Genomic DNA, 50,937 nt, shown 5'->3' with positions numbered 1-50,937 from the left:
GGGCTGGGAGCTGCCGGTGGGTGCTCTGCACCCACCAAATTTTCCCCGTGGGTGCTCCAGCCCTGGAGCACCCACAGAGTTGGTGCCTAAGTTGCCACTTTTGACGTGATCAGTGTGGGGAGCGGCCGCTTCCCCTGCTCCCCCACTAGTTACGCTACCCTGCCCCTAGGAGCCAGAGGGACCTGCTGGATGCTTCCTGGGAGTCGCCCCAGGTAAGCACCACCAGGACTCCCCATCTCGCCCCCCAGCAGGTCCCTCTGGCTCTTAGGAGTGGGGTGGGCACCCACTACGGTGGCCCATGAGATCCTCCTGCCCCGTTCTGGGGGCAGTCAGGGCACAGGGGAGGGGGGTGGATGGGGCAGGCGTCCTGGGGGATGGGGGCGGGCCACAACCCCCTCCGTGGGGTGAGGAGGGAACCGGTTGTTAAGATTTTGGCAGCTCATCACTGAGGAGCGGGACCCACCGGTACCTCTCTCCTCGGGAGGGAGCCGTTCCTTGGTGCTCCTTCAGGCTCTAGCAGCTGCTGCTCTTCTCCTGCATCCTCGCCCCACGTTACTCGCCCCCAGACGCCAGTTACTGCAGATAACCAGACTTAGTGTCCGCTCAACAGTGCTAACTGGACATTCAGCCAAACTTTCCGGTTGAAAACCGTACACCAGGCAACCCTACTCTAGCATGGCAGTGGGTAGCACAGGCCACTGGCTGCACGGAGATGGGAGATCACCCTGCAGGACCCCCCGCAGGCACAGAGACTACACCCAACCCTGACACAGTGCAAGGGCCAGGCCTGCCCCAGAAACACCCCAGGATCCTGCCCCTCTGCACCAGGTGTGGGTAGGCAGGCTCAGCCCAGCAGGATCCAAGTGTGGGGGCAGCCAGGTGTGGGGGAAAGGGTTCTGTATGGGGCAGTCTGGATGCAGGCGGCTCAGTAGGGTTGCCAACTCTTCCAGATTGGCCAGGAGTCTCCCGGAATCAGAATCGATCTCCTGTTGGCTACTGAAACCAATCCAGGAGATTTTAATAGGCCACTAAAAGTCCGGTCCTCAGCACAGTGGGACTAACGCAGGCTCCCTAACTACCCTGGCTTCACGTGGGCCCGGAAGCAACCAGCATATTCCTCTGGTTCCTAGGCACAGAGGCTCTGCCCTGAGCACCAACTGTGCAGCTCCCATTGGCCAGGAACTGCAGCCAATGGAAGCTGCGGGGATGGTGCCTGCAGGCAGGGGCAGCGCACAGAGCTCCCTGGCTGCCTCTGAGTTTAGGAGCCGGACGTGCTGGTCGCTTCCGGGAGCCACCTGAGGTAAGTGTTGCCCAGACAGAGCCCTCACCCCCTCCTGTACCCCAACCCCCTGCCCCAGCCCTGAGCCCCCTCCTGCATCCAAACTCCCTCCCAGATCTCGCACCGCCTCCTGCATCCCAACACTCTGACCCAGGCTCAGCCTGGAGCCCCCTCCTGCACTCCGAACCCCTCAGCCCTAGGCCAGAGCCTGCACCCCCTCCCGCACCCAACCCCCTGCTCGGTGAAAGTGAGCGAGGGTGGCAGAGAGCGAGTGACGTGATGGAGTGAGTGGGTGGCAGGGCCTTGGAGAAGGAGCAGGGCAGGGCCATGGCCTCAGGGAAGGGGTGTGGCGGGGGGGTAAGGGTGTTTGGGTTTGGGCAAATAGACAGTTGGCTACTCTATGGCTCACTGGGGGACCCAGGTGCAGGAAGGAGCTGAATGCACAGGGGCTTGTTGTGGGGTTCTGGGTGCAGGAGCAATGGGATGCGGTGGGGGGTCCAGGTGAAGGGAGTCCGGAGCTCATCACGGGATGGGGCTCAGCAGATAGGGGTCTGAGTGTAGGGGGTTGTGGCTCGGCGGGAAGTGTCTGGGTGCGGAGGGGCTCCAGATGCAGGGGGTGAGGCATGGCAGGGTGGGAGTTTGAATGGAGGGAGTTCTGGGGGAGGTGAGGTTCAGCAGGGGAGTCTGGGTATGGGGGGTCCAGATACATAGGAGTTGGGTGGATGGGGGAGCAGCTCCCCATCCTCAGTGACCTCTCCTCCCATGGCTGAGGAGTGATGGGGGCAGGAAGGGGGAAGAGCTTCCTGCAGCCAGGGGAGGTTTCTGGGGGTGGGGGTCTCACACAAACCCCATCACTCCTTGCAGGGGAAGAGGAAGTCTTGTCCTCCCCAGCCCAGCTGGGAATAGCAGCTAAGCCCAGTACAGGGTAGGAGCCATCAGCTGGGGCGTCCCCAGCTTCCCCTCCCCCCACAGTGATTTACCTCTCTGCCGGCTGTTCTGGGTGCCTGAAATGATGCGCCCAGGCTGCTGAAGAGGGGTGCGTGACCACTCTTGCAGTTTCCCTTTGCTTCCCCATTAGAAATTCTTTTTTTTTTTTTTGCAGGAAAGCAAAGAAATCTGAGCGGGACATGAATTCTGCATGTATGCAGTGGTGCAGAATTCCTCCACAAGTACTATTTAAACTCCTCTCTTTCCTCTGTCAGTAGTCAGGGTAGATCAATGGAACAGTTTTGAAACTGCTTGACCTGCAGACAGATGATTGTCTTGATTTAGGGCAAAAGAAGGGCAGACAAAAGTAAAGTAGTTCCGGTTACCTCCATTCTGCATTTCCATGCCTTAAAAAAAAAAAAAAGTGTAACCTCAGTTTTGAATTTACTGGCTTTCAGACATTGAAACACCAGGAATAAAAGATAAGCCATTTTGTGTGACTTTCCTGTTTCTTTCAGTAACGTGAAAGCCAAATGGTATGTTCGAATCCGAAATAAAATAATACAATCTTAGTGAATTCTTTTAACATTTTATTCCGGTGGGATTTTACTACAAATATGTGAAAGAAGTGCTTCAGAAGACTTGCATCTTTAATAATCATTTTATGATGTGTATTTGTCAGTGAAAAAAGTGTCAAGTTATAACAAGGTATATGTGTTACTTGATTCTGAGCTACAAAATGAGCCTGTACATTAAAATGATAGTATGTGCTACCTGTGTACATGATTTTTCTAAACATTTTCATAACAGTGATTTAGCCCCAAGGATGCTTAATTCTCAAAGGTATTTTCCTCTTAAGTTTCAGTTACATTGTACAACTAACTCCAGGTCAACATTTTGTGTCTGGGAATTTTCTTTGGCTTTGAGCAACTTAATTTTAAGAGGAGCTCTGCAACACATTCATGTACAACATGGGCTTTCACGTATCACACTAGCCAGTAGTTCAAGGGTTGCCATATTTTGGTCCACTAAAAACTGAATTCAGCATCATTGTTAACAAGCTTCTCCTGCCAAGCTAAGATTTTGCTGGCTTTTGGAGACAGCAGAGCTAAGATGAAGGGAGAAATGTTTACTTGTCTATTTGTAGTGCTGCTCTTGGATCTGCCCCAGTAATAATAATAATTTTACATTACTTTATGTTTTCAAAGCACAAGATCAATAAGTTATCCCTGTTTTATATACACACAAATAGGAATAGAGGAATTAAGTGAGTTGCATGGAACACAGTTTAAGTCTCTCAATTGATTAGATACGGGACAGTCAGGCAACTTGAGTTCTAATCGTAGCGTTACCACTCACTCACTTTGTAGCTTTTGGCAAGACACTTAAATCACTCTGAGCTTCAAATTTTGCCACCTGAACAATGGGAACAGTGATATTTATGTCATGGTACAGGGAATACAAGGCGTAAAGAATATTTGTAAAATATTTTTGAATCCTTGGATGAGATATGCTGTATATGTTAAGTAGTATTAAGGTAACAGAGTGTAGCACTTTGGAATAGAACTGATGAGTTCTGGCTCCTAGTCCTTTTTACTCCTGGGGGAATTCTGTGCCACTACACATGTGCATAATTAGTTAGCTGTGCATAATTTTAATTTTTTGTGCAGAAGAAGGGCTCTGCTAAAAAGTGGCTGCAGTTCCACCTTTTGCCCACCAGAGGACACTGTGGTGACAGAACGCAGCAGCAGCTCCTAGCAGAAAATAACTTCTGCAGTGCTACCTTTTGCCCACCAGAGGGTGATAGAACAAATCAGTAGCTCCCAGCAAGCTAGGGAAGAGAAAGAGCCTGCAGAGGCTTCTACGCAGCGGGCCAGGTCAGGAGATAGCGGTTATGGGGAGACAGCGTGGAGTGCTGACGGGGGTCAGACAGGGGCTCATGAGGGCTAGTAGGGGAGGACAGACTGGGGCCGGGGCTGAATTGGAGTGGAGGCATAGGGCCGTAGTGGGAAGGGAAGTGCATGGCCACATGGTAATGGGGGAGGGAGTGCAGAGCAACATAGGAACTGAGGGTGTCTGAGTAGGGGCACAAACACACATGAGGATGGGGAGGGGGTGCAGGGCCACATGGGGATGGGGGGAGTGGGTGTCCGAGTGGAGGTGGAGGGACACGTGTCTGACTGAATGGGAGAGTTTAGGGGACAGCCAGGGTCTGCATGGGGGAAGCTCCCTAACAGTCCCTCCCCACCCCTACCCTCAAAATACCTGTTCCATACTTTTCCCATCCACACCCACCAACCCTCCAAGTTTTGCTCCTCCATTACCCCTGACTCCTCCCAGACTTTGCACTGCTTCTGGGGGTGCGGGAAATATGGTTCTGTATTGTAGTTTAAATGAATTATTACTCAAGAGTTCTGTATTAATATGCCTAGTAAGGAATCTATTTGTCAAAATAATTCTGAATCTTTTTTGTTGTCTGTATTGTTACAGACATACTTGCTCACAGGTATTTTGAAATAAATGACTAAAAATAATTGAAACTGGTGTGATATATTGTTACTTTGTCAAATAAAATATGCAGAATTTGAAAGTATTGTGTACAGAATTTTAAAAATTTTTGTTGCAGAATTTTTAATTTTTTGGTGCAGAATTCCCCCAGGAGTAGGCTTATCCATTAGACCAGTGGTTCTCAACCAGGGGTCTTGGGCCTCCTGAGGGACCATGAGCAGTTCCAGGGGGTCCGCCAAACATGGCTGGCATTAGACTCGCTAGGGCCCAGGGCAGTAAGCCAAAATCCTGCCATGTAGAACTGCAGTCTGGGCCCTCAAGCCCCACCACCTGGGACCAGGGCCAAAGCCTGAGCAATTTAGCTTCACCTTGCCCCCTATGATGTGGGGTCCCGGTCAGCTGCCTTCCTTGTACCCTCTAACTCTGGCCCTGGCTTTTATACGCAGAAAAAACAGTTGTTGTGGCACCGGTGGGTAGTGGAGTTTTCAATAGTTAGAAAGAAAAAGGTTGAGAACCCTGCCTTAGACTACGCTGCCTCTTTTTAGGTGCCCCTCTCATATCCACCGCTAGTTACTGTAAAGTGCTTTGAAGAACTCTGTCTGTCGTTTTGGTTCACCTTACTGATAATTTGAAACCAATACCCCAAATTGGATTTTCCTTTCAAACTAAGGTTGGTGGTTTATTTTTAGGCTGATTGCTATTGTTGCATCACACTTTTTAGCATTTACTCTTCCAATATATTTTTGTGTAGACAAAGTTATAGCAAAGAATGCCATCATTTTATTGTATATTATAATAGTTGGCTTTCTAATACATATCAACCTTAGAAACAATCTTCTGACATTACCTGCAAAGTAATCCTACTGAAAAAATAAATATACTGGAAAATCTTCCATTTAATTTGATCAAGAGCTCAAGAACCTAATAATTTATATTAAAAATACTACAATCTTGGATTCAAGGATCGGCTATAGAATATTACAATCTAATGAAGGCAGGTCAAAAGTAGACCTTGTTGGGAATTTTTCAACAAAATGTTTTTTCCCCCCCATCAGAAAATGCTGATCATTTGAAACAAACATTTTGCAGGAAAGGGTTGGTTTAGACAAATTCAAAATTTTTTTTACTGTTGGTAAAATTCGTTTTGAAATTGTCAAAATGTCCCCGACACAAAAAATTCAATTTTCCAATTTAAAACAAATTTTTCACCTGATTTGAATGTTTTGGTTCATGAGAATTTGAGGTGTTGACATTTCATCCCAATTTGGGACAGTAAAAGTTTTCAAAATCTCAAAAATTCTTGCAGAACGGGAAAACCTTTTCCTGCCCACCTCAAGTCAAAAGTCAGTATGAGCTAGAAAATCTAAAATAGGAATAGCCATAGAAGACCTCTCTTAATAGAATTCTACTGCAATTTAAAGTTGTGATATTCAGATTGTTTAGGACATAAGTACTGTTAAGTGATATATCCCCATATGGGCCCCAATCTTGCAAACACATGCACATGCTTAAATTGTAAGCATGCAAGTAGTCACTTTAGGTAAAATTTTCAAAAGCATCTAAAGTCACTTAGAAGCCTCAGTCTCACCGACTTTAAATGTGATGTAGGAGCCTAAGTAACTTATGAGTAGAGCTAGTCAGAAATTTTCAGTAAAGGCTGAGGCACTGGACCAAAATATTTTCTTAAATCTGCTGCAGATTTGGCAAAACTTCTATAACACACAGCTAGAACTGGATCTCTGGGGGCTCTCCTCCTTAGCAGGGACCAAAGTTGCTGGGGCTCCCATGGCTGGCTAGGCTCCTCCTTCTGTGGCTCATCTTAGGTGCTTTTGATAACTTTACCTTTGACTTGAGCAAGTTAACCATGTAAAGTATATGTGTTTTAAGGATGAAGATCATGAAAAAAATATCTACCATTTATTTCAATCACAGTGACAGGAATGGACTTGGTAGAGATAAGTAAAAAGACACTGTTTTGTATTAGAACCTGGAATTAATACTCTGATCTCATTGTGCTAGAAGCATTACTTCTGAAGCTGAGAACTGAACTATGTCACCAGATAAACAAGTAGGCTATTCTTATTCATTTTCAAATGTTCACCTTGTTCATCTTGCTTTATCAGATAAAATATTAATATTTCTATATACAGGAAATATACAATCTCTCCATTGCTTAGAACATTTAAAATTGATGTTAGTAGTTAAAGTGCTCTATTTTTAAATATGATATTTCTTCTTTTAATTAAATCTTGCATTTAACATTTACAGACCCTACTAATTTCCAGTATTAGTTGGGAGAGTGAAGAACAAAGTCCCTGTGAATAAAGTACTTTTAAAATTATGTATGTTTCAATATGAGCTAGCTACAAAGAATTTACAGTATTCAAACCTTGGAATTCATGTAGAAAGTTGCTGGGTATATCAAGAGAATTCATATGGTAAATGACATCCCTAGCAGAACATGTATTTAAAAGCAACAAAATAATAAGCAAAAACAATGCTGTATCTGGGACTAATTCCCCACCAACGCTGATCAAGAAGCACTACTGTTGTAGCTGACTGTTCCCTGCTATGCAGGGGTTTGCCCATTAACATTCCATTGAAAACAGTGGAATGCAAGGTTGGTAGCCACATTTAACGACACAGCAGGTGTATTCTGCCAAAACATTCCTGGAGTGTTCAGAAGCAACAAAGCTATTAATCCCAGTGCCCTAGGCCTTCACTAGAAATAAAATATAAATTTTTAATAGTGAGGGTAATTAATAATTGGAACAATTTACCAAAGATTGTAGTGGATTCTCCATCATTGGAAATCATAAAATCAAGATTGGATGTTTTTCTAAAAAATACACTTTAGTTCAAAACAGGGATTATTTTGTGGCCTCGTTATGTGTGTGTGCTGGGGTCAGACTCCATAATCTCAGTGGTCCTTTCTGGCTTCAGAATCTATACATTAACTTTAGTTACATTAGGGAGGGCATATTACTCTAGCACTGCAACACTCCCTGCCTTTTTTATTTTTATTATTTTTTTTTTTTATTTTTAATCTTCGTTGTATGGGGAACTTTCTGCTCATGAAAGAGGCTGGCCTGAAAAGTCCACTGAACATGTACAATGCTTGCAGAGCAGTGCTTCAAGCCTGACCTGGACGGGACTGCTTCTAAAGCTACATCTACATTGGTATCCAGGGGTGTAATTTGCAGCTCATGTAGATGTACCAGCACTAGCTGTAATATAGCTAAAATAGCAGTGAGGACATGGTGGCATGGGCTTCAGTGCAGGCTGTACAAGCCCACCTGGCCCCACTGGGTACCTACTTGCATTGGTATGTCCTCACTGCTCATTTTAGCAAGCTAGTTAGATTGCACCTAGCACAGGTGCAACTGCATGAACTGCAGTGTAGGTTCAGTCCAGTCTCTATGCCTAATCAATCCTTGCTGAGCCTTAACAGCACCAATAGATTGACAATTTTTATTAAAGCTAATGTTAAAGTTATAACACACATAGGTTGGGAGAAGAGTGTCTGTACATCTGGGTATAGTGCTTAGATTATCCACAAATACAAAATTAGGGGTTTTTTTAAAAGTCATATGATACATAGAGTACATGATCAGCAATAACCCAGATTTAGGTGAATATCATCTCAACTGTATTGTTAAAATCTAGAGTCCGAATACTCGGGTACATCACTCATGAAAAGTTGTGCAGAGATTTGGTTGTGGAAAGCAAAAATAGGTCAATGAGTGGAGATTGTCCCCCAGTAATTGAGAATCAGGTTAGTTGTCCATTTAGAAAATACAGTCCATGAGGAAAGTATTTGTTACTTTCCTGACTGCGCTTCTCATTGGCACTCCAGCTCATCCCTCCTACTATAGAAATCTGTCATACAAAATGAAGTACATCAACAAATCAAAACACTTCTCAGCTCACCTTGCTACCACCTATGTAAATATCCCAAAAGAAACAAAAAACAGAGCCTACTTCAGTGTTAGCTATTCAAACCATTCCATTTAATAATACTGCTTAGTGCTTATATTGTGCTTTTCAGCTACAAAGCACTTCACAGAAATGAACTATTTAATCCTGGGAGGGGAGGACTATTACATTTTACAGCTGGAGAAACTGAGGCAGAGACTGGCCAGAGAACTATCAAAAGCCACAGAAGAAGCCATTAACAAAGGGAAGATAACTCAGGAGTTCCTGGCTCCTTGCCTGAATAAATTGAATAAAGTAATATAAAGAATAAAAGAATGCTGTATATGTCAGGATATTAAACATTAACACCAGATGCATATTTTCAAAATATAATATGCCCCCAAGTGTTTTTCTTTTAAAATTATTTCCTGGAAATAGCTAGGCAGATAACTGTTGATAAAAAAAAATTAAGAAACAAGAGAAAGTGTGGCTATGTTTGTGTGGGGGGAGTTGTAGGGAATGGTGACTACTAACATATGGTCAGGTTATGATAACCTTACTCCATGAGTAGTCCCATTGACCTAAGTGAAATTATTTTGCAATTCAACCTGGGTACCAGCATCTAGTCCATGGAAAGTAAGATGGAAGCTTGCAATAGGAGATTAGTGGATGATAAAAGGAGGCTGGGAGGACTGTCAATAAAAAGTTTAATTCAGAATTAAATGTGTTTGATACATGTTGCTGGAAGGCAGTGCAGAGTATTTGTTCATACTTTGGAGTAATTCAGAAAACTCCTCAATTACTGTATTATGACCACTCATTTTCTCCCTGCTCTCCTCTTGGGCCCAAGTTTCCAGTCAGCTTCACAATTCATATACACTCAGCTTACTGCATGTGCAAAACTCATCTTTGCACTCATAAATCACATAGGCCCAATCCTGCAAACACTTATACACATGAGCAGTCTCATTGAGTTACATAGGACCATTCATGTGGAATCTCTCTCATTGGAGGTTTTTAAGAGCAGGCTAGACCTGTCAGGGATGGTCTAGATTGGGGTAGTCAATTATTTTTTGTCAAGGTCCAAATTTCTTGGTCAGGATATAGTCAAGGTCCAGACTCCAGAGAAAATAAAATAAAATAAAATAAAATAATAATAATACGTACATAAAAAGATTTCGGGGTATGCTCAAAAGCATCTGGCGATCCAGATTTGGCCCATGGTCCACCTACTGACTACCCCTTGTCTAGATAATACTTAGTCCTGCCTTGAGTGTAGGAGACTGGACTAGATGACCACTCAAGGTCCCTTCCACTTCTACACATCTATGATTCTATGCATGAAAAGATACACCTATACATGTTTGCAGGACTGGGTCCATAATTTGGCAGGCAGTTACAAGCAAATGCAGGTTTTGCATGCACAACTTGATACATGAACGCTTTTGCGGACACACAGCAAGAGCTCTTAGCTGAAAATGTGGTTCTTGAACAAAAATATTTAATAGTCGTAAAACAATTGTGAATGGCTCTTGCTGTGGCCATATCTTGATAATCTTTGTTCATTGATTTAAAAGAAAACAACCAAAAGTGACACACTTTTTCCTTCGGTCAGGATGAAATGTGTTAAATGATGGAGCCCAAAGGTAGTCAAGTGACCTCAGCTTCCAAAAATCCAGTCCCTTACTACAAAGAGAAAAAATAAGAGCGCAATTATTAGTCAAGATACACAGCAGAATCCCAAAAATCCAGATTACATTTTTACCGTCTATAGGAACTGGTCAGATGATCTCAACCTACTTCCACGAACAGCTGCACGTTTTTTTTTTAGTGTATGCGTGTGGCGGGGGTGGAGGGCGTTTGTATCCCCATTTTTAATTTTGTTTGTCTAAACTTGTTCCCTTTCCCCTCCCTTCCAAAACAAAAAGTTATATAGTAGAGAGTGTTTGAAATATATAGCCAATTGATTGACTACAGTTGGGTTCCATATTAAAAATATTCAAGAGACCAAATAACCAAGCTCAGCCAGTTTACTGCCTAAAGCAAGAGATTGTATAATATGCAAGAGACATTTCAGGAAGCAATTTTTATCTCACAGCATATTCACCTTACCCAGTAAGTGCACTTCAAAAGATATTTCCCCAAAACTACCTTTATGTCATGGCTTTATACAAGTTAAAGCACTTTATATGTTACCTAAGATCCAACCCACCAGTTCATACCAGTTTCTTAACTTGTTGTTCTGTACCTTTCCTTATCTCTGGTTTACCACATTCCAGGTACCAATAGGTGGGAAGGCACTTCCTAAGCTTGTACCAAGACAAATATTCATGTATCTTGCTTGTGGCAGGTTTTATATTCACTACTGCCAAAAGCTACGTTTTACTCTGCAGACAATTGTGGATCTCTCTGTCTTGACATAAATAAGCAAAAGTGTTAACATAATCACCCACTTGCTGGATATAACACAATGTTATTATGGTGTGCCCTATCCCTAATATACATGTATTGGCTAAGAGGAAGCTTTCTGGATACAGAAGTTTGAAAGCCTATTTCCCTGCTAAAATCAGAGTCCTGTACCAACCCAGACCCTGATTCTGCAAATACTTATATATGTGCTTAACTCTGAGTACATGAGTAGACCCTATGAAGTTCAGTGGGACTACTCATGCGAGAATAGTAAGCAAGTGAATAAGTGATAGAAGACTGAGCCACATTCTGAAAAGATTAACAGATTCAGAGCCTGTGTGTCTCTGAATTGTTCACTGAATATACAATATTTTGATCCGAAAACTACTTTTCAATGTGAGTGCTTAACGTTAAGTACTTGAAGTGGCTGCATTCCATGTTGTATGCAGGCACAGTGGTACTGAATTCAGTGCTTTCTTACTTCAGTGATGGGAACCCCAGGAAGACAGATCTCACCAGGCATTTAAGGGATCGATCCTGCTCCCGTTCAAGTCAATGGAAAAACTCCCATTGACTTTAATGGTACACAACTGAACCCTTAGTAAGTTTATAGCCTTTTCAGAAACATACTAACTGTACCAAGAAGCGGAACTACAAACAGATTACTTACCTGAACATCGAAGCATTTTCCATTCCTGTTGAAGTTGGTTTCTTAATCGTTTTATTTCAAGTACATTTTCTTGGGAAGCAGGTGCATAGGCTCCAAAGTCAGGTGCAGGAACACCTGATAAGGTTTTGGCCACACTTTGCACTACTTTTATTTCTGTGTCCTATTTAAAAATATATATAGTGGTGAAGCAAATTTTTATTTGTTTCAGCAAGAGAATGCAATATTTTATAACCTATTGTAATGAAGTTGGCAGTATCAGTAGTAATAATGAAGTAACTTTCAGTTTTCCAAGTCTGAAAGTACTCCAGTGGAGGAGCTGAAGCAGATGACGAAGGAATTCATACTGTGAACTCCTATAAAGCTAATTTATCGCAAATACAAATGACCTTTTATGAGACAAAAGAAATAGCACAGAATTAAAGATGGAAAAATGGAGAAAAATAGGTCTTATTTACGTCATAGATCACTGAATTTTCCGTCACTAATAAACAGTGATTTATTTTGCTTTGACCAGTAATGACATTATAAAAATTTTTTAGAATCTTTTAACAGTTTAAATCAATGTTCTAAAGTCACTGAAAGCATTTTCTGTGGTCATTGTGACTAATGGTGAAGAGCATGCCACTTATTTTCATTCTTCAATAATGTTACTGAATTTCATTGAAAAGGGATAACGTGGATTTTAGTTCTTCTAAGAAGCCAAGCACGCTATATAAAATCTCCACATTTTTATTATAGGTACTACCCGCTAAGTGTTAATATAAATCTATTTCAGTCATTCATTAGAGGCTCACATGTCCATCCAAGCTCCTCCTTCATCTCTCAGCCTACCCTTCAGACTCCCAATAATTCTTCCCAGCTGAATGCTCCTGGTTAGTGTGCACAAATATTTCAGAATACTGTATATCAATTGTGGCAAATTGCCGGCGCTACTATGATGGGTCTTGCGCTTTTTCTTGGGGAGGGGGGGGCACGCGGTTCAGGGCACCGTTTCTTGCCCCTGATCTGGGGTATTAACTGCCCCACTAGTGTCCTGGAGGGGGGGAGTGGAGAGGGAGGGACCCGGGCCCATCCTCTACTCCGGGTCCCAGCTCAGGGGCCCTAGGGATAGCGGTAAACCACTTGAACTAGTGGTTCCTTCCCCTGGACTACTTTCCTCTCCTGCCCTTCAGCTTGTGGGGCTTCCTGCCCTCCCTCTGCACAAACCAGGTGTCCCTTTACCTAGGGTCTTGGTCTTCTTAGCCCACAGCAGCATTTCTCCAAACTCTCCTCTGCTTCCCTCCAAACTGCTCTCTGCGCCAACCCCAATCCACTCTGCTTCAAATCCTCCTCCTGTCCGATTGAAGCAGGGTTTTTTTTTAAATCAGGTGACTGGCTTCAGGTGCTTTAATTAATCTATAGCAAACTTTCTTCCCTCTACAGGGAATAAGGCTCCCTTCTTACACTCTCTTGCTCCCCTCTGGCCATGCTGTATCACACAATATACAGATTTAGTTCACAAAATTTAAATATCATAGCACAGTAAATTCAAAGAAAATTCTAGAGAAATGTAGAATAAAGTATGGTAAGATTACTTAATTGACATCTTGAGAAATAACATGTCCCTAACTGGGGCAGTTTCCAGGAAAGAGATTCCATTTTATGTATTTCATTACATTAAAACAATAAATAAATGTTACATTTACCCCACATAGTACTTGTCAGTAAGTCTGTAAATGGATTCATGGTAACTTACATTTTCCACTTTTTTGCTTCTTTCCTGCTACATAATTCTGCTATTACTTTGTATTTATAATAGCACCTTCTATGTAATTATCTTAAAAAGCGTTAAAGTGCATAACACCTTTGTGGTAAGTAAAGCAGTATTATTCCAGTTTTACACATCTGGAGTAGAGAAAGTAAGAGCCACATTTGTAAAGGTATTTGGATGCTTACAGACCAGGCGCCTAGCGAGATTTTCAACAATAGCTTAGTGCCTAACCCCCAGTGATTTCAATGCACAGGTGATTTTGAAAATTCCAGTTGGCACTTATCTGCATCTTTAGGCATCTAACCACCTTTACAAATATGACCGTTTGTGGCCTAGTCCAAGTCACTCACTTATACACCCCTACCATTATATAGGCTTCTTTTACATAGCAATATTTTTTAAAAAACTATGTTTTGTTTTTGTTATTTTAAAGTGAACTAGCCAAATAAAATTGAATATCACCCAGCACGGTGTATTCTGGTGACGCTCTGATAAATGAGGATGCTGACAGCCTACTGCTACTTCTACTCAAGACAATGGTGCTTAAATAGAATAGTTTCTTTGTCAGCTAAAAGGATTTTAGGATAATCAAGATTAGCACCACTTCTTACCTGAATTACCACAAGAATTCGAGACTCAGCTAATCCTTGCAGTAAACAAGTAAGTAGAGAAATCCCATTTATACCAAGGCTCCTGTTTGGTCCAATGACTATTATCATTAAGTCAGGTTGATAGCTATACGCTACAGGAAGAATGAATCCAAGTACAGCACAAAAGAAATTGTTTCTTTCAGCATCCTTTAACAAGAAACAGAAAACAATTTAACATTTATGTGAAACTCCAAAATCCCTGTATGTACCAAAAAACAGAGATTAAAAAATAAACAAAACAAAGAAATAAAGGAGAACAACTATAAAAAACTTCTAGAATAGATCACTGTTGAAAACAGGATACTTCTCTGATCTCATGTAGTGTTCCTATTTTCATATGAATCATTACTTGTATTAATTACGCATCATGCATTATTCATCTCCCCTTTCATTACAACTCCACCCCTCCAGGACTAGTGTCAGAGGCCATTTTAACCTTCTTCAAGCTGTCACAACTTTGGTGCCTAAGATGCACTATACACAAATGAAGGGGGAGATTTTTAAAGGCCTAATGGCAGTTAGATGTCTAACTCCCATTTGTATCTTTGAAATTTCCCCCCCAATTTTATTAGTAAAAACTTGAATCAAATTGATAATCTTAGACACTATTGTCAGTTTTACGAACTAGTAAATATACCTGATTCTATTCTAACTTAGTTTAAAAAAAAAAAAAAAAAAAGAAGTCCTTTATCTTATTTGGTTTCCAGAATTTTTTTAATGTACCTCTCTCCAGTTCAGAGAAATATGATATTTGGAGTTGGTCTTTTCAGTTTGCTGTTTCTGGCAAATGTTCATCAAAAGTATTTTTCTGTAGATAAAAAATACATTTCACTATTTCATCAACAACTTCTAATGAGATAATAAATAATACTAGTGAAATTAGTGAAAGTGGATATTAAAAATTATTCTTTGGATGATATTCGTGGCCCCTTATATAAATTTGATCTCAAATTTATCTCAACAGCAAACACTTCTGAATCATTGTAGTCCCTTGTTTAAATTGTGAAAAGTAAGATTAAAAAAGGTCAATACCAGTTAAAACTGAAATCTCAATAAAAGTAATTTTTTTGTATTAAAGTTTTTAGGAAAATAATGGTCAAGCCACTTTTAGTGGAAAGAGGAGCTGGAGAAGTAGGATATTGATATGTAAAGTTGGCCTTCAATAAAGAATTGTCTATTTGACTCTTCTTCCCCCCAGCCCCACATATGATTAGCAAGCACATTTTCATAGTATGCAATAAAGAAATAACTGCTTTCACAGTACCAAAATTGGGAGACTATGCCAAGCTGGGGAAGAAGCTTAAGGAAATGGAGGCTCAGGTGATCTTCAGTGGGATTCTGCCTATTACTAGAGGAGGAGAATGAAGGTGAGACAAGATTCTGATGATCAACAGATGGCTCAGGCAATGGTGCTATAAGGAGGGCTTTGGGATCTTTGACCACTGGGAGGCATTCATGGACAGAGGACCGTTCTTGTGGGATGGACTCCACCTGAGTAGGGAGGAAAACAGACTTCTAGGATGGAGGTCGGCACAACTCATTAAAAGAGCTTTAAACGAGGAACTTAGGGGAAATGCTCATGTAATTTCCACACTTGATTTTAACATTGAGGGCGAGGAAAATCAAGTAAGAAAGGATTCAGGAATGGAGAAAGGAACAGCAGGGGGTACAACAATGTACATTAAGAGGAAGAATAGTGGTGATACTGGCAGTAGAATGACTGTACCCAATCGGGCAATGAATGTCGGGGAAGCCAAGCAGCAACAATTAGGACATGTGTTACCCGGGCTCCCTGCACTGGTGTACAAAATGGAGGAACTAGAACTATTGGTACAGGAAGTGAAACCAGATATTATAGGGATAACAGAAACATGGTGGAATCGTAGACATGGACTGGAGTACAGGTATGGAAGAGTATGTGCTGTTCAGAAAAGACAAATAAAGGCAAAGGTGGTAGAGTAGCAAAGTATATTAATGATAAGATAGACGTAAAGAAATTAGAAGTGATGGAATGGATAAGATAAGAGTGAGTCTGTGCCAAAATCACTTTGGGGAAGAAAGCTTCTAGAAGTTCCCCTGACATAGTGCTTGGGGTGTGCTACAGACCACCAGGATCTAATTTGGATATGGATATGAACATCTAATGTTTTTAATGAAATAAATAGTACTGGAAATTGTGTGATTATGGGAGACTTTAACTTCCCAAATATAGATTGGAGGACAAGTGCTACCAATAATAGTAGGGCCCAGATTTTCCTGGATGTGATAGCTGACTGATTTCTTCTCCAACTAGTCGCTGAAGCAACAAGAGGTGATGCCATTTTAGATTTGGTATTTGCGAGTAGTGAGGACCTCATAGAAGAACTGGTTGTAGAGAACAGCCTTGGTTTGAATGATCATGAGCTAATTCAGTTTAAATGCAAGGATAAACAAAAATAGATCTGCAACAAGGGCCCTTGATTTCAAGAACTAACTTTAAACAATTAAGGGAATTAGTGAGAGAGATGGACTGAACTGAAGAACTCAAGGATCTGAAGATGAAGGAGGCTTGGAATTACTTTAAGTCATAGTTGCAGGAACTATCTGAAGCCTGCATCCCTAGCAAGGGGAAAACATTTGTAGGGAAGAGTGGCAGAGCAAGCTGGATGAGCAAGCATCACAAAACAGGTGATGAAGAGAAAGCGGAAAAGCCTACAAGGAATGGAAGAGGGGAGGGATCAGCAAGGAAAGCTAGCCTCTTGGAGGTAAGAAAGTGTAGGGATAAAGTGAGAACTCACAAAAGCCAAGCAGAGTTGGATCTTGCAAAGGAAATTAAAACCAACAGTAAAAGGTTCTATAGCCATATAAATAAGAAGAAAAGAAGGAAAGTAGAAGTGGGACTGCTAAACACTGGGGATGGGGGTGGAGAGTAAATATTATCTAGGCCTAGCCCAACACCTAAACAAATAGTTTGCCTCAGTTTTTAATAAGGGTAATGAGGAGCTTAGGGGTAGTGGCAGAGTGGCTAATGGCAATGAGGATGTGGAGGTAGAAATTACCGCATCTGAGGTGGAAGTCAAAACTCATACATCTTAATGGGACTAAATCAGGGAGCACGGATAATCTCCATCCAAGAATATCAAAGGAGCTGGCACATGAAATTGCAAGTCCAATAACAAGGAATTTTAATGAATCTGTAAACTCGGGGGTTGTACCCTATGACTAGAGAATTGCTAATATAGTTCCTATTTTTAAGAAAGGGGGGAAAAGTGATCCTGGACACTACAGACCTGTTAGTTTGACCTTAATTGTATCAAGGTCTTTGGAACAAATTTTGAAAGAGAAAGTAATTAAGGACAGAGGTGAATGGTAACTGGGATAAAATACATTATAGTTTTACAAAAGGTGGATCGTGCCAGACCAACCATATTTCCTTCTTTGAAAAGATAACTGATTTTTTTAGACAAAGGAAATGCAGTAGATCTAATCTACCTGGATTTCAGTAAGACATCTGATACAGTTCCACATGGGAAATTAGTTAAATTGTAGAAGATGGGGATTCATATGAGCATTGAAAGGTGGATAAGGAACTGGTTTAAGGGTGGGGGACTACAACAGTTCATATTGACAAGTAAACTGTCAGGCTTGAGGGAGGTTACTAGTGGAGTTCCTCAGGGATTGGTTTTGGGACCAATCTTATTTAATCTTTTTATGACTGACCTTGGCACATAGAGTGAGTGTGAGCTAATAAAATTTGTGGAGGACACAAAGTTGGGAGGTATTGCCAATATGGAGGAGGACCAGAATATCCTAAAAGAAGATCTGGATGACCTTGTAAACTGGAGTAATAGAAACAGGATAAAAATTTAATAGTGCAAAGTGCAAGATCATGTATTTAGGGACTAACAAGAATTTCTGCTATAAACTGGGGACTTACCAGTTGGAAGTGACAGAGGAGGAGAAAGACCTGGATGTATTGGTTGATCACAGGATGACTATGAACCATGAGTTTGATGTGGCTGTGAAAAAGGCTAATGGAGTCCTAGGATGCATCAGGTGAGGTATTTCCAGTAGAAACAGGGAAGTGTTAGTATCATTATACACCTCTACCCAGATATAACGCGACCCGATATAATGGGGGTTCGCATACAACGCGGTAAAGCTCCGACACGCTGCTCTGAGCAGCATGTTAAGGGGGCCGGGCTGGGCCGATGGGTTGGATAAGGGGCAGAGGATCTTGGGGGTGATCAGGGGCTCCTCCCCACCCCCCAGGGTCTGGGAGGAAAGGGCTGGGGGGGGCACTTTTGGGGGCCCCACAGTCCCAGAGTGGCCCGGGAGATTAGCCGGGGGCAGCCCGCTCCGCTTCCCTCACCCCGTCCCCAGCGGTGGGAAGTGGAGCAGCCCGGCCCCAGCCTGCTCTACTCCACCAGCTCCCAGCCGCGGTGCTCCACTTCCTGCCGCAGGTGAGTACGGGGGGCATCCTTTCCCCAACGCTTCCCGCCACCGGTGAGTGAGGGGAGGTTCGGGAAAGGACGCCTTCTGTACTCACTGGTGGCGGGAAGCGGAGCGATGTGGCTGGGAGGTGGCAGAGTGGAGCGGGCTGGGGCCGGGCTGCTCCACTTCCTGCTGCTGCTGGCGAGTGCCTGTCATGGGGCAGAGGGTGTGGAGAGGGGTCGGAGCAGTCAGGGGACAGGGAGCAGGGGGGTTGGGTAGGGGATGGTCAGGGAACAAGGAAAGGGGGGCCCAAAGCAAGTTCAATATAACGCAGTTTCACCTATAACGCGGTGAGATTTTTTTTGTCTCCCGAGGACCATATTATATCAGGGAGAGGCGTATAAGGCACTGTTGAGACTTCATCTGGAATACTTTGTGCAATTCAGGTCTCCAGGGTTTAGGAAAGATGAATTCAAATTGAAACAGGTACAGAGAAGGGCTACTAGGATAATCCAAGGAATGGGAAACCTACCTTATAAGAGGAGGTTCAAAGAGCGTGGCTTGTTTAGCCTAACCAAAAGAAGGCTAAGGGGAGATTTGATTGCTCTCTCTAAATACATCAGAGGGATAAATACCAGGGAGGGGGAAGAATTATTTAAGTTAAGCCCCAATGTGGACATAAGAACAAATACATATAAACTGACCATCAATAAGTTTAGGCTCAAAATTAGGCAAAGGTTTCTAACCATCAGAGGAGAGAAGTTGTGGAACAGTCTTCCAAGGGGAGCAGTGGGGTAAAAAACTAAACAGACTTCAAGACTGAGCTTGATGAAGGGATGACATGATGGGACTGCCTATGATGGCATGTGGCTCACTGGTGACCACCAGTAGCAAAAATCTCCAATGGCCAGAGACAGGACACTAGATGGGGAGGGCTCTGAGTTACTACAGAGAATTTTTTTCCAGGGATCTGCCTGGTGGGTCTTGCCCATATGCTCAGCGACTAATTGATCGCCATAGTTGGGGTCAGGAAGGAATTTTCCCCTAGGTCAGATTGGCAGAGACCCTGGGGGTTTTTCACCTTCCTCTGCAGCATGGGGCACGGGTCACTTGCCGGTTTAAACTAGTGTAAATAGTGAATTCTCTGTAATCTTGAAGTCTTTAAACTCTGATTTGAGGACTTCAGTAACTCAGCCAGAGGTTAGGGATCTATTACAGGACTGGGTGAGCGAGGGGAACCATCAAGATCATGTAAAGTTTGAGTCTAATGTCACAATTGGCTTGCCCCACAAACCTCTACACAGCATTATTATTTATTAGGACCCCATTGTGCTAGGTGCTGTACACACACAATATGCCTACATCTGTACAAACAACAAGAAACTTGCCTTCCATGTTAGGTTCTAATACTGAGATAGTTTGATGCCGTTTAGCAAATTCAAGTCCCACATGGTATTTTGTATACATTTTGGAATACACTGTGTCTTCAAGGCACAGCTTTGTGATGAGCATGTGTAGCCATATTAGCCCAGATCCTCAAAGATACTTAGGTTCCTAGCTTCCACTGAAATCAACTGAATTTCAACCATTGATTTCAGTGGAAGTCTAAATACCTTTGAGAATCTGTGCCATTGCTCTGCTGGGATTGCCAAGAAAGCTTCCAGCCCCCATGGTAACACCCATTGGAGGTGACTCAGATGGAGGAAATCTTGTGTCCTCTGTGACCCACATGGATCCTGGAGGAACAGTTGTGGACTGGGGCCAGCAGCAGGAAGATCTTGTGTCTCTGCAGCCGTTCTGTGCCCCTGGTAGCTTTCCATTCCCCATGGCTGGCTAGGGAAACCCCCTCAAAGAGGGGTCCTAGCCATGGAGAGACCCCCCGTGGAAAAGATAATATAGCCATTTTGTAGATAAACTGCAGAGTTGGGTGGGAAATGATGTATGCACGCCCTCTCCTTGCTATCTGCCCAGTCCTGCTTCTTCCTCTCCTAATACAAATCTAGAGAACAACATAGAGTCCCACTGAGTCTAGGGTTCTAGATGAGCATGGGCAAGATGACCCCCCCACTAACCCTTTTGCAGCATGCATCATACAGTTCCTAATCCTGGTGCCAGTTCTACTGGTTGTTCAAGAGGGCATGACCATGGTCTGACCCTTTGTTGAGGCTGGTTTCACTGTTGTTCTAGCCTGGAGCTGGCATTACTTCAGACAAGGACTGGGAATGTATCTGGCCCCTCTGTAGGGGCACATGAATGTGAAGGCAAAAGATATTTTGTGCCTTCTCCCCACCATCACATTCACCTGTGCTGGGCTCTTAGTGACTTAAATAAAGCATCTGTGATTAACAGCAATACATTTGATCACATATTGCTCTTTTTAGATCCCTTTTTTAAATAGCCTGACATTTCAATCTCAATTTTCAATAATATCGAAAAGGATTATACTTTAAACCAACAACAAAACCTACCCGAGACAACCCTTATAAGGCAACCTTCTGTCTTTAGAGGCCATCCCAAAATATCCCTAAACATACTGAGTACAATTCTGCCCCAACTTTATTAGGTATCAACTCCATTAAACAACTAATGTTTGTCGGGTGCTTGGGTAGTCATTTAATGCAAGTTTCCTCAGACATATGTGCACCTAGAATCATTTAGAAATGATCCTCTGGGATTTAATCACCTGAAACAAATGGAAAGTCTTACCCATCATCTAAATCGAGTTCAAGATCCACGTCTCCAACAACTATGCAGAGCACTCTACAGAACACAAAGAATAATTATGTGTGTGTGTGTTATACACACACACACACAACTTACATTTATAAGTTTCTAACTTTTAAAAACATGCAGTGCAATTAAGTAATCAGTACAAGAAAAAAAATCTGAAAATGTGGCCATTTGGCTAAGGGGTTTACATGTGTGGAAGAGAATTCAATCCAGAAAAAATAATAAACAACCGTGGGTCTTCTCTGAATTTGACCTATTAGCAATATAAAAAACAATGGGATAGCATACGGGTTCATGACAGTTCAGGACAAAAAACAAATAATACAATAGGCTGATAAAAATAATGGGGACTTAGGCAATCAAAAAACAGAGTTAGAAAAACTGTTATTTAACAATCACTCTTAAAACGTTGCGTTTTGCCTTTGATAACTAGATAGCTTTATGGTCACATTTACAGGGTTGCCTATATTTAGTATAGGCAATGCTGCACATATTGAGGTGATGTTGTTTCATTACAGAGGCAAATGAAATGTTTTTAAGGCAGTCCATTGTAGTTTATGAACTTGCATCACATTTTCAAATTTTATAAGAGAGCACCATATCCAATAAGCATAGCTCACCTTTGTAATCCAAAATCAAAGCAGTGCTTTAGTGCAAAGGTTGTAGAAACAGAAGCCAGAGATGATTCTGCAATTCCATTGCACACCTAAAAATAAAAATTTGTATTAATAAATCATAATAAATCCTATATCATACCATTTTTTAATTTGTACCAGTTGAACCTGTTTTTGTCTATACATTATATATAAATGCAAACAAAGCTACAGCTGTGTGAAAGGAACATTAATGATGTAGCCTAACAAGACTGGTAAAAGTCCTCGTGGCCCACTACCTACAAAGAGGATGTGTTTGGCTGTTATGCTACATAGTTGCTCTGTCTGGCAACCTATTTAAAAGCGTTGTTCTATGCTGAAAAGTGACTCTGTAAAAATGGCACCATGGGGTTCCATGTTTATTGTCACTCAATGACTTACAGATAAATCTGCTCAGTTTACAAGTAGGCACTGCTCAAGAGGAACAAACACTGGTCTGGGAATCAGGCTGTGCCAAGTTCTAACTGTCACTGTCATTGTGATCTTGGCCAAATCCCTTCACCTTCCCATCCCCCTATCTGAACAATACCTACCCCCGCAAAGATTAAATTAGCTAATGTCTGTGTCATGTCTTCAGATGCTACATAAATATGGAGTAAAACAAGGATTTCACAATTCCCAGCATGGGAAGCTCAGCCTAGAATCTGAAAGTCAAAATGGGAACTTTTTGGATTTTGAACAATAAAGGTTCTCCAACTGCAATTTAGTTATTAGTTCTCTTGACTGTTGTACAATCCAGCTCCCTCTCCCAGAGCTGAGTGGGGTTGGTAATGTTAGCAGACATAAACAACTTGCTTTTGCCACCAACATCTGCAAATATGACTCTAAATATCAATAGCAGGAAGCAGACCTGTTGAGTACGAAGGGGTCATTTTGACAGTTACTTTTCTGACAAGTACTGCACTTTAGAATGAGATGTTCATCCAGAGAGAAAGTTTGCAACTGTACAATGACAAAATACAAACTCATTTATGTTTCTCTTGTTATTTGTAATTCTTCTGGTCACTCCTGCTAATTGTTGATAACAGTTGTGTTTAAATATAGTCTTGATACTTCAAAGCCCATCTTTCCTTAGTTCCTGATCCTGCAGTGAAATCATCACACTGAATTTGGGGTATCACATTAATTTTCATGGCAATACACTGATGTTTTAAACAAAACAAAGAGGATTATTGCTTCACTGGAGAGTTAAACAGAGAGAAAAGCTCAGTTCTGAGTAAACTGTTATTCAGACATCAACAGATATAATAATAAAAGGGCTAAACTGTACATTTAACATGCAACCCACAATAAGGGAGGATGCGTAACTGCACTGCCCCAATGGTAGGATCAAAAAGGAAAAATTACTCCCAATGTGCACTGGGGAAGGAATAATTTGAGACGCTTCTTTATGGGGTGCAACATACTCCATTTGCATCGCCTTGGCTCTACCTTCTCCCCTCCCAGTTTTGCTTGAAGCATCAAGTGCACAGCCCTCTGCACTCCCTTAAGAGTCAGAGCAATGATCTGGGAAGGCCTACAGAACAAGGGGGATTCTTGCTCCCTCATATGCCCCTGCTCACATAAAGGCAGGGCACAATCTTGATCAAACACAATCAAAAAAATTACTGAAGTAAGCTGCTGTTCATATATATTTTCTCTTATCTTTCCCATTTACTTTAGTAAGTAGTCACAATTTTAACACAGATACAATCTGACGGAGACTAGCAGGATAGGAAAAGACATAACTAATATTGAGCTAACATTGAAGAACAATCAAAGAGCAGAAGAAACATAGAAAACAATATAGGCAGTTAATATTACCTTCTTCTTTAGTATTTTATCTAGGATAGCCACCACATTCTGAAGAGAGAGTAAAGCTCTCTCTTCCTTCACAAGTTCTGCATCAAGTGCACTGTAAAATAAGTTTTTTAAAACTAATTAAAATTGGGTTATGAATAATAATCTGTTATATTCTGAATAGTATAGTAATGTTAATTAATAAATGTTTCTAAAGCATTTTATAAGTGCTACACATTTGTCCTCAAAGAACTAGAGGTGGTCAGAGGATGACAATTTTGTTTCATGACAATTTTTGAGATCTTGAACTTTGTTTTCACTCCACAAAACCCTTTGGGACACTTTCCAAAACAGAATTGTGTTGAAACAGTTGTTTATGGATTGAAAAGCTTAGGTTTTCAATTCAGGTCTCCCTCTACCTCTCTCTGGTCAGAAGTGAACAGAGAGCCCTGGCCCTCAGAAAACTTCCTACTGCAAACTTCATTGAAATCGGTATGTTTCTGCAAAGTGTTTTAGTTTTGGAAAAAACAAAACACAAAAAAACCCAGTATATTTGATTAAATTACTTTTAGTCACAAATGTTCTGACAAGCTCTATAAAGAGCTTTGCCGACATGGGAGATATATATCATTTACCCTATTTTGCCGATGGAGAAACTGAGGCAAAGGTTAAGGAAGGCCAAGGCCAAAGAGAAAGTTAGTATCAGAGAACTAGGATTAGAAGACAAGAGTCACTGGTTTCCAGTCCTGTGGTCAAATCACTATACCATGCCCACTCCGCAACATTAAGTTGACAGCCACATAAATAAAACCAACCTGACAAGAGTTTTCAGTTCTTGTGCATTCATTTCCATCTCCACTTGAACAGATATTGGTAGCAAATGTGCATCAGCTTTAGAGACAATTGCTGCTGATGTTTTAACAGGAGGCACTGGAAAGAGAATTTTTTTCATGTGTGATTCCAAAAACCTGTCTATTTTGATAGCTTCATCACTGTTAGTCTTCCCAACCGCTTGCTTTGCTGTGGGATGTGTACTAGTTTGAATTAGCTCAGCCTCCATCATCTGTTTTGACTTGGTAACGAGATTGTGTAAAGGAGTTGCTTCTAGAAAAAAAATGCATTTTTTGGGTTCATAAGTATCATAAAACGCAAGTGTAATTCCTAGGCACTAAAAATGTTATATATTAACATGTACAGTAATTGCATTTATTTACCATAGAGGGGTGCATTTGCCTGGCTGGTGCAAATATATATTTGCAGGTGCTGATTTCAACATATTTATGCTACAAAGAAATATGTAATTTTCAGAAGTGATATTTGGCATTCTTGTTTTCATAATAATATGGCTTCAACCTTCCTTTGATTAATATGAAAGATAAGCAAATAAAGCTGTTTCTAAAAGTTTTTATTTGCAGTGTAAAATAAATTGTTCTGTATTCTTTGATGCCCCAATCTTACAGGTGCTTAACTGAATTAATTGCACTGAGTTCATCAGACCCACTCATGTACATAAAGTTATGCACCTGTATAAGTGTTTGCAGGAAGTGTTTGCAGGATTGGGGCCTAAAGGTATACTCATCCTTGAATAAAAGCCATAAACATTACTGGGAATATCTGTGTAAATCTCAAGAGATTAGAATCCTATATATGAGGCTTTTACCCAACAACCTCAATTTGAAAAAGCCTACAATGTGTACCATTAGCTGGGATGGACCACAGTAGAAGGAACGAAACAAACAACATGAAAGGAATATTTTTCAGAACATGTACCGCTTTTATATTCTGAATTGGTGGAATGATTCAGCAGAAAGAAAACCAGTTGCAGTTAGCAAGGTTTTTGCCACAAAGGAATATCACTAGTAGTTGTAAGAAGAAAGCAAAATAAATTAACAAACAGAAAAAGAACACACAATACTCCTCAGCATGAGATTTAACCCAGACTTATGACACTGGTGCCAAACCTTCACAAAAGCATCCTCTGCCCCTCTTGTCTCTCAAGCAGCCAATCTGAGCAAGCATACAAAGGGAGGAGGAAGCTGACCAAAGGTTAACCCTTTGCTCACTGGGGACCAAATACTGATTGTGCATCCTTTAATACATATTAGCACTTCCAACCAAGGATGTCACAGCATTTTTGAGACACTGAGGACCAGATTTTCAGCTGGAGTAAGTAAATCAGTGGAGCTATAAAAATAGAAAACTCAATCATAATGGTGGATTTCAATTATCCCCATATTGACTAGGTACAGGACAGGATGCAGAGATAAAGTTTCTAGACTTTCTAGACCTTCTTGGAGCAGCTAGCCCTGGAACCCACAAGGGGAGAGGCAATTCTTGATTTAGTCCTAAGCAGAGCACAGGATCTGGTGCAAGAGGTGAATATAGTTGAACCGCTTGGTAATAGTAACCATAATATAATTAAACTAAACATCCTTCGGGGTGAGGAGAAATACCAGAGAAGCCCACCACAGTAACATATAACTTCAGAAAGGGGAACTACACAAAAATGAGGAAATTAAAAGGAACAGTAACAAGAGTGAAATGACTGAAAGCTGCAGGTAAACTTTAAAAAACACCGTAATAGAGGCTCAAATTAAATGTATACCCCAAAATTTAAAAAAAAAATAGTAAGATGAACAAAAAGTGCCACCATGGCTAAAAAACAGAGTGAAAGTGGTGGTTAGAAGCAAAAAATAGAAAGGAGCATAAACTCTGGCAAGGAATAAATGGTCAGTTTTCAGAATAGAGAGGTAAATAGTGGTATCCCCCAGGGATCTGTACTGGGACATATTCATAAATGTTCAAAATATTCATAAATTATTTGAAATTGGGGTAAACAGTGAGGTGACAAAGCGTGCAGATGATAACTTAACTTTCTTGAGTAATTTTGTAAGTCCAAAGCTGACTGAGAAGCATCACAAAGGGATCGAACAAAACTGGGTGACTGAGCAACAAAATGGTAGATGAAATTCAAATGTTGATAAATGAAAAGTAATGCACATTTGAAAACATAATCCCAACTATACATACAAAATGATATGGTCTAAATTTGATGTTATCACTCAAGAAAGAGATCTTGGAGTCATTATGGATAGTTCTCTGAAAACATCCACTCAATATGCAGCGACGGTCAAAAAGGCTAACAGAAAGTTAGGAACCATTAGGAAAGGGATAGCTAATAAGTAAGGCTATGTTTTAGTCCTGGGTATTTTTAGTAAAAGTCATGGACAGGTCATGGGCAGTAAACAAAAATTCACAGCCCATGACCTGTCCATGACTTTTACTATATACCCCTAACTAAAACTTGGGCAGGGGGCCACAGGTGCTGGGGGAAGTTGGATGGTTGGTAGGGCTGGCAGAGGTCACTACCCGGCTCCGCATGTCCCTGCAGCTCCTAGGTGGCAGAGGAGCCATGGGGGCTTTGCACGCTACTCCTGCCACCAGCTCCGGCTGCACAGCTCCTATTGGCCAGGAACCGCAGCCAATGGGAGCTGCGGCCCAGGGGCCTATGGGCACGGGCAGCACACGGAGCCCCCTAGTCCTTCCACTGCCTTGGAGCTGCAGGGCCATGCCAGTGGGAACCAGGGAGCCCCCCACCCCGAGGTAAGCATCCACGCACACACTGCCCAACCCCCTGCCCCTAACCCTGAGTCCCCTCCCACACCCCTGAACTGCTGCTGCTGGCCCAGGGGCTGCCCAAGTTGGGCAGCCCCTAAGCCAGCACTGGCCGCTGCAGAAGTCACAGAAATCACAGAAAGTCACAAAATCCATGACTTCCATGACAGACTCGCAGCCTTACTAATAAGACAGTAAATATCATAATGCCACTATATAAATCCAAGGTACACCTCCACCTTAAATACTAAATACAGTTCTGATCACCCCATCTCAAAAAACTGATTTAACTGGGAATTGGTCCTGCTTCGAGCAGGGTGTTGGACTAGATGACCTTCTGGGGTCCCTTCCAACCCTGATATTCTATGATTCTATGAAAAAGGTATATTGGAATTGGAAAAGGTACAGAGAAGGGCAACAAAAATGATTAGGGGTATGGAACAGCATCCATATGAGGAGAGATTAATAAGAGTGGGACTGTTCAGCTTGGAAAAGAGACTACTACATGGGGGATGTGATAGAGGTCTATAAAATCATAACTGGTGTGGAGAAAGTGAGTGAGGGAGTGTTATTTACCCCTTCGCATAATACAAGAATAAGGGGTCATCCAATGAAATTAATAAGCATCAGTTTAAAAACAAACAAATGAAAGTACTTTTTCACACAACTTACAGTCAACCTGTGAAACAGGATGTTGTGAAGGCCAAAACTATAACAAGGTTCAAAAAAGAATTAGATAAGTTCACGGAGGATAGGTCCATCAATGGCTATTAGCCAAGATGGTCAAGGATGCAACTCCATGCTTAGGGCGTCCTTAAGCTTCTGACTGCCAGATGCTGGGACTGGACGACAAGTGATCCATCCCTTGAGAATTGCCCTGTTTTGTCCATTCCCACTGAAGCATCTGGCATTGGCCACCGTTGGAAGATAGGATATTGAACTAGATAGACCATTGGTTTGACCCCAAGTGGCCATTTTTATGTTCTTATGAGCTATGCCAAATTACACCAGCAAAGAATTTGGCCCTGAATAGTGATCCCTCACAATACTTCCGTGAAGTAGGTAGGTTATTTGAACCTATGGATATTAATTATAAATCTTTTCTGGAGTTCAAGTATGTATCACATTTATCAATCACATTAGCAAAAAGAAACAGAAGACCAATTACCTTCATACATCAGACATTTCCAGTATGGTTTATGTGCAGCTCTCACATTTTGTATAGACTCAACAGCACTACAAAAGACAAGTGATTAGCATCATCAGTTCAGATGAAAATATAGGGAAGGTTGCCAAGCTGAACATAAGACTCCGTTTCTGAAGTTTTTGCTAGAAAAACAAAGAGAAGGGCATGTTACTTGGAATGATTACTTGCAAGTGTCAGCCACAGAAAATGAAAGAGAATGTGTAGTGTTGTAGTCCTGGATCAGCTATCGACTGAGTACAGAGCTTGTTTGTGAGCAAGAGAGACACCAGATGTGCTCACTATACCATCCTTTAATGCTCTGCCCGCAGGTATGGCTGAGGTTAGCTTGAATAAGGTATTTCTCACACAGTGCAACCTAGAGGCTGAACAGTATAATACAATTTAGTGTTCCATTACACGAACACATTGCTGTCCGACAGGTTTCAGAGTAACAGCCGTGTTAGTCTGTATTCGCAAAAAGAAAAGGAGTACTTGTGGCACCTTAGAGACTAACCAATTTATTTGAGCATAAGCTTTCGTGAGCTACAGCTCACTTCATCGGATGCATACTGTGGAAACTGCAGAAGACATTATATACACAGAGACCATGAAACAGTACCTCCTCCCACCCCACTCTCCTGCTGGTAATAGCTTATCTAAAGTGATCACTCTCCTTACAATGTGTATGATAATCAAGTTGGGCCATTTCCAGCACAAATCCAGGTTTTCTCACCCCCCACCCCCCTTTCCAAAAACCACACCCACAAACTCACTCTCCCACTGGCTGTTATCATCTGGTATTGCCAGTCACGGCATTAGGAGTTCAGCTTTGACTGAGGTGGATGTCTATAGAGAAACAAGGCTTAAGGATAGAGATAGTAAAAAAAATTCCCCTCCTGAGTTCTTTCACCTTTTAAGCTCAATTGGAAATAATCCCAGAAAAGGAAAACAAAACCAGAAATACATGGATCATTTTGAAGTGGGAGCGATCAGAGTCAGAAAAATAATGCATTGTAGCAGCATATTAAAGCCCTGATTCAGCAAGGTATAATAAGCACATGCTTAACTGTCCCATTGATGGAACTATTCATGTGCTTAAGGCTAGACATGTGCTTATGTATCTTTCTGAACTGGGGCCTAACTTCTTAATTTGCATTTATCAATATCATAATATTGTTTAATATTTTTGAGCATCAGGATTAAAAAAGTAAGGAATGAGCACTTTAATTATTTTCTGGAAATTGTAGCATTTTTAATGAAATGTTCTGTTTCCCACATTCAGGTTTTAAGGTAGTTTTCTTTACACTTTTAGGCTTGATGATACAAGTAGAAAAAATAATATGAAATGCCCATGTGACTTGATTTCTAGCTCACACTCCAATAGATCCAGTTCAATGTACAATCAGCGTCTTCCATAAACAAGAAGAACAGACACATATAGCATGAAACAAAATATTTCTTGATCCATACCTTAAGCACGGTGCCATTTCTCCAGAGATCTGGGGGAGAGGGTCTCTAAGCAAAGTTTTTACAGTCATGCAGACTGATTCAGACAATGACTTCAAATGGTATCCACCCTAGGAAAATTAAACTATATTTTGTGCAATGCAAAGAACAAATACGTACTAAATAAACTATCTGTAAAACGTGCTTGTAGAAAGTATATTTTTTCATTTAAAAATATTCTACATCCACCTTTTGAAATATGCCTGCATGTTAGCTAAATGGAAAGTAGGATCTAATGGCTAGTGCCATGGAAATAAATAGTCAGCTACAGTTTCTGTTTCAGTCTGAAAACACTTAGTCAGAAGCAACTTGTTAAAATACGTCATTGTGAAATGACACCAATGAGCATAATATGGTTGGACTGCATTACTGGAAATCAGTTATGATATTACCAAAAAAAATAAAAAAATAAAAAATTGGGAAACTTGGGGTGAGATTCCGTACTGAGCCACTAAAGGTACGTCTACACTGCAATTAAAAACCCACGGCTGGCCCTTGCCTCAGGCTCACAGGGCTCAGGCTAAGGGGCTGTTTAATTGCAGTGTAGATGTTTAGCCTGAGCTCTGGGACCCTCCCACCTTGCAGGATCCTAGAGTGCTTTCACAAGGGGACTCCTCACCCAGCTGGAACAAGGAATTTTAGGGCCCCTTTATACTGCTCTGGCCCTCTTACCCAACATAAAAGGGTCAGAATTGGGGGGGTGAGGATCTCACCCATGATGCTTTCATCTCTATTAAACTCATTTTCATCTGCAAGTATCTATTCTGATATACACCTTAGTGCTCAAAGATTGCAACACTGACACCTCTGGAGACTGAAATCCACTATTCATCCATTGACAGGTATAGAATGGTAAAAGACCAATGTATCATAGAACCATAGAATATCAGGGTTGGAAGGGACCTCAGGAGGTCATCTAGTCCAACCCCCTGCTCAAAGCAGGACCAATTGCCAACTAAATCATCCCAGCCAGGGCTTTGTCAAGCCTAACCTTAAAAATTTCTAAGGAAGGAGATTCCACCACCTCCCTAGGTAACGCATTCCAATGTTTCACCACCCTCCTAGTGAAAAAAGTTTTTCCTAATATCCAACCTAAACCTCCCCCACTGCAACTTGAGACCACTACTCCTTGTTCTGTCATCTGCTACCACTGAGAACAGTCTAGATCCATCCTCTCTGGAACCCCCTTTCAGGTAGTTGAAAGCAGCTATCAAATCCCCCCTCATTCTTCTCTTCCGTAGACTAAACAATCCCAGTTCCCTCAGTCTCTCCTCATAAGTCATGTGTTCCAGTCCCCTAATCATTTTTGTTGCCCTCTGCTGGACTCTTTCCAATTTTTCCACATCCTTCTTGTAGTGTGGGGTCCAAAACTGGACACAGTACTCCAGATGAGACCTCACCAATGTCGAATAGAGGGGAACGATCACGTCCCTCGATCTGCTGGCAATGCCCCTACATATACATCCCAAAATGCCATTGGCCTTCTTGGCAACACGGGCACACTGTACATTAATTTTGATGTACAAGAGTCTTTTCCAGGTATTTTACTTTCCATGCCCTTTCAGTTCTTGGCCTCTCTGCTAAGACTAATGGATTGTAACTAGGGCCAGGCAATATCACAAATAGCATTTGTTAAAATTATGAGATGTGGCTGGCCTGATGGCCCATCAGAGGTGAGGTACTTGGGTTGCAGCTGGTAAAGTGCTTCCTGCAGCCTGCTTATGGAGCAGCCATGGCATTAGCCTCAGAGGACAATGCTTGCTTCTGTCTTAGCTAGAAAGAAGGGACTGCAACTGTAACTCTGTAACAGGCAGAAGAGAGGAGGTTTAAAAGGAATAATTAAATGGAGAATGAGGATGAGAAATGGGTTCGCCTTAGGAGAGAAACCAGGCTTGGATGCCTTGAATGAGTAGTAATATCTCTACAAACTCAACATGCCCACAAGAGCCATCAGTTCTTTAGGATGCTGTCGAGAGGGTGAGTGTGAAGGATGCACCATGAAATGTTCAGAAAGATAAAATATTTTCTTAGTTAAAAAGATAGCTTTCAATAGCAGTAGGTCGTGTAGAGGTTTTTTAATAAATACAATGAGAAATCAATAAGGACTCCATTACTGGGTAAATATGTACTTGGGCAGATGACTTTAAAAGCTCTATTGGGGCAAGGTTTACTTGCAAAAATGTCCATAATGCAGCCTTGTTCTTAATGGATCTGATATGGTTCGGAGTAGCACTCCAGTTGCTGTGCACAAGCACTATGAACCCACATTGAAAGCTTTATTTTTTTAAATCCAAATATAAAATCATCATATAAATTCTCTCTCCATCAAAAGTGTAGACTACAAAATGTTAGTTTAAAAGAGATGCAGCTTTTTTACACACTCACAAGAGCACTGTAAAATCTTAACCATTCTTGCATTCCTGGTTCTCAAAAAAGACATTCTAGTAAAGTTTCACATGCATAGGGAAAGAATTTATTTTGCTGAGCTTTTTATTTCTAGTTTCAGGCTAGGGTGAGGCTCTTATACAGAGACCCTCCCCTCCAAAATGTACAAAAAAATGACACGTTTAAAGCTTTACCTCTAGAACTGCACACAGCCTTCCATTAGCTAACTGCATTAGGAAATGTGTAAGGTGGGCAAAACACTCTGGAGTAGCATTCATCTGACCCTAAAAACCAGGAAAATGTTAGAAAGAAAGAAATAGAAGCCTTGGTCAACAAAGCCGGTAACATAAGAACTGCTATAGTGGATCACCCATGGTCCACATAGCCCAGTATCCTGGTTCCAGCACCAGATATTTCAGACAAATGTGCAATATGTGGAAAAATCTGTACCTCCCCCCACCAACCCATAAATGTCTCAGGCCTGAAAATAATCTTGAACTTTTAGGAATTAGGCTGAAACATGAGGTTTTATTCTTGGTCAAAGTGAAAATCTATCTATCAATAGCTGGACAATTAGGACATTTAAAATATAAGTATACTTTTAAAATAAAATTATGAATGAGAAAAGATGCAAAATCCTGTAAAATTGCTTACCTCCGGGTCACCAATTCCTGAATCATATCCAGAAGAGACCAGAATAAGTTCTGGAACAAACTAAGATAAAACAAAGATATGTTATATGGAATTTTTGCAATCCCTGGGCCCAGTCCTGTCAACTGGATTACTCAGGAAAATTCTTTATTCAAGACTTAGCCTTTGTATTGTTTTCATTACAGCCTTTTACACTGAATATGTAAAAATAAAATCCTAACTCATTTCAATATTTCACTAGTCAGGCATCAATCATTCAGCCACTCCTTTCAGTAGAAACAATGGACCGACTGCATTTCAAATGCATACAGCATTCCTATACCTACAGATATTTATAAAAACACCACTTTAAAAAGTATTTAGAAAGGGTAACAGGTTCTTTTTTATTATTTTTATTCAAAAACTAGAACAAAAACATTACCTCAAAAGCCACTGGAAGCAACACATGGAAAAATGCAGCTAGATAATCTGAATTTCCCATTCCGACCTGCAAAACCAATGCATGAGATACGAAGCAGCTCTTTTTTCTGAGAAAGTAATGTGTTTATTTTCTAGGGGCCAGATCCACAAAAGATTTTAGGTGCTGTGATCCTAAGTATGCCTGTATTCACACCCTGCACACTACTGTAATAATCTTTGTACAAAATGTGCCTTGTGTTGTATAATTTAAAAATTAATAACACACTGACTATTTATATTCTTGTGTGATATATGTATGCAGTGTATATTAAGAGTTATGGATATACAGTAGAATTATGACTAAAATGTGTTGAAATCAGGTATGTCGGGGGAGCTGGTAAACAGGAATGACTTACACAAAGCAATGTGTATTTGATTCTCTGACCAGCCCAGTATTCAGTTAAAGACAATGACGGTCCACTTTTAAATATTAGGTAACAAAGCTAACAAGTGGGGGAAGAGAGGGGAAAAGAGCACAGAGCTTCCTTCATCACCAGATTCCATGGTGATTTCCTCACAGCTTGAATAAACTTTACTTTGAGGGGTACCCTCAGAAGAATCTGTTTCAAAGTTTTAATGGTCTATAAGCACAGGGTGGCGAATCTCAAGTGATAAGCAACTGAATCAACTGAGTTTTATAAGACTGTAATATTGTATACAGTGTACAGAGGTCTTTTCTGGAAGCTAATGACACACTGGTGATTAATATAATTGGGAAAGGTATTTACTAACACTATATGAGGAAATATGGATACTTACATGATATTATGCTTTAAAGTCTGTGGCCAAACAAGGTGAAACAGTTTCCCTCCCAGACAGGATAAAATGCAACTATTTACCTGTAAACTATTCTCCTGTAAATTAAGCATGTGGAATCAAAACAATGGAAGCCCATTTACATGCAGGGAGGTGGGAAGCCCACAGGAAGGGGAAAACAGCATGAGATCATCCCACCTCTTGAAACAAAGTCACTGAACTTTGGAAGATATAAGCAAAGATAGAAGCCATCTTTGGCTTCCATCACTAGATGGACACAAGGGAACAGAGTTCTTGCAAGCTGAGAAAGATGGGTCCTTCAACCAAGGAGAAGTTGAAGTCTCTGGAAACTGAATGTAGGTGAGAAACCATCTTGAACAAAGCTTATACCTTGCTAGATTGAGTTTTAGATGTGTGTTTTTCACTTTTATTTGCTTGTAGCCCTTTCTAGGTATATTCCTTCTACTTGGCATCACTGAACCGATGTCTTGTTGTTAATTAATTTGTTTTATTTTTTACTATAAACCAATTCAGTGCTCTGTTTAAAGGGAAAGCTGCATTTACTCAAGTTAAGTTAATAAGCTATGATGTGCTTGTGTGTCTTTGCAGAGAAATAATAAATTTCATTTGTTTCTCTACTGTCCTGCTACTCTGAAACAGGTGAGGACTGGACATTGCAGAGCACACAGGCTTTGAGAAAATTTGGGATTGGGAATGTGTTGGGGTCACCTTGCTGGTTGTAACCGAGGCTGGTGGAAGACACAGTGGGGCTATAGACAGGCTGCTGGGGTCAGAGCTGCTGAACCAGGACTGTCTAGCGCACAGACACTTCAGGGTGTGACCTGCATGCTTGTAGGTGGTGAACATCCCAGGCTGGGAGCTACAGCAGCAAAGCACTGTAAGGCATGCAGGGTTTCAGGGAAAATGGTGACACAACTGCTCACTGGTCTGGATTGTATCCAAAATCCCATGACAGATGCCTATGTCCCAGTTTTAGGCACCACTGCAATCTGCAAAACCCCCACCTGGCTGCCACCTAACCCCACAGGTACCTAAATTCACTCAGTACCTAAACTTTTGCTGTAAAAGTCCCGTAGGCAGGTAAGTTTCTGCCTCTAAGCATGCGCACTGCTGCCTAAGACAGGCATCTGGATGCCCATCTCATGGCTAAGCCCCAGACCGATGCTCAAACCAGGAGAAGATAGATGGAGGAATACTTATCCTACCTGAGTCCAGCACGCAAGCTCAGAGCATGCCTAACACTAACAAAATAGGCAATGAGGACGATCTTTAGCCCAGTGGTTGGAGCACACACCTGGGATGTGGGAGACCCTGGTTCAATTCCTTCCTCTACCTGATGTAGAGAAGGGATTTGAAAAGGGATAATCACAGGGCTAAAGGTTATTAGGGAGCTTTCCTCCTCTTCCCTTCCCTGCCATCTTGTGTGGAGTGAGACAGGCCCTACAAAATAGTTTAGGCATCTAAGTCACCTGACTCCAGGAAAAGGGTTTCCACAAGCAGAGACAGGTGCCTCTCTGCAGGCTGGACTTAGGTGCCTAACTCTATAAGAGCGGAGGGACTTAGGACATCCCCCTCTTGTCAGCATCTCCCATTGGCCCGCCTAAAGTGCTGGCTTTTATGGATCCCATTCTCAGGTGCCTATCTCTCCCCAAGTGTTGTACAAAGGGGCTAAAATCCTAACTCAGGCTTTGTGGTTTTCAAGGTGCATAAAAGTTAAGCATTGCAATGCCTAAGTCCCTCTGTGGATCCAGGTCTCAGTTCCTTCAAGACTTTAGGGAAAGCCAGGAGCAACAGTTAAACAGGAGGAACAGAATACAAAGCTGGAGCCTTAGCTTTTAAGGCCCCAGTACAGCCATCCATCCCCATTCAGCAAAGTATGTAAGCATCCAATTTCAATGGGTCTTAAGCACGTGCTTACGTTCTTTGCTGAAGAGGGATGGATTTCATCATGTGCTCAAATGCTGTGCTGTACTGGGGCCTAACTAAATAACATACAGATAAAGGAAGGGAAATGTGTGAATTGGTGATAGATTGTTTAAATCATCACACTGGAAGTCATTTTCTCAGCAGACATTCCATTCACCAGAACGCGTGACCTCTGCCAAGTAATCAAGTCAATGCATTTCTCATAAAAAGTATTACTTCTAAAACTGCTAAGACAACATTGCCCTGAATGCATGACAAAGTTACTGAATTTCCACTGTTATGCTATCAAGCAACATTTACCTTATTCCAAGGTACATTTAAATTGAATCCTTTTCCTTTTCCCTGACCAACAGCATCATAATCAGATTCTCTGAGCAAGGGCCAGAACTGCTGATGTTCATAGCGATGCCAGGAGTAATAGAGAACACTGAAAGAAAGAACAAACAAACCCAACTGAAACAAAAAGTTATGAAGGATCTTTTCACATCTGACCCTCTCTGGCTCATTTCACAGAAAGCATGAAAATAGGCCTTAAGTAGCAAATATTCCTCATCTTTCTCTCCACTAATCTCTGAACAAACTGGCACCCACTTACTTGAAAAGCTCCGTATAGTCTAGCACAACAGTTAAATTCAGCTAGGACACTTTTGCTGTAAGTTTCTGGCATAGACTCCTCTAGGGCCAGAGAAAAAGAATTTTCGAAAGAGGGGTTTTGCTGATGGGCTCAAAGTTTTTAGCTTTCAGAAAACAGCATAGACCAACTGTTCACTGAATATTTGGATAGTGGTGCGGAGAGAGCTTTTTATCAGCAAACAAAGGCAGCCACGGGGCTCATATTGTGTCAATTTTTCTAGAGTAGACTTACAAATTACTTTTAATTAGGTTTAAAGGTTTGTTTCGCTTTGTTTGACAAATGAGAATAAATAAATACAGTTTCAAAGAGAATGAAGTACCTAAAAGAATGAGAGTCATTTTGTAGGAATTTCCATTTTCAAAGTAAGAAGAGTTTTATTCTACAGAGAGGAGACCAAAAATAAACCAACTGGACATGCAAAAAAAATTTACAAACCTGGGATCCTCTTCAAATACATATTGAATTCCTTGTCCATGGTGCACATCCCAGTCAACAATGAGAATTCTGCATGAATCAAAAGGAAATATTCACTAGAAGAACCACAGCAAACCATGTCAAGAGGATAGTAAGTAACAGACAGAGGAGAAGATTGTTAAAGGCACAAAAGCAATTTGGTGCCGAACGCCTATGGACTTTCAGTGGAAGTTAGGCACCTAACTGACATTTGTGCCTTTGAAAACCTACCCCAGAGACAAATATACACTAACCTCTGGAGACCGTATCTTCTTTTGGCATACTGAGCTGCAATGGCAACATTATTAAACACACAGAATCCATTGGCTGCATTTCGCTGGCTGTGATGACCTGGAGGCCTGAAACAAAGCTTGACATGGTTACTCACTATGAATGAACTTTGGCTGAAAAGTAATGTAACCCCTTCCTGGTTAGAGTGGCACTCTGTCCCCCTCTAGTGGTGGCTAGGCCAGCTATAGATTGATGACCCTGCTACAGCCATGGCTGAGGCCTATCTTTTAGCTCAGGCAGTAGAGGCTCATATATTTAGCTCAAGAGGTCCCATGTTTGATTCCTGCTGCCAGTAACCCTTAACAAAACTCCTAAGTACTTCATTACCTTACTAATGCCATTCCATTGCACACTTTTCCTGACATCACAGAATCCACCAGTTGCAAAGTTGCTCCTACTGCTAGTTTAGCACAGCGGTAAGTATTCTAAGAAAAAAAAAATCTCATTATCATCATCAGCCACCCACCAGTTGGTTTAAACTAAATATAACTGACATGTTTTGCAACACTATAACAAATTATTTGAAGTGTTCCCTCCCTAGCGAAGTTGGAGATACATGAATGTAACTGAGAGCAGAATTTGACAATAGAAATTCAAGTGTGACTTTTACGAGAAATATTTGTGTATATCATGCACTGTTCTGAAGCATGAGCAATACACAGGCACAAATGGGAAGAATTATGGGAGGAAAGTGTTGGCCTTAACTATCAGTCTCCTTAGTTTTATTAGTTTAAGTTAAAATCCAGAACTATACCTCAATCGGGTGGTGTGGTTAGAGAGCAGAAGCTGTGGAGCTGTTACAAGTATCAGTGTAGTAATTTTAACTGACAAACGTAAGTACCTTGTGAAAAAAACGACAAGTATATTTAAACAAAAGAAAAAAAGTTGGCTATTTTAATTCCAGCTATAAAAAATGGGCTTCTAACGCAACAGTACAAACACTTATATAAATGGCCATGCCCACGTACCGGATGAAAGTAAACAGCATCATAATTTCCTGAGACTCTTCGGAGTTCTTCTTCATTCATTGTCTGGGTGCTCTTTACAACTTCCAAGTATTCTGAACTTTAATAAAAAAAAAAAAAAAAAAAGAGAGAAAGCAGGTTAACTGAGCTCAGATATGGCCTGAAAAATCTCTACTAATGCAAAGAGAAAACAAAAGACTACGTGATAATATGAGAGGTTGGTGGTAGCATGTGAGACCTAGCTTCAGAATGTCAACCCCCCATATCCGGTGGTGTTCCGGGGATCAAAACCGAGATGTTAGGTCATATGAGAGCGTGACAACTATCATTTCTACTAGCAACCTGTCTGAGCAGAACCAAGTGTGGTTTGCAGTGTTGTTCAGTTTGGAGACTGCTATCAGCCCCCAAGGAGGCCACTCATTTAGGCTGTGTACACTTATGGTGGCGTGTACCTATGTAGCTACATGCTGCAGTAAAAGACAGGCTACTTGTCACTGTGGTGTGTAACCACACGTCACAGTGAAAGGTTCTGGCAGGGGAAGGCAGTGGTGAAAGGCTCTGGCAGTGAGGAGGCAGTGGGATCCTACACTGCTAACAATAGCAGTGTAGCAGGTGGGGGAGACTGCTTGGGTGTAGAGAGCCTGTATAGGGCATGCACCCTGGGGTTCAGGTGTGTTGGGCATTTCATTCCACTCTACTCACCGAAGCCATACCTCATTGTTTCCAGTTGTGTTTACATCTGTGCTAGCTGGGCATGCAACATCTGTACTCTACACGCTGTACTCTACACCCTTACTGTCCAAAGGAGAGATTGTCCCTTTGTAATCTGCCCTGAGTAAAGAGCAATGCAGAGATGCTGTGCCTCAAGAGTTGATGAGGGAATGATATTATGATTCTGAGAGTCACAGTTCAGTCCCAAATTCTCCCCTTGCTCCATGGAAGAAGTAATTTGAATCAGCCCTTTATCAGGTTTATATTTTTTGCATCTCCACACTGGCTCAATTGTGCTGGCATTGGAAGTGCATTGGAAGGGCAGAATCAATGTTCTAACCATTGTCTGTCCCTGCCCCTCCTGGTCCAACTGCATGGGAATGGCATCCCAGTGGAACCTGTTCTGTCCTCCACTCTGTGACTTAGGATATGATGCATCTTACACCCTGCCTCCTTACTCTCATGTGGGGTCATGCAACACAAGCCACAGTCTCACTCCAGGTAGAAGACAGACACAGTAATGGCAGCTGCCTAATAGGAACAGATGTAAAAGAGTGGCTCCAAATGAAGAGGTTCGCAAGAACTAAGGAATAGGATCCAAATTCACTGTATTTAAAAAAAGAAAAAGAAAAAAGAAAAAAAGAGAGCTAACTTAAACCCATAGGCACCAGGTGTGAACAACACATACAAAACATTTCAACATAAATAATTATTAACTAGCTCTTATACAGCACCTTTATAAAGGAGGTCAGTATCCTTGTCCCCGTGAGGCACAGGGAAGGGAACTGACTTGCTCAAGGACACCCAGCAGGCCAATGGCAGAGCTAGGAATAGAACCCAGGTCTCTTGAGTCCCAATCCATTGCGGTATCCTCTAGGAAGAGTAAGAACTTTACATGTCTTTTGAGGGAGGCAGGTGGCAGAGTGGGTCACCCTGGGACCTCTTTTGGGCCTGATTTTCTACATGCGTGGGCACCGATCCAGATCACAAATAAAATTGAACTTGGTGGTTTCATCCTAATGTACAATCAACACTTGCCCATACTGAAAAACCACTACACAACATGCCACAATTAAGTTTGGACCAGGGCTACAGCCAGAGCCTTCTGATTTCAGGAATCCCATCTCTGGGGCACCCTCTCTGAGTATGTATGCCACAGTCCCTCTAGGCCCAGGGCCTTCTGCAGAATTAAATACAATGCCTTTCTATTTGATTCAATTTATCTTAGATAATTTCCCCTCAACATCTCTTCCTATTTGATTTATACAAATCACCATTTTTCCTGTGTTCACTTTTTCTGGCAAAGTTGGACCAGTTTTGTTTAAAGATTACTTTTAAAGTTTTACAAGTACAGAGCCTCAGTTGTATGCAGTTTGCCAATTGTATCCAGCACTATCTCTGCTCAAAAGAAGCCCAGAATAGGAAAACCAAGAAAATTGTCAGACAGGATTTAGGGGCATTACAGACTTGTGCAGGGAAGTTTGTTCAGCACCTGCCCCCACTACACCTAGATCTAGCCAGTCTTTCATTTTGGGCCTGATCCATTGCCCACTGATATCAGGGGGAATCCTTCAATTGGTTTCATGAGCTTTGGGTCAGGACCTTTCATAGCAGCAAAATATATGAACAGTTTTTGTAAAGATCAAATCCAGGTGATTAAATCCAGGTGATTAAATTAACATTATACTTGATATCACACCTGTGAACCAACATGATCTCTTCTTCCGTTCCTTCCCTGACAGGTACATGGACACATCTTTCCAAAAGATGATAACGTTTAAGTTGCTCATAGGAAGATAACAATCTTTCCGGCACTTCAATATCACACTCAGGGCTACAAATAAACAAAAATTATCTTGTTACAATACAGTATCAACAAGTCTTATTATAAATCCTCTTCAGGGATGCTTGCGCACAAATATTTCATTGTGAAAAGATTCATTTTTCTTGTAGGGGTGAATAAGAGAAAAAAGATCTTTGAAAACTTTCCAGTTTGTGGAATTGGGGAGGTGGGGGAACAACAAACATTTTTTGGTTATAAAAATGCATGAGTAAGAAGAAATTTTATGTGGCTCTTTAAAAACATCAGGAGTGCAACCAACAAAGAACGAAGCCAAAATAAAATAAATAAATAGAGAGAGAGAGAGCGCGCCCTAAAATAAAGAAGGCAGGAGTATTCAAATGAAAAGAGTATCAGAGATAAATAATGCTCAAGGCCAGCAAAGAAAAAGGGGATTTACAGCAGGATTCTACTTTGATCAAAAGCCGTAAAAATAAAAGAAACTCTCTGGGTCCCAAGAAAATGCAGCTCACAAAATGGAAATCAGGGCCACCCATCAACTCTTGTACACAACATTTCTAGAAACGCTCTAATAACGGTTTGTTCATTGAAAATGCAGCAAACCTGCAGCTGACTTACTTATCCCAAAGTAGTTTGTAACTTGTCATTTCATCATCGTAAATCAAAGCTGTTCCTGAAGCCATTGCTAAAACAAAACAAAACAAAACAGACATCCCAAGATACATTTCTGCATATTCAGGCAGAAAACAAAAATTACAAAAAAAGGATTGAACTGTTCATACATCATCTTATCCTGTGTAATCTATTTTGGGGATGAATGCCCACATTACAGAGGCAACAATACAAAGCAGAGGCAGTGATCCAGAAACTGGAGCACAAAGAAAAGGAGTACTAGTGGCACCTTAGAGACTAACAAATTTATTTGAGCATAAGCTTTCATGAGCTACAGCTCACTTCAGGCCCTGCAATTGTCTGAATATGCAGCAAGCCAACATAGTTGGCCATTAGAGCACTAGACTTTCTCTGTTATCCAAACTGTAACATTGTGCTACATACCTATCTGTCAGGGCTGGTCTGAATGTATGTTTGTGAAGTATTGGGTAATCCTCAGACTGGTGAAACCAAAGTGTTATTATTTATACCATAGTCATTACAGTTATAATAAATTGATCACATTAACCTTTGTCAGGTTTACTTTTAGAAGGATGGGTCTTATGGATATAAAAAGAAATTCATTTTAAAAACGGATATAAAGCGACAAAAACAAATTCAAATGCAAAACAATAAACTGGTGTCATCAAAGGCAAGGACCAGAGATCAGCCAGTGGGATGTTAATATGTAACCTGGAACTGCCCAGATCAGCTCAGCTTTCCAGTTCAGTCTCATATCAGTTTATTTTATAACTTCTAAATTACAAAGCCGTTTCCCTATTATTTAAATAGCGCGCGTGTTTGCAGCAGGACCAATCGCAAAATCAGACCATCCAGTCACCCCACCCTCAGCAGTAACAATAATCCCAAGAGCGGGTTGTCTGAACACTTGGGTTCCGGTGTGAGAGCGCTGACACTTCACTAGCGCCCCGAGCTCAGTGGCGCCCCGCAAAAGGCCGTGAGACCCCTTGGCTCAGCAGTGCAACCACATAAAAAAGAAGCTGGGGGAGAGGGTATGAGAATGCATCAGTCCTGCAGGCAGCCAACCACCCCGGGGGCGGAATAAAGGCGGGGGTAGGGGAATGAAAGACGGTGCAAACTGCGGGAGGGGGAGGCCATGCACTTCTCATTCCCTCCCTGGGCTGTGCGGGGGCGATAACGGGCTTCAGGCTACCGCCCCTCGGGGGAAGAGAGGGGCGGGTGCAAAGGAGAAGCGGGAAGGTGACTGTATCTTTGCTCTGAGCGGGGGCCTTGCGTCCCCTACCTGGGTTGTCTTTGCGCCGCTGCTACGGCGCGGCCCCTTTGTCTTCGCTTCCCGTTTCCTTTGCCAGCCCGTGAACCCGGAGCGAAACCCCCAACCTGCTCCACCTCCCTCCTCCGTCCTTCCCATTTAAGTGGCTCACGTGACCGATCTCTGAGGGAGGAGTCAAATGGTCGGGCACGCACGTGTGTGTGTGTGTGTGTGTGTGTGAGAGTGAGAGAGAAAACTAGGACTGGGACTAGGGGTGGCAGAGCACGGTGTGTGCGCGGGGTTCGCGTGGCTGGGCTCTGGAGGCAGGGAACTCTGCGTGTGAGGGACAGGGCAGTGTGAGTGGGTTGGGGTGGGAGGACACTGTGTGTGTGTGTGTGTAAGGGACAAGGGTGGCTGGGCACTGTGTGTGTGTGTGTGTGAACCTCACTGAGGAAACTTGAAGGGCCTGGTTCTCATAACACGAAGGCCACATTACACCTCTCTCGTGTGTAAAGAGGTCTTATGGTGGGTACGTGTGTAAGTTATATCCATTCTGAGGCCCCCTTACACTGTGTAAAGTAGACTTAGTCCTGCTCTGCACCTGAAACCTAGCTACGTCGCTCCGGGGTGGGAAAAATTCACATCCTCAGAGACTGTCCGCTGACCTAAAACCCGGTATAGACACTGGTAAATCAATAGAAGAATTCTCGCTTGGCCCTCGCTACCACCTCTCAAGGTAAAATCCCTTCCATCGCTGTAGCAAGTATTTGCACTATAGCACTACAGTGGCACAGTTGCCACGCTGCAGCTATTCCGTTGTAGCATTTGTAGTGTAGACATATTGTTAGTGCAAATTGGCATCAGCCCCTTTGTTAGGGATTGTTTTGAATGTGTTTTCCGGGCCAGTCTTTGTTACACTCCCAGTCAGGGACAGTTTAAAACAGGAGTATTTTATTAAACTTTTGCCATAATCCAACAAAACCCTTCAACCTAAATCCTGACTAAATTCCCCAATATAAAGGTAAATAAAACTAAACTAAGGAAATAACTCCTTTTATTTTTATAGGTTTCAGAGTAGCAGCCATGTTAGTCTGTGTTCGCAAAAAGAAAAGGAGTACTTGAGGCACCTTAGAGACTAACCAATTTATTTGAGCATAAGCTTTCGTGAGCTACAGCTCACTTCATCGGAAGCATTCAGAGGAAATTTATTTTTATAAAGAACCATGAATCTAATTCCCTGTGGATCATACTCAAAGTGTACCTTTTAGTATGATCAAAACCAGGTTAGTGATGTTGCTGACCATTCTGACAGGTATTGTGCTTCTAGAATGGGTCACCCACTGCTGGGTGTGAATGTTACCATGAAGAGAGCCTTTTAATGTGACCTTTGTGGGAGAGTTGGAACTTGTATAAGCACTGACAGAATTCTTTAAATATTTACCATTTTACCACCAGAGATTGACACACAAGCCACAGGACAGAATGACCTGAGCTTTTCAACTACATGCTTTTTTAAGCAGTTGCTTCATTATACAACACAGCTTTAAAATAGGTTGTTTCAGCTTCTGGATATTTCTCAATCTGTATTAGTTTTCCAGTCCATAACAGCAAACTACGGGCTGGCTCTGGTTCAAATGCATGTATATAAGAACATAAGAACGGCCATACTGGGTCAGAACAAAGGTCCATCTAGCCAAGTATCCTGTCTTCCAACGGTGGCCAATGCCAGGTGCCCCAGGGGGAATGAACAGAACAAGTGATCCATTCCCTGTTGCCCATTCCCAGCTTCTAGCAAAAAGAGGTTAGGGATACCATCCCTGCCCATCCTGGCTAATAGCCACTGATGGACCTACCCTCCATGAATTTATCTTTTTCTTTTTTGACCCCTGTTATAGTCTTGGCCTTCACAACTTCCTCTGGAAAATGATTTACATTTAATTAATGTCAATGGGAATTGTGGCCACCAATCTAACGAAGAGGATTTGTTCCAGTAACAACACTACTCAATTCATAACAAGAGTTCCACAATATATATACAGAAACCTCTATGCCATATGGATTTTAATTATTAGAAAAGATTCATATTGGGGCCTATCTGCACTACTTGAATAAACATGCTTGTACACAACTCTCTGCTATGAATAGGGGACACTGTTATAACCATTTAAATACAGTTTTTTATTACCTGTATGGATGGGAAAACAGCTCTAAAATATTGAAATAAAAAGAAAACGGTACAGAGTTTAGGCATAGAAGTTTCTGGTTATCAGGGAATATCTGATTCAGTCCCATATTTTCTTGTCCTCATTGGTAAGAAGAAGCCATGTTGTTACTATTGGCCTTAGGCAAAGAGTGGGACTCCATGGTGCTGGGAACTGAGCAACATGGAACAGAAGACAGTCCCTGCCCCCGAGAGCTTACAGTTCGCAATGAGCTCTGCAAGGGTAGACTCAATCAAAGAGTTTATTAAAGGATTGGGGTCTAACTAAGGACAAGATGTGACAGGTGAGAATAGGATATAATGGTGGGAGGAGAGAAGCCAAGAAGCCAGGGCTAACAGTGTTAGGAACACAAGGTTGTATATATTAGCTAAGTGTAAGCTAAATTTTTAAATTTTTGTATGTAAGTGAACAAGAGGGTGATTAATGAATCACTAAAAAACTATGTGCTTAGTTTTAATAAGGATGCCCTGGAGCATGGTAGAGAATCATGTTCTAGTTGGTGTAGTTGGGACCTTAGGACCTTGCTTTAAAAATCCAGATGCTTTTTTAAACTTTTTAAAAATACAGATACAACAGGTAGCATATTACTGGTGTAGCTGATAATTTATGCAGTAGCTATTACATGTTTTTGTGCTGATTATACATCTTTATGAAATTAGTTCTTATGTGTTTGAAATTAAATTGAGCCCAATCCATCACCACTGTGTTTTAAGATCAGCACAGGCATACTACAACTGAAGATGCTAATTACAATAATTTGGGCAGTATAATGTTTTACATTTCTTGAATATTATCAGTGTCTTTTGCAGTTGTCTTAGTCCCATGAAATTCCCAGAGACAGCTTGTAAAGCACCTGGGTTGATTTTTTTAAAGTAACTAATGTTTTATTTGAGTTAATAAAATGAAAACAGATTAGATGCATTCAGTAGAGTTCTGATTCAGATTCCAGTAGGAGTGTACACTTTTTCAAAATGATCACACACGATCAAGAAAGTACTTTTTCAAAACCTGTACTTGTCTTATGCTTTAAAATATTAATACTATGTTATTGTGAGTGCTACCCATTATAAAATAAAACTAGCCACCCCAACCATGTCCTTCTGAGGCACTCAAACTGATGTTTGTTTGACAGAAAAGGAAACCATTTTGTCCATATAGAAATGTCCAGTAGAGGGCCACCTTCTTTTAAAACACTCCATCAATGTAAGAAATTAAGTAGATTAGTGTAGATGTAGGCCAAATTTTATCAAAGCAGGTGCCTAAAATTAGGCACCTAAAACCACAGTTAGGGCATGTGAAAGTCAATACTGAGATATTACAGTGATGGGCAATACAGAAAACTTAAGAAACTGTAGACAGACAGATTTTCAGAGGTGCTGAGCACCTCAAACAGCATTAGAAGCATTCATTGTTATGATTTGCACAAGAAAGTGTTTTATGACAGTGTTATACATATTATGCAAGATTTTTCACAATAATCTGAGGATACACATTTATACATGCTGGGCCAAAGTGGCTGGAACACCATTTACCACACAGAAATTATGTCCACTTACACCCAAGTTGAATTCAACCTGTTATAACATATTTTTAAAAAATTACATTAAGACTTTACATTGCATTTATAATACATTTCTATTTACAAGACTGCATTGGTATGAGGAGAGTAGTCACCTTTTACATGTATCAGGGATCATAAGATAAATATTTATAAACATTTATGGTGTTTCCACTTCCGTGTGGCCAAAGTTAGCTGGGAGTCCCTCCTCTGCCAGCGGTAAATTTGGTTTACTAAAACGGTACCTTCCTCAATATTCCCCACAATGAGATACACCATGGGGCGGTAGGTCTGGGTCATCCTCTGAGTACAATTTTCATTCATAAGCAACCACTGTTGTATCATGTTCCGAGTATCATAAGGCAAGAGCAAACCCTGGTTGATGAATTCCACCTGGCATTCAATATTATACTCCTGATCACCAGAAACTGTTCTCTTTTTGGACAGCTTTACCTTTACCGCTAGGGAGAAAAAAACACATAAGTTGCTTTAACTGTTTAAGTGTAGCAAGGAATACTGCCTAATGAGCAGTGGAGGAATCCATAGTGAATTCTACAGTATAAGTATTAGGTCATACCTTTGTTTTGGGTCATTGCCATAGATTATGGTAGTATTTTTTTAAAGAGGGACATAGATAAGAGAAGTTTTTCACTGAATCACACAACCAGGAAAATGTAACATTCTCACAAAGATCACTGTCATATATCTTTAGTGACACTGCATGTGTCCAACTACTAGGGTGACCAGATGTTCCAGCACCCTGGTATCATTCCAGCTTTGTAGGGCAACCCAGGTATCCCAGCTGGTCCTATGGAAATTGTGACTTTGTCCATTTTTCAGCAGAATCAACCAACAAAATATCTGGCTACTGCTGCCTGCTCTTTGCTCCACCTTCTTTATCGTTCTTCCCTTTCTCAGTAAAGCTTCCCATCCAGCTATTTCCCCAGATCCAACTGCATCATTGCGTTTCCATGCCCACTTCTCCTAAGGCCTGGTCCAAAGTCAACTGAAATCAATGAAAGTCTTAGCATTGACTTCTGTGGGTTCTGGAAGAGGCTTCTAGCTGTAATCTCAAAGTATTGTCAGTGGAAGCCCAACGAGGCAGCAGCCAGAACTTTCAAACCCTCATCAGGTAAGACTTTTTTTTTTAATGTTAGCATTTGCTGAATCTTGCTTTGTGTGGTTAACAGGAATAATGCACAAGTACACATTCAGTAAGGAATTTTCCTCTTTTAATGTCAAACAGCCAAGTGCCTCAGCTTTCTTTTGGTTTTAACTGCCAATAAAAGCCACTTCACTCCTTTGCCACAGATTTCAGAGTAGCAGCCTTGTTAATCTGTATTTGCAAAAAGAAAAGGAGTACTTGTGGCACCTTAGAGACTAACAAATTTATTTGAGCATAATGCATCTGATGAAGTGAGCTGTAGCTCACAAAAGCTTATGCTCAAATAAATTTGTTAGTCTCTAAGGTGCCACAAGTATTCCTTTTTGCCACAGATGTTATCCATAAAGTACACTGTAGTACAGCAAATTAGACTAGAACAAAAAAGCCACTTGGTTATAAAATAGACAATAAGGCAACCTCATCATTCAAAGGAAATCAGCGTGGAGCCTATTTGTATATTGTTTATAGGGGAAAGAACTTCCAGAAGATATTGGCTTGGGGCTAAATCCTGAGACACACACACACACGCACACACACACAGAGACATCACAGACTGCCAATTATATTAGAGATAGTTTTTGAATACATCTGAAGTGACGAAGTGTGTCCACTATTCAGGAATCAAAAATACTGGTGTCTCTAATTGTACATATATTAACAAGAACTTACCAAAATTATTGGCACAGAAAACATCAAGTACTCTTTTCTGTGTAAAGAATTCCTCCACTGCTGGGCAGGTCTGGCATATAGGCTTTGGCAATTCTGGTAAGAAATATTAAAGTCTTGTTATTGTTTTGTCCGCTGTCTGAATTTAGAGCCAATGAAAGGTGCAAGAGTGACAGGCCTGAAGAGTAACATTCTTCACTTAACCACAGACCAGGTGTGATGTAGGCAAGCTTCCAGACAATGCTCTGAAAATGGGCCCCTTCTATGGATGAAAAGGGGGTTCATTTTCCATGCCCTTTCACATTGCTTGCTAAGAGTGACAAGGGTATCAATTTGTACCATTTATGGCATGTGTATTGGAGTAATTCTATTGGTGATGCTATGCTAAATTCACGAGAAGGAAGATCTTGTGGTTAAGGCATTGGGCTAGGGCTCCGGAAATAGTATTGGTTCTGCCACAGGCTTCCTGTCTGAGCTTGGGCAAGTCATTTATGGCCAGATTTCCAAAGGTGACTTCAATAGGAGCTGCTGGGTGCTAAAATCTGGGCATTAATCTCTCTGTGCCTAAGTTTCCCAGCACTAAAATGGGAATCCTTCCCTACCTCACAGAGCTGTTGTGAGGACAAATTTATTGTGTATATGAAGTACTCAAATACATGGTGATGAGGGCCATAGACACTCCTATCAGTAAATAAATAAAATACATTGAGCTCTGTAGATACCGTGGTGATTATGCTGCATATATGCATGATTATATTAGCCTTCCTCCTGCCATCTGACCATCCTTCCTTGACTACAGTGCAGTTATACTGATTATACCAATTAAAATCTGGCCCAGTTTACACTGAAGGTGTTCAGCACTTCACAGGATCGGGTGCAAAATGGATCTGAATGCATGCACAATAAATGTGCACCCAAGGAAATGACTGTTTACAAAAGAGACTGTTTTTGAAATTTGTCCGGCAAGTTGTATTTGATTGATTCTGTACACTTGATTTTAAAACAGCTCACAGCCAATCCGACCCATCTACTCCATCTACCTTTATGAATATGTTTGTATTCTTTGCTAAGAGATGCTAAACACATGTCCTCATCAGCAGGGAAACGATCACAGTACAAACTGTCAGGCCAAGCCAGTCCATGGCAGAGGAGCACAGGAGCACAGCTGTCACGAACAGCGACACACATACTCCTGCAAGGATGGATGAAGCTGTGAAAAAATAAAAATCAGGTCCAACCAGTTAAATTTATTGGAAGTCAGTGACAATAGAGATTATTCCTACAGTAAATTCTGTACAGAGTTGTGAAAGTCTTTCTTATATGTCAGGGTTTAACATCCTCAGTCTTCATCAGTGATGCAAGTCCACACAGACAGAGGGTGCTGCTGGGGGTTCTGTATCTGGGCTTTGGGCTGGCTTTTAGAAGTCATACATTGTTTTAAGAAAAATACCTGTACGTCATTTTTGATAGGCACTCAATAAGGGCCTACTTCTATGTCCAATAAGTGATTTCAGCAGTAATTAGATTGGGCCCTAAATTATTAATATGAATAACACTGCAATCAAACGAAATAAAACCCAACATTGTTTGATCACAACTCTCTCTTTTTTTACATCATGACCAACGTTTAAGTAGAACACTTCTTGTGTGGAATTTTTTCCTGGAACAGGCAGGCAAAAGAAAGGTTAATAAATATTCTTCAGCAAAAGAGAAACAATTGGGCTGAGAATTATCTTCATTTTAAGATTTAACAACATACATTCAGATTGATATCTATTCAGGTACACAAGGCAGAATTTTAGAACGTGACATAGTACTTACGTATCTAAACAGACTGGCGCAAACAGAGAGCACAGAAATGTCCTTGCATGAGGGTGGCAGCCACTTTGCACAAAGTGCTGCCATTCAGCAGATTTTGGAATAACCTCTGCCATACTTGTGTGTCCCATCAGGTTGGGAAGCCTCATTTCAGAATAACCAATGCTGTGGCACATGCCCATCTCCATAGGTATCGTTACACATTTAGTGGATAATCCGATGTCAAAACCCATTGTCAATCCTAGGAAGCCACTCAGAGCAAAGAGCATCTCTGCTGCAGGAAACATCTTTGTGTGACTCCTGAGTTGCTAAATATGGGGTTGTCAAGTCCTTCTCCAGTGTTCAGACACACAAGCCTTGTGGTTTATATACTCACTGAGCTCACTGCCCCATTCGTTATCAACAGCTTATCAAAACACTCAAGACAAGACCTGGGCTTATTGCCCATTCAAGTGATTGTTGTGATAACCAGGGAGGTGGAGACGATGACTTTAAATGCAAAAATTTACATATGGGATTTCATGAGTCTGAAAATGTCAGTGCTGCAGCATACTATGTGGCATATTAAATTGTGACACGTGGT

The 50,937-nt window shown here is 41.5% G+C and overlaps 2 protein-coding genes across 7 annotated transcripts; both read right to left on the bottom strand.

Annotated features, from left to right (window-relative positions):
* Nucleotides 1-9,319: 9,319 nt before the first annotated feature.
* On the bottom strand, nt 9,320-43,087 carry HDAC10 (histone deacetylase 10; the record flags this gene model as incomplete). Of its 6 annotated transcripts, none has more annotated exons than XM_084651544.1 (21): nt 9,320-10,315; nt 11,709-11,868; nt 14,070-14,255; nt 14,832-14,916; nt 21,228-21,281; nt 21,872-21,957; nt 23,708-23,798; nt 24,499-24,787; nt 28,467-28,534; nt 29,955-30,061; nt 32,570-32,659; nt 33,030-33,089; nt 33,448-33,513; nt 36,489-36,615; nt 37,258-37,326; nt 37,530-37,634; nt 37,894-37,991; nt 38,535-38,631; nt 40,930-41,076; nt 41,662-41,728; nt 42,959-43,087. In XM_084651544.1, 20 exons carry the CDS (start codon nt 41,724-41,726, stop codon nt 10,290-10,292), a joined length of 2,076 nt encoding a protein of 691 aa, XP_084507670.1. In that variant the 3' UTR covers nt 9,320-10,289. The 6 variants fall into 6 exon arrangements, with proteins under 6 accessions (XP_084507670.1, XP_084507674.1, XP_084507672.1 ...); XM_084651548.1 differs by lacking the exon at nt 41,662-41,728 and adding an exon at nt 39,701-39,848 and having other exon boundaries at nt 40,942-41,076; nt 42,959-43,086; XM_084651546.1 differs by lacking the exon at nt 41,662-41,728 and having other exon boundaries at nt 38,535-38,626; nt 40,942-41,076; nt 42,959-43,086.
* A 3,617-nt stretch (nt 43,088-46,704) lies between these two features.
* Nucleotides 46,705-50,711, bottom strand: LOC311515161 (secreted frizzled-related protein 2-like). Its single transcript, XM_084618046.1, has 4 exons — nt 50,358-50,711; nt 49,577-49,746; nt 48,540-48,632; nt 46,705-47,166 (listed from the first exon to the last, which is right to left on the bottom strand). The coding sequence occupies exons 1-4, from the start codon at nt 50,639-50,641 to the stop codon at nt 46,856-46,858; spliced, it is 858 nt and encodes a 285-aa protein (XP_084474172.1). The 5' UTR covers nt 50,642-50,711; the 3' UTR covers nt 46,705-46,855.
* Between the last annotated feature and the right edge of the window lie 226 nt (nt 50,712-50,937).

This window comes from Lepidochelys olivacea (genome assembly GCF_965140295.1).
Source record: "Lepidochelys olivacea isolate rLepOli2 genome assembly, chromosome: 1".
NCBI classification, from domain to species: Eukaryota; Metazoa; Chordata; order Testudines; family Cheloniidae; genus Lepidochelys; species Lepidochelys olivacea.
This window is presented reverse-complemented; position numbering and strand designations above follow the sequence as displayed.

Coding starts and splice junctions, on each gene's coding strand:
- LOC311515161 (XM_084618046.1), bottom strand. CDS start 50,641: ATGTTTCCTGCAGCAGAGATGCTCTTTGCTCTGAGTGGCTTCCTAGGA. Junction 48,633..49,576: donor ATACAAACATATTCATAAAG/GTAGATGGAGTA, acceptor ATTTCTTACCAG/AATTGCCAAAGCCTATATGC. Junction 47,167..48,539: donor TTTCTGTGCCAATAATTTTG/GTAAGTTCTTGT, acceptor TTTTCTCCCTAG/CGGTAAAGGTAAAGCTGTCC.